This window comes from Ptychodera flava, chromosome 17 (genome assembly GCF_041260155.1).
Source record: "Ptychodera flava strain L36383 chromosome 17, AS_Pfla_20210202, whole genome shotgun sequence".
In the NCBI taxonomy this organism is placed as follows: domain Eukaryota; kingdom Metazoa; phylum Hemichordata; class Enteropneusta; family Ptychoderidae; genus Ptychodera; species Ptychodera flava.
The window spans coordinates 19,492,703-19,564,791 of NC_091944.1; the positions used below are offsets into that span (position 1 = coordinate 19,492,703).

General features: G+C 37.6%; 6 protein-coding genes and 1 long non-coding RNA gene across 10 annotated transcripts in view; 3 read left to right on the top strand and 4 right to left on the bottom strand.

Annotated features, from left to right (window-relative positions):
• Positions 1–2,933: 2,933 nt before the first annotated feature.
• LOC139115712 (uncharacterized sodium-dependent transporter YhdH-like) lies at positions 2,934–23,643 on the top strand. 2 transcript variants are annotated; one of them, XM_070678031.1, is made up of 12 exons: positions 2,934–3,478; positions 10,241–10,382; positions 12,258–12,441; positions 13,968–14,082; positions 14,723–14,924; positions 16,093–16,255; positions 16,946–17,074; positions 17,675–17,814; positions 18,470–18,561; positions 19,474–19,625; positions 19,974–20,091; positions 20,567–23,643. In XM_070678031.1, the coding sequence occupies exons 1-12, from the start codon at positions 3,374–3,376 to the stop codon at positions 20,723–20,725; spliced, it is 1,701 nt and encodes a 566-aa protein (XP_070534132.1). In that variant the 5' UTR covers positions 2,934–3,373; the 3' UTR covers positions 20,726–23,643. The 2 variants fall into 2 exon arrangements, with proteins under 2 accessions (XP_070534132.1, XP_070534133.1); XM_070678032.1 differs by lacking the exon at positions 10,241–10,382.
• A 6,251-nt stretch (positions 23,644–29,894) lies between these two features.
• LOC139115714 (protein archease-like) lies at positions 29,895–37,077 on the bottom strand. Of its 2 annotated transcripts, XM_070678034.1 has the most exons (9): positions 36,949–37,077; positions 36,398–36,422; positions 35,724–35,734; positions 35,033–35,064; positions 34,204–34,282; positions 33,029–33,111; positions 32,263–32,315; positions 31,735–31,771; positions 29,895–30,866 (listed from the first exon to the last, which is right to left on the bottom strand). In XM_070678034.1, exons 1-9 carry the CDS (start codon positions 37,064–37,066, stop codon positions 30,777–30,779), a joined length of 528 nt encoding a protein of 175 aa, XP_070534135.1. In that variant the 5' UTR covers positions 37,067–37,077; the 3' UTR covers positions 29,895–30,776. The 2 variants fall into 2 exon arrangements, with proteins under 2 accessions (XP_070534135.1, XP_070534136.1); XM_070678035.1 differs by lacking the exon at positions 35,724–35,734.
• LOC139115713 (uncharacterized) lies at positions 37,035–44,784 on the top strand. The gene is made up of 4 exons (XM_070678033.1): positions 37,035–37,204; positions 38,208–39,117; positions 39,738–39,841; positions 43,278–44,784. Exons 1-4 carry the CDS (start codon positions 37,145–37,147, stop codon positions 43,341–43,343), a joined length of 1,140 nt encoding a protein of 379 aa, XP_070534134.1. The 5' UTR covers positions 37,035–37,144; the 3' UTR covers positions 43,344–44,784.
• Positions 44,785–53,885: 9,101 nt separating this feature from the next.
• LOC139116324 (probable G-protein coupled receptor No18) lies at positions 53,886–54,962 on the top strand. Its single transcript, XM_070678957.1, has one exon. The coding sequence runs from the start codon at positions 53,886–53,888 to the stop codon at positions 54,960–54,962; it is 1,077 nt and encodes a 358-aa protein (XP_070535058.1).
• A 2,933-nt stretch (positions 54,963–57,895) lies between these two features.
• LOC139116325 (uncharacterized) lies at positions 57,896–62,230 on the bottom strand. The gene is made up of 4 exons (XM_070678958.1): positions 62,216–62,230; positions 61,584–61,845; positions 60,604–60,772; positions 57,896–59,535 (listed from the first exon to the last, which is right to left on the bottom strand). Exons 1-4 carry the CDS (start codon positions 62,228–62,230, stop codon positions 59,235–59,237), a joined length of 747 nt encoding a protein of 248 aa, XP_070535059.1. The 3' UTR covers positions 57,896–59,234.
• Positions 62,231–62,601: 371 nt separating this feature from the next.
• LOC139115717 (uncharacterized) lies at positions 62,602–68,251 on the bottom strand. Its single transcript, XR_011548169.1, has 3 exons — positions 68,110–68,251; positions 66,205–66,419; positions 62,602–62,786 (listed from the first exon to the last, which is right to left on the bottom strand). It is a non-coding gene; the product is annotated as an uncharacterized lncRNA (long non-coding RNA).
• Positions 68,252–70,594: 2,343 nt separating this feature from the next.
• The window catches only part of LOC139115718 (uncharacterized), a 5,643-nt gene continuing 4,148 nt past the window's right edge, over positions 70,595–72,089 (bottom strand). For both annotated transcript variants that reach the window (XM_070678038.1, XM_070678037.1), the window contains exon 5: positions 70,595–72,089. This exon is cut by the window's right edge and continues 308 nt beyond it. The gene's annotated coding sequence lies outside the window, so the exon portion shown is untranslated.

Below are 72,089 nucleotides of genomic sequence, written 5' to 3' on the forward strand. Positions count from 1 at the left end.
AATCTTTGTGTTTAACACAGACAACATCCCGGTGAAATAACAAAAGTAACTGAAGTTAGCGAAGCAATGTCCATCTGCACACTCTACGTCTTGCATAGAGCATGCATGTGCAGATACCTGTATCTACAGCAGGTGGCTAATTGAAAATGTTTTGGAATACGACTAAAATCTTATTCTGCTTCCACAGTTCTTCCCGGATTTGATTTTTCGTCTCGTGTCAAAGAGGATCTTAATCTGTATTTATTGTGCTATCCATTCCACAAAGTGGAAGAAACAATGTATTTGGTTGTTTAATTCATAATTGGAAACCAAGATAATGTAAAACAAGCAGGAAAATGTAAGTTTATGGGATTCCTCACGCTTGCAGCTGGGCAGGTTTTTCAAAGGCACAGAGAGACAAATGGGTGGCACGCTTGTTGGTCGGAGGGGAGTCGCAGGGAGGGTTGAAGCTTACTTTCCTCCCTGGGTGAGAAAAAAAATAACGACATTTTGGATTTATGTCATGTATTATACTTTTAAAACTGGTGACAGCGGGCAATATGACAACGAACCGGCCTCTTCCCCCCCCCCCCAGTCATGTTCATAGCACGACAATTCAAGCGCGTTTTCGTGTATTTCTCTGGTCCATTTAGGGTAATGTGCATTTTAGAGAGCTTCTGGCGTTTTGTTGCCAAGGCTATTCACTTTCTGTTTTGTTTTCAGTCTTCAACCAACTTGCATCCCTCTCCATGGCCATGCATTGTGTGTGGACAAATTAATGCCAGTGCTATTTCTGCCAAGTACAACAGTTGTGATAATAATAGAGCAAAATCGGGTTCTATTTTTCTCACAAACTAAAGCAAAACCTTTTGCCTTTGTGCAGAGCGGAATCTCCCCCGCCTCGGCGCAAAGAAAATAAATGTTCCAAGACCTCGGGATATAAAATACAGTCCACCCACATTGGAAATTTATTCTAAAATCTGCAACTCAGATCAGTGCGATTACATCCCTGGACTGGAAATAAGTGAGAACAGACGATATTAATTTTTTCAAGATCGCCAATACACTCTCATATTATCACCAATTTTCGCAATTTGCTATTTTCAGTACTTTTTTAACAATCCTTTTGGAATGTCATTCTTGCGTCTATTTGTTTTTATTTGCTTTGGCTAAAATTTATACAGTGGTTTTAAGTTGTCACGTTCCTGCATGTGGTTGTATCTTAAGTTTCTGTGGTCTTGTCTATTGTTCAATGTCTTTTCTGGTCACTGTCACAATTCTAATCGCCCAAATTGGAACAATAAAGATTATATTGTATTGTATTGTATCAGCTAAGACCTGAGTCCTAAGTAACTAAGACTCCTCTTTAAGTCCGAGAAAAATTAAACATCGGTAACGACCGTGACCTGATTCAGTGAACAAAACTGGATGTAAAACAAAGTGCATCGTCCGGGACCAAGCGTTTTTCTGACCACTGATTAAATGAGACAGCTGCTTTCTTTTATCCCTGGGTTATCACACATTTTTTGTCGATATATTCATTGTTTTAACCATAGAAGTAGAGGCGCGCCTCTACTGTCTATGTTAAACCTTTAACGTTTGCTTCCCGCGGACGGGATAAGCGGCCAAAAGAACAATTACAATTAACCGGGGGGGGGGGTCTCTACACCTGAATTGAGTCAAATTGAGGCTGAAATTAATGGACTCGGAAATAGTTCCACATTAATCACTTATGATCTATGGAGTATTTAGCGTTATATATCGTTCGTTAGTTAGGCACAAAGTGTTGTGGGCAAAGGCTCCCAGGGAAACCCATTGAGCTCGGCTGGTAGTCAAATCTTTGTGTCGACTCACTCCAGACTTACTGGCCCAGTTCGATAGTTTGTTTTCCAAATGTAATAAATTCATTCATTCATTCACCATGTAATAAGAAGGGGGAACAAAAAATGCAATGACCAATAACTTTTTTCCAATAATCGGCAAAAAGTTGAATTTTGTATTCAAAGCCTTTGTCCTTGAACGACTGTAAAAAGTTGTTCTCCTTATAAGCTTAAGCTTACTATCAATATAAGTTTATCGGCAATGCATATGGGCAACTCGTGATACATATGCCTGTCATCACGGAATTTCATGGAGGTATGCAGTTTAATATCAAGCAAATAGTTGACCCTTTTCCCGAAAATTACATGTGCTCATATGCCTACTAAGGCCAAAAATATAAATTGTGCTGTTCCGATAACATGGTTTTCAAAAATAGGGTCGGCAGGATTTTTTTTCCAAAATATTTTTATTTTTAAATGTGCATATTTTAGGGGTTCAGCTAGGGCGAACAAACACTGGCCACAACATTTCCAGAAAAATGTATCATACATATAAAAGGGGGAAAAAAAGCATAAAAGACATCCTCGTTCAAGCAAAAATCAAATGCCAAGTAAAGAACGCGTGATTTTACTGTTTTTTTTTTCTTTCTGTTTTTTTTTTACTTCCGTGTTTACGTAGCTCTAAAAAGTTAAGGGTCGGCAGGTAAAAAATAAGGTAGGTAGGGTTATCGGAACAGCACAATTTTTTTTGTTCGGCCTAATCATAGACCCTCGAGGGTCTATGGCCTAATATAATACAACAGAAACGAAAGTTACGTGTCAGCGTGATGGGGTGATGTATTGGATTGCGCCACCATCAGGTGACCACGAATGTTTTACTGGGTCACATGTTTATGTTTGAACTCATCACTGACCCAGCAAAGTTACAATGCACAAGTGTTTTATTGTGCACGAGTCCGTGTGTACAAAAGTGGACCTTTCTTCGCGGAATGTAGCGTATGTACATGTATATGTCAGTAAGGATTTATTACCGTTTCGAACACTGGTACAGCCGACCGACAGAGTAACGCACTTCGTACCGTACAACTGTTGAACTAGACAAGGATTGAAGGAACAGCAGCATGTTGTGATCATACGGCACAACGTTAACGGTGAAGCCGTCACGTCGCCTTGCAGGCCGGCTGGTAAATTTATACCGGTAAATCCAACGGCAGTATACAGCGGCGTTGCAAAGTGGAAAGTGGTCACAGTTCACTTGGGCAAGAAATTCTTTTAAATTTTGAGTGTGCCGCTACACTTCCGTATCAGATATTGCCAGATTATTTACAACACTGTTCTTGAACTTGAAGTTACACTTTTTTACGCCGCAATCTGGCAGGAAATCGTTTTGCCGTCCGACCCAAATACCCAGGCAAAACCTCGAGCTACTGTACTACAGCTCGTACAGTGTAGAAGTTCAAACCTGGCTGAAAGCGATTTCACTGGCAGTACCAGTACAGAGAGAGTGACACTCACCACTCGCACTGCAGGAAGTTCAACATATTGTTTGTGGTAACACTGATTACAGGTAGATCATGGCTGCTTCTCCAGATGAAACGACACCTCTGAATGGACAACATGAGAGTTCAATGACCTTCGGAACTTCAGAAGGTGACCATGACCGACTGGAGGAAAATAAGGTAAAGTTATGATACCGATCATAATTTTTCAACTACAACTTAAGAAACTAATCAGGTTGTTGTTGTTTATGTTATTATTTGTCAGTAAAATTGAAGGTGGTTAATAATCTTGTTGTTGTTGTCGTCAAAAACATTTGTCAAGACTAAAGTACGTACACCAAATTGGCCTTTCATAATTGTCTGTATATAAGGACAGCACCAAATGCGAATAATGTTCTTCATTCTTCAGTATTAGTAAAGGCCTTTGTTGGCACCGGATTGTCTCATCAAAAAATTTACCCAGCAGATTTAAATTTCAATGGAAAAAAAAGACTATCACACCTACACAGACTAGAACAAAGGCGATCCCAGGGATGGCGAACAGTGCCTTTGAATATGACATGCAACAACAACAACAACATGATTTGTAAAGTTCCCATTTGCACCATTGGCATTGTTGGTATTGTTATGACGAGGGACCATATCACATCCATGGTTATAGCTCTGTGATACCTCCATTATTAACCCTTTGAGAGCCAAAGTCCTTATATACGGTACAGGAGATGTACCAGAGGACTGGAAAATTGCAAATGTCACACCTATATTCAAAAAGGGCAGCAAATCGGAGCCAGGCAACTATAGGCCCATCAGTCTCACTTCAGTTTGTGGCAAGCTTCTTGAATCTATCATACGGGACAGCATAGTACAGCATCCAGAAGCAAACAACTTAATTCATAACACTCAACATAGATTTCGACAACAGAAATCATGCCTGACCACAGTCCCTCTATAGATAGAGGGACTGTGGCCTGACCAACCTGTTAGAATTCATGGATGATCTGACAAGTTACATGGATAACGATGTACCAGTTGACATAATATACTTAGACTTTGCTAAAGCTTTGGACAAAGTATCCCATATGAGACTGCGAGAGAAAATGATGAGTCTTGGCATTAGTGGTGAAGTCCTACGCTGGGTCCAGGAATGGTTGAAAGGCAGAAAGCAGCGAGTTATAATAAATGGTATAGCATCTGGTTGGAAAGACGTTATAAGTGGTGTGCCACAAGGGTCAGTACTTGGCCCCATACTGTTTTTGATTTTTATAAATGATATCGACCATGGAATACTTTCGAGACTGAAGAAATTTGCCGACGATACAAAAATTTACCGTCCACTATGCAACGAACATGATATTAAAATTTTGCAAGATGACTTAAACAAGTTGGAACGATGGTCAAATTAGAATGGCAAATGGCCTTCAATGCAACAAAATGTAAGACTATGCGCATTGGACAGAAAAACCCAAACAACACGTATAACATGGACAACACAAGTCTACAAAATACGGATGAAGAGAAGGACCTAGGCATCACTATACAGTCAAACCTGAAACCAACAAGACAATGTGTACAGGCAACCAAGTCAGCGATCAGAATGCTAGGTTTAATCAAAAGGACTTTCACGCACAAATCCAAAGACATCATTCTTTGCTTATATAAACAGTTGGTTTGGCCAAGACTCGAGTACGCAGTTCAAACTTGGTCCCCATGGTTACAAAAAGACATAGCACTTATAGAAAAAATCCAATGAAGAGCAACGAAACTAATTCCAGAACTTCGCAACGTAAACTATGCAGATAGACTCAAATGCCTTGGACTAACAACTCTTGAACATAGAAGACAACGCGGAGACATTATTGAAACTTTCAAGATTCTACACCACCACGACTTGTGTGATCTCTCCTTTCAAAAAACATCTTTCTGCAAAACACGTGGACACAATTTAAAGTTGCTCAAACCATCAGTGAGACGCGACATACGGAAGTATTTCTTTACATCCAGAATCGTTAATAAGTGGAATAGTCTACCAGCCAGCATTGTTAACTCAAAAGATGTGAACACTTTTAAGCATGAATACGACCGCTACGAAGCAGCTACAACGATCTATAATCCACTAGGATACCTTCCCCTTTATTTGAACTGAACTGAACTTTTAATCCAGTCAATTTTTTCAGATTTTTGTCAAAATTTTTATAACAAACTGAAGCCAATGAAATGTGATGTGCATTTGGTCCAAAATTATCAAAAAATTAAGGAAAAATTCATAAAAATTGGTAAAAATGTTGCACTAAAATTTTGATGGGAACGATAACAGCTCTCAAAGGGTTAACTGTTCCATAGTTCCTCCATAATTGGTCAAACATTACCTAGCTTACCACAATTCTTTAGCCCAACCATTCCCTTTGATATGTGTGATTTGTGTTGTACTGAAATACAACCAAGGGAGTATATAACTAAGGCTTCATGGAACATAGTGAAATCTCGGCTTTGCTTTCTGTTTAATCATTGATGGCACAGTGATAATCCCAGCCACAAGTAGATCAGTGGCATGATTTAACTCTGGTTTCTTTTTATTTCAATTGTTGCTGTATGAAGTGTACTGATATCAGTTAGCTGTGATTATGATGACCCCTGACCCACAGCCTCATATAGAAAATTGCTTTGGCTGTATCAGTTTTATCTGCACATAGGGCAGGCCATAGCCCGAGGGACTGTTTTCAAGCTACTGGCTGTTTTCTGCCTTGTGAAATATTGACTATAAGTATTACCATCTGCACCAACAAACTTTTATTAGACATGGATAGCATGTTAAAAGTATCTATAATTTTGAGTTTTCTGGAAAGTTCAGAAAATTTTCAGCTAATAATATTTTCTTTATAGATTTTTGTGTCATTTTTGACCCCCCCCCACCCCCAATCCTATGTCCATTCCTAAATTCAGTTTAGTGACTGCACAGTAGCACCCTACAAGAAAAGCAAGTATCAAATACTGGTATGTTTATACTGGTAACAAAATTTCAAACATGTGACAGCAATATTCTCTAAGTCTAACTCCTTGTTTGTCATGACTGATAAACCGTGAAGGCAGTTATTTTGACTAAATAAAAAAAAATATATATATATATAAAGTTTCAGAGAAGATTAAACTCTCATGCCTTAACCTCTATCTATGGGTTTTTATAATTCAGGCATATTGACAAAAAGTCATGGTGAATACCAAGTGATTACCACTTGTATGAAAAAACATTACTCAGCTATATTTGAGCAAGATAAAATATGCTTATTTTTATGTACCATTACTCTGCACTGTTGTTACCGTTGTGAAAGTTGCTGGTACTTTTTGTGTACATTTTTGTCACCAAATGAAATGTCAAAACCTTTATGATAATACGACTAAATTTAAGCATTCACTCTAGTCAAGCTGGTACATGTCTTGAAATAACTTTTTTGTGCAAAGCATACACACTGTGCATGTCTGGTTGTACATAATCATGCACCTGTTTACAATACAAATTTGTGCGCTTTCAGTGACCAGAGTGAGGCTTATCAATCATATATTCGATATTCCAAGTTATCGCCATCACTGTATGTGAGCTCTTCCCTTTTGGACTCTTGGGGAATAAAGGCCATTTTTGGTCTTTTTTTGTCTTTACCACCTGTGCACTCCATGGTATTGTGGAGAAAAATATGAAATATTGTTTTAAAGGGTTATTTTTAGAGAGTACCATATTTCCTTTATTGTATGTTAATTGATTGGGAAGCTATAATAAAACCTATCTTAAATCGTTTGTTATACCCTGTTCAAAACTGAAAGCAATAAACAAGTAAGCCAAATTACATCAACAGGAGTGGCTTGAGCCATTCATATATATCTTGTTCACATTGGCAACCCAACTGAAATTTGGGCCGACGCAAAATAATTGTCCTTTTGGGATTAAATTTGGTCCGTGTCCACACTTACCGGTACCAGAATTAGGGCCGACGTAACTTTACCTTCCTTTGTGACCTCTGACCTGTCAAAGTTCAAAATGGCGCATTTGATTAATGGCACGCTGTTTCTACTGTTCATGATTTTCCTGCGTTTTTACGCACAAGAAGGGCAAATATGACTACCACTCACCCTTTTAATCATCGGAGAGATCTTCACTATTTATTGGATGAGCATATGGTATATATAAGACCGCGGTGGAGAAATAACCAGTGCGCGGCATTTTTGACATGCCTCTCTAGTCTATTACGTGCACTGTGGAATCGAATGACATGGTCTCGTTTGCGGAACAAAGGTTGGTGGGAAGTTCTGCGTACATGGGATGATATTAAAATGTAAAGACTGGATTGAAAACTTTCGATAGGTGTAAACTTTAGTTTCAAACGTCGTTTGTTTTGTGCGAATAGGGTGACTAGTTCAACTTCGATCCATGGCGGAGGCCTGGTCAACTGGGACCAGGGCCGACGTAACGTGTCCACACTGGCGATTTGCGTCGGACCAAATTTTGAGTCGGCCATGAACCCCCCCTTCTCACCGGGACCAAACTGTGTCGGCCCAGGGCCGACTCAGCGTGTCCACATTGGTTTTTTACGTCGGCCCCGGCCCAGGCCCGGACCTAGGCCGACGCAAAGTCGTCAATCTGAACAGGCAAATACTGCCATAATCTTGAACAAAGCCATTTAAACATGTATTTATTTATTTATCTAATCTGCATTGTGATAGCAAGCAAACTGATTTTCTGTATGGTTACTGGTAACTGTTTGTGTTTCTAGACAACTGCAAATTCCAAGCAAATTATGATGATCCAGTGCCAACATAGGTCTCAGCTAGGCGACTGATGCCGTATGTTGTGGGTTCGAATCCGATTGAAAACTATCCGTATTTTCTATCCTGGGTCGGTAACACTGCTGGTGGACAGAATTGTCCCCGAGGTTATCGTTCGCCCAGTTAAAGCGATGAAATTCGTTTCTTCGCTTCGATAAAGTGTGTATGTGCGATGTATGATAGTGAGCATGCGTGCGTGAGTGCTTCACAAACTCTACAACGTGTTGAAAGGTCTCAGTCAGAAAAATGTAACAACTTAGCCGGCTATTGAACCACTCTTTTTTGGGAGTGGAGATTTAGCCGACTGGTTCTGTCTCAGGCCTCTCAGCTAGGCGACTGATGCCGTATGTTGTGGGTTCGAATCCGATTGAAAACTATCCGTATGCATATCAGAATTAATTTATTTATATGCCAAATTTGCAGAAATAATTTGATGGTAATTTACATGATGACGCTACGAGTATGACAAGAGTGTATGGCTTTGGCTACACCGCCTCCCAAGTCCGAGCTGGGGATGTGGGGTAGCCAATGGCTGTTTACATGATAGCGCGCCGTTGTGTTTTAGGTTACCAGATTTTATCAGGATATTAATGCTGTCTTCTCTGCAGTGCGAATTTTAAGCTCTTTGCTATAGATACGTATACATCCTTATTAAGGTACATTACTTGGTACATTACTTGGTACATTACTTGGTATATTACACGGTACATTACACCACTTTTTATCATAAATTATGAATACAGAGATTTCTACAGTAATCATTTAAAGAATTTAATCAAGACACAACAGAAAAAATTGCGTGTTAACCACTTTTATGTCAGGCCTATACTGCCAAATCAGTAAAAAGTGGTACAAAGCTCAAACTTGTACGTATGTTCACCTGCATGTATGTCAACAGCGGATCAAGTCTATAAAAATCATGTTTACACTATGTTTTCAGAGGCCTTCAACTTTTCAAGCTTTTGTGAGGGTAGTTTGTTCAAACTTTCCTAAATGAATCTTTCAACCATAGTCTTTCAAAATCAAGAACAAAAATTGGCGGTCACTGTGCAAATTTTGATACTAGAGAAACAAATTACCCAAAATTTATTGATATTTGAAATTCAAAATGGCCGCTGTCCCTAAGTTAACTTTATGGAGTAAAGTAAAATTTTCATTTTTTGATAAACAAAGACGATGGAAAGTTTTCTCACTCCAAGAACTCTAAAATGAACCCCCACAAGTGGTAGATCAGAAAGGAATTGTAAATGTCCAAATATCTGTCCCCAAGGCACATTCTTCCTTAAAGTTAACTATATGTTTTCAGGGGCCTTCAAATTTTCAAGGTTTTGTTAAAATGTGACAAATGAGACATGTGGGACATGTTGTGCCTGACAAGTTTTAACCAACTTGACCTGATTGGGACTTATGGTATGAACTTGAAAGGATAAAGGTTAAAAGTAATCAGTATTTTGTCCAGCATAAGTATTGAAATACAGTCACACTGTGTTAGAAATCAGTGCCTGTCTGAAGGACCTTTCATAATAAATGAAGAAAAATACTAGTATACATAATGTTGAATTGCTTTTCAGATTAGCTTTGGTCTAGCAGTCATCAGTTTTGCCTAAGGGTATTACCACTAAACCCTTTTGATTTGAAATGGTCAAATGAACTTAGAAAATGAATAGTGCATAGTTTTTACAGGTCAAATCAATAAAGAAAATCATGATTTTAGAAGAGTCTGAGACATGTTTATCATGTGTAGAATATAAAATTAAACACTGTTGGCAGACTATGTAATTCTCCCCGTGTTAACCTTTTACCTGCCAGACAGTATCACTTCCCCATCTGCCAAGTCAGTAAAAAGTGGTATTTAGCCAAATAGTATTTTCACCCACTTGGCTTGGTATGTCATATCAGCTTCAGTCTGTTAAAATCATGTTTACAGTATCTCTGTCTTCAGGGACCTTCAAATCTTCAAGTCTTTGTTAAAATGCACCATATTGGACATGTTTTGCTTCACTAACTTTAACCAACTTGTCTTGATGGTGACATATATGAACTTGGCAGGAAAAAGATTAAACTTCAAAAGGAAAAAGTTGTACAGCAGCTGTCCATCTCCATTCACTCCTTTCATTTCAATTATTTCAGAGTAATACAGAGACCAATGAAGCTCCCAGAGGCCAGTTTCGTTCCACAATCAGTATGGTACTATCGCTGACTGGCTGTGTGGTTGGCACTGGTAACATTTGGAGATTTCCTAGAATTGTTGCAAACAACAGTGGGGAAGGAGGTACGGTACATCCTAACCAGTTTTCAATAGCACAGCACGCAACCTTATAACCTGTTCACACCCTGTGTCAACATAGACAAGTCCACATTCACCATTGTTTTGTAGATAAGTGAGGTAAACCATTGTAGTGATAGGGGAAAGGCATCATGTCCCCGTGGGGTGAGGTGGGTTACTGACACATGACTCAAAGGGATACAGTGATTGGGCAAGACCAGAGTAGCGGACTCACAATCAGAAAATTGAGGATATTGGCCAGGTGATGAAAACCTCAACCAGTAAATTGAATTCAGCCCCTTTAATTTTCAGTAAATAAATAAATAAATAATGAAAGGAGGGTAGCTATATGAAAGAAAGAAAGAAAGAACGAAGGGTTTGGTGTTTTTTCAGTATATTTGCTGAATTTTACACCAAAACATGATTAATTGCCAAGCCTGTGCCCATTGCTTATGATTTATATAGAGGCTAACAAAGCATCAGTCTGTAATATGTTAGAAATAAACTCACCAGGTCTGCCCATGTCAAATTCATAATCATCAATAAAAGTGGCCATTGCATAGGGCATACTGTCGTTATTAACAAGCTGGATGAATGGTGTACAGGCATGTGTACAAAGAAATAAAAAAGCCCTCAGGGGCTGTTAACAAGACTTAAATTAAAGTACATCAGAGGTATTGTGTGGGTAATATATGTCTGAGTATGTTATTATCAGGGCAGAGGTAGCAATCTGCTTCGGCGACCTTTCAACTGTAAGTGCCAGGATGTAAATAGCTGTGATTTTCCATGGATTCATATATTGGTAATAAATGAAAAAAAAATCCAGAGGCGCAAATAATATTACTTTGAGTATGTTTGAAGAGAAAAAAAAATTGGTGATGATTGTAGCACATCTAAAATCCTCGGTGTTATTAAAAACAAATTGTCTAGTTAAGACTAATGTATCAGTTTGTAGGGAATAGAAAATACCATAGACTAACTCAGCACTCATCATTGGTGGAAAGGAATCTGTGAAATTCATGCTTCATTTCAACAGAATGTGTCAATTGTCAATTATTTTTAGCTATCTCATCATCACGCTCTATTTGTGCAGTAGACTTGAATCTATAAACAATGATTGACTGTAACTTACATCTTGTCATCCAGAAACTATATATTCTAGATTTTTATTTAAAATAAGTTTTGAATTGCAACTGTCAATTTATCTACAGATTTATTAAGGATGTAATGAAAATGCTGCTGAAAATTGTGCATTTCAGAATCAACAAACCTCTAGCATTCTACTATGCGTGGTTCCCTTTTTTGCATATCAATACATGCAATTGTACCGTATCCATGAAGTTGCGGTCTTTGTCATCGTAATATTGTATAGGTCAAAGGTCACCGAAAAATACATAATTTTGGCACAAACTTCTGTATACCACATGTACCGTTGCAAGAGCTCGACTGTCAGACATTTCCGTTGATAGAAAGTGTAGCCACTTCGATTTTGCCCAGTTGCTACAGATCTGACTTTGAATAAAAAACATGCACTCATAGCTTGGTGGTTAATATCTGTTTTCACAGAGAAGCATTTGTACATGCACGACTGATGACCATATAACCATACACATAATCAAGCTGGATTAGACATCACCTGTCAGTGATAACATTCAACATATCACACACATGCAGGCTGTGTTGACTACTTTAACACCAGGCATTTCAACATGAATTTCTGGAATAGAACAAGAAACTATTTTATATATAAACAACTTTTCTCAGAATTATATAAGAAAATTACCGCTAATGAAGCATCAATTTTCAGAATTTCCCCACATCAAATCCTCTTCAAAATTTTCTCCATGTAGAGTATAACTTTAATCTTTGAATTATTTACAGGTGCCTTACATTTCCTGATAATATGGGCGTTCTTTCTGTTTATGTGGTCCATGCCCATGATGCTGATAGAGTATGCAACTGGTCGATTTTCCAAAGTTTGCGTTGTGGAGTCTTTCAAGAAGCTGTTGGGGCCTCTCAATATGTGGTGTGGAGGAGTCATTGTGATCGCAACGCTAGGGATTTCGTAAGTACTGTGTGTTGTACTTAATTGTTAACCTGTAGTAATTTTGCTTCAGATGGTTTGTGCCTCGAAAGTGAAAGACTTTCGCTCAAACTTTCCCGAATGAAACTTTCAACCATTCTCTAAATCAACAATAAACATTGGGGGTCAACGTGCTCTAGCGAAACAAATTACCCAACATTTTGTGATATTTGAAATTCAAAATGGCCTCCATTCCTGTGTTAACTCTATGGGAAAAAAAATTAAAATTTTGGATTTTCGAAAAACTAAGGCAGTGAAAGTTTTTATTTCTCCAAGATCTTTAAAATGAGCCCCACAAGTGGTAGATCAGAAAAGAATTGTAGAAATTTGAGAGTCCCACTATCTGTCCCCGAGGCGCGCTCTACCTGTCTGCGCCTCAGGCTGCATGTAGTAAAAGTTGGTTTTCTAGTAACGCTCCGCTTAATTTTATGGGAGAGGATAAACTTGCTGGTCTTGTCATGTGCATACATCTTCAAACCATTTGACTGGTACATGTATGTACAGTACAATAGAAAAAACAGTCTTCATAATGTTCGTTCAGCTATATGAGTTAAAATGTACTGTACCGCAGACAAAAAAGAAACAAGTCTTACATTTGTGAGGGCCAACTTTCTAGATTAAGAAACATAAAGTATTGCAAATGTATAAAAATAATATAAGCATTTACAAACGTTTAAAATTGATACACATTGTAATCAAAAACAAAATTTTTGTGATTGTGTCAAAGACATGTCTCATCAGATTACTAAAACGTGTTTCCAAAATGCCCCAACTTTTAGGCACGGACCAGATGTCAGTGTCAATGTTTCAAAGCACTTTTTTAATCACATTATTTCTGGCCCCTGATGGCCTCAAAAGAGAGTTTCAACTTTTCATGGAATGAGTAATTCTCAATAGAAAGCATTATTAGCTGTTTTGACCTGGTACTGCATGTTATTTTCCCCTGGGCGCTTTAAATAAAATTCATTGTTTGCCCTCCGCATGCTGGTAGGTTTTCAGAGAAAATTAAGAAAGCAAACACAATGTTAACACTATTACAAATAGATTATTATTTTTCCATAAGGAACCAAATAAAAATTGAGCTTATGTTAATACACTGGTGTTTTTTGTCCGTGCTTGTCTTTTTCTGGCTGGCTGGTTGGTTTTTCAAAAATCCAAGGATGGCAAACATAGAATTTTCTTTAAATGGCCTAGTTATATATACAACTGTGGGTTTGTTTTGTGAGCTTTGTATAGTTTGTACATGCACAGTATACCTCACCATCAAATATGCATCCTTCACCTTGACAGAAATTTAAAAATACCTTTGAGTACAGAGAATGTAACCAAATTCTAAAAATCCCATTGAAAAATTCCTTCATGATTTTACTTTGAAACACAAAACATAAATTATCACTTCTTCTAGTTATATGAATGAATTTTACAATATGCCCTAGGCAGTAGATTTGTAAGCTGAATTATAGCTTGTCCAGTGTATATATCAAGAGTGAATATAATTTTCTTTACAGGTCATACTACTGCACTTTATGTGGATGGAGTTTGTATTACTTTTATTATTTCATATTTTATCCACTGCCTGAAACAGAAGATGAGAGCACTGATATCTTCTATGAGTATACCGAGGTAGTGTATCAATTTTTTGGCTTTTTATTTGTTCATGTAGTACAGCACAGAGAAATTTAAGTAGGATAGTCAGTATATATCGCCTTGTAGACCTGTTGGACTGCGCAAGGGCAATAGCAAGTGCAAAGTACCAGTGTTCCCTGCCTTGTAGGCCAGGTGGACTGAACAAGGCAATATCAAGTCCATTATATTGTCTTGTTGACCTACTTCCAGTAGACTACAAAAAGCCAATAGCAAATACAGTTTACTGGTATTTCCTGCCTTGTAGACCAGGTGGACTGAACAAGGCAAGATTAGGTCCAATATATTGCCTTGTAGACCTGTGGGACAGTACAAGGCAATATCAAGTACAGTGTATTTCCTAGCAAACCTGTTGGACTGTACAAAGCAATGTCACATACTTGTATTGAGTTGCATGGAGACCTGTTGGACAATACAAGGCAATATCACATGTTGTATCATGTGCAATGTAATATTGTCTTATTCATCCTTTGAAAACTTGCAACACACTGTGATGCAAAAATCAGTATGAGAGTATCATTCACTTGAAAATGTTTATCAGCTTATTGAAAAAGACAGATAAATTGTAACATACTTGAGGCACAATGTTCTTAAATTTCACTCTGCATTCTGTCAACAGGAAGGAAGTTGGCCAATTTTTACCACATTCATAGCAGCTGTGATTGCTGGTGTGTCTGTATTGTGGTCTGTGAAAAGTCTGGAGATTGCAAACTCCATCCTGGTGCCAATCTTTCTCTTGTTGCTCCTCTTCAACTTCATCTGGGCCATGACCTTGGAATATGCTGGTTCTGGTTTGAAATTCCTGTTTTCTCCAGACTGGGGTAAGTCGTCAGATCAGGATTGAGGAAAAAATATACAGAACAACCCATTCACATTTAGTGATAAAATGCACAAGCAGCCTTTTTCATGCACCCTCACATTTTCCTTTTGTAAAATATTCAATTTTTCTTTCTGTAACTCAAAATTACATCTGTTTATTAAGATAAGGTACGTCAGTGTTATATAATTACATATATTTTATCAGGATAAGCTGTACCCCCCTGACATTGGAGGGTCTCGTGAAACAATTCTGCAAGTTCAAATTCTAACCACCATTTAAAGCGGCCCCATCAGAACGACAGTACAGTGTTTTTATTAAAGTCGAGCTACCTAAACAATACATTTTATTGTAATGTTGGTCAGTGGGCACAGAACGGTCAGTTTATCATATAGCTTTTGATTTTTGTCCCTGAGTACAATTTACATGTAGGCATGTAATGTTCACCATGTTGGTGGTTGATATTGTGGTGTTAGCCCAAGATATTAGGTGTACATTCATTCTTTGCTGTACATTACTTTTACAGTCGTCGTGCCAAGCATACTTCTCTAAATAATTACAGTTACATAAAATTCCATAAATTGGACGCAACAATTTTGTAAATTTTGGGAAGTGAACATTTTTGTAAAGATGAATTAGATACTGGCCTGGCTTAAAATATGAGTAAAGCATGAAAGCAAAGACAAAAACAGAAAGCATGTACATGTTTATTTACCAAAAATGGCATTGAATGATTTTGGCAAAACCCTGTTTGGAAAACTACCGGTAGTGTATATCCCGCATTTAAGGTAGAATGTGCCTGGGGGACAGATATTCACACTCTCAGTGTTTTCAATACATTTCTGGTCTACCATTTGTAGAGGCTCATTTTAAAGCTCTCAAAGTTAGAGATCATTTCAATGTCTTAGTTTTTTGAAAATGGAAACTTTGATCCCTCAGAGTCAGAGTTAATTAATGCAGGATGGTGGCCATGCTGAATTTAAAAAATCTATAAATGTCAGGTAATTTGTTTCTCTACTGGTAAACTGTTCACACTGTGTCCCCTGATTTTTTTTCTTGCTTAGAATGGTTGAAAGTTTCATTGGGGAAAGTTTTAGCAAAACGATGCATAGGATAGTCGTTGGCTACTTCTTTGTCAACTTTACCAATTTCACACTGTCATCCTTGTCCAGCCCTGCTCAAAGAACCAGTAACGTGGATGGATGCAATAAGTCAGAATGCCTGGGACACCGGAGCTGGCCATGGAGAATTCCTTTCCTATGCCAATCATATGACACCAGATAATGGAGTTGTAAAACTATCATTTGGTATCCCATCTCTAAATAACTTGGTCAGGTAAGTAGAATTTACTTTTCCATATATTGGAAGTACCTGTATTTGCAGTAATAGTGATCTTAATCAATTGTAGAAAGTTGAGTTGGCATATCTACTGCCGTCATTTGCTGGAGTGAGGGATATAATTACTATGAGTAACATACCGGTATTGTATTTCTCTTTTTGAATCACCGATTCATTCTTTGTTGAAAAACATTCTATGACTTTTTTGTGGGCACTATCAAACTCGGCAAAGATCAGTTGGATTCAAAAGCCAATTGCAGCTTCTTAAAATGTTATTAATTCAGAATTGTTTTGTTGTGTTCTACGGCAAAGTCAGACCTCTATAAAGAGAAATATGTTGGTAAGGGAATGAAGAGGACAAACCCTTTGCAACCTGGCTTGTGTGAAAATTTCCACAAGGTATCACCGGTTACCAGGGGAGGTCTGAGGCCAAGGAGCTGAATCAATACTTTTTCTTCAAAAAGAGAAAAGTATTCTAAATACTTAAACACATCAACCAGGGTTTTTCATACATCTTTTATCGGTGATAGTTTCACCTGCTCACCCCCCTGTACACAGCCTCAGGTCCACATTAGACATTTATGACAATGGGTTCAGGCCAAACCATGATGGTGAAAGGGGTCATGAATGATATGACAATCTACATCAACGATGGTGGTATGATTTTGCATCTTTTATCTGTAACAGTCTAATGAATGGTATGACGACATATGCGTCAGTGTTTGCTATAGAGACTGCCAATAACAGAACTACAACGGAGATTGTACAAATTCTGAAAACAAATGGACCTGGTAACACGGGACTGACATTTGTATGGTAAGTGATTCACCCTTAGCATTGTTTATAGTGTCATAAACATTGCACTGGTTAAATGTCAGTGCATCTATACCTTGCCCATAGTGTCATCAATTCAGAGGTCAAAGTTCATTGAAACTGGAATCTTCTCTGACCTAGATTTTTAAAAGAAAATCAGAAAATATATCTACTCACAATCTATTGCAAAAATTAGATATACTGTTCTTGAAAAAGAGTTAGAAGAAAGTGAGAAGGGATCATCAATAAATATTCACATTCATGATGGATTAATTTTGCAGAATTGATGGATGTAGAAGCCGAGAGCTTGGGAACACAATTCTCGTAGAATATAGATCAAGATCTTGACTTACTGAGACAATGTGGTTTTCAGGATGAATAATGGTAGTCGTTTTACTGTGGCTGTTTTCCCAAAATTACCCTTTTAATACTTTGAAAGTTTGGATTATTTTATTCAGAAAATTTTAATCTTTTCAAGGTAGCAGTAAAAGCATGACGTAAAAGTTCATACTGTATCCAAAGAAAAGAAAAATCACAATGGTTTCCACTGTTTATGTATTGAACTGAATATCACATTGAGTCAATATATCCATTTTATTCCAGGGTGCCAATGTTGTATTCTACAGTAGGAAGTGGAGGAAAGTTCCTGGCTATTGGGTTCTTCCTGGCTACCGCTTTTGCCGGAATCAGCTCTCTTATAGCTCATCTTGAACTCTATGCAAAAACTTTGGAAGACTTTGGAAGTAAGGAAATCTTACTAATGATCTGAAATTTCAGTATTTTTCCAATGATACAACTGGGTAGCAGCTAAGTTTTGATCACTTTTTATTTTCCAATTTATGGGATTATGATAATATACTCAAACAGCATCACATATTAAAAATGGATGAAGGTATATGCTTAATAGTAAATGTTGCATGTGTCATAAACAATACTGAACATTAGAAAAATGAGAAACTTTACAGAATGTGCATGTATGTAAATACCACATCCTTTCTAGGTCTAAAAGGGAATGCTTTCGCTCAAAAAGCAGTGAGCAAGGGACAGCAACATTGTCATGTTCTTACACCAAACAAATATTTGATAACTATTGCATTTACTTGTTATAGTGTTGTTACAGTACCCCCAGGGAATGACCCAGGGATATAACACATTACAGTACACAGTTTGTACATGTCATGATCTTGACCAGTCTGGAAGGCTGCTGTGTAAAAATGCTTCAGTTTCTAAGACGATGGAAATATGTGATCTCTGATCATAAAGTGAAAAAGAAAGAAAGAGGAAATAAAAATGATTCATACATTGTTTGTAGAATTCCAAAAGTTAACGGATATGATATCTGTAAGACAGCTTTGTCGCATATTGTATACCATTTCTTCAAAGTAATGTTTTTTCCAGTTTCTAGGAAACCAGCAGTTGTATTCTGTGCCCTAGTAGTCTTCATCATCAACATTGGAGCTTCAGTCAGTATAGATGTCCTAGTTAGCATGGTGAGTCTTCAATAAAACATTTAAATCAGGAACACGCAGCTTTGTCAGACAGAAAATCAGTGGCAAAATGATTACAACTCTTGGTCTGTCATATCGGTATACAGAGAACTGTGATAAGATTATGATTTGAATTCTGTCAAGTAGCAGAGTTTTAGTTTCAAACGTGTTAAATTTTTCACAGCAATCTGTTCTGAACGATTGAAACAATTTTTCAAAAAAGCTAAAATAAACACATTGTGGTATGCGGTAAGGGATTGTTGTCCTGATGTTGGCTGAGGTGACTGGAAAGAAAAGCTTGTTGGAACACTGCAGTATCTAAGATTGTGTTTTGTGCACCTTTGATAGGCTTTGATCTTTTCCATGTAGTATTACAGAAAATGATGTGTGCTTACCCATCGAATTTGTACTTTAAAAAATCCAGAAGACAGAGAAAAAAATTTAAATAGACAAAAGCATTCTCAAAATTACTAGGTCACCACAAATTTTTGTGTCCATATAATGTGGAAGACTCATTAAAGTCTATATGCTTATTGACAGTCAGTAGCACCAAATAGTTTTGGTTGAACACTTAGTTTGGCCCCAAAGAGGAAATAAATTTTCGCTAAAATATAAATACAGGCAACAGAATTACCTTAAAGCACACAACCATTTTCAGTAAAGTCAGTAACACTGCATGAAACAAGCATTCCGAGAAAGTCACCCTAACTTCAAGAAAGAGTGTTGGAATGCAGCTAAACCATTTTCAGAAAATCCTGATGAAGGTAGTATGTGCATAGCATATCTAGGTTAGTATTTTCAGTGAAGATTATTTGAAGATTGGAGATTGGACAAGCCACATTCCAGTTTTCCCAAACGACACAAATGTATCACACCATTGAAAGGTTCTTTCAAATTTGTCTTATCATCATGCAGGATTATGTCTGGGCCTACGGCTTGCTTATATCAGGGTTAATTCTGCAATATCTTGTTGTACGATACGGATCATCTCTATACAGAACTGAAGTCATCAATGATTACGGCAGGACAGACTGGTATCTACCCAAAGCTTGGGAATGGCTGGTTAAGTAAGTATGAAGATTGGTCAGGTTGTATATTCATTGTGTTACCATTTTGTCTCATGTTTTCTCATTTGTTTTAAAAAGAATGTCAGACCATATAATTTGCCAGTATCATTCTACTATCAAGTCTATATTCTGCCAGTATGTGATTTGTAATTGTAAAGCTCTGTCAGATTATACCTTTTTAAGATTGTGTATATAGTCCCATGAGACTAAGATAACATGAAGTGCTTGGCCAAAAATTTAGTAAACCAAAGTCAACTCTAGGGGTTTTGGTGAAGGTCTTGTCCTTTCATCTGACTTGCAGTTCACTCATAATTTCTCACAAACTGCCACTTGTGTCTTCTGTTCCAGATTCATAGCACCGCTTGAAGCGATTGTGCTGATTGTGTGGTTCTTCATCGATGAAATCATCACCACGGATGATTGGTACAAACTCGGTACCACCACACTCATGAATCTCTTCATTCAGGTAAGACAAGCGTTTTATTCTACTCTGGTGTGAACCTGTGTGTGTGAACTCCACTGACATGGAGACATCATGGCCTAGATAGGGTACCCAACTCACGATCAAAGGACGGTGAGTTCAAGACCCGGAAGTGGCCAGAGTAGCAGACTCACTGTGGGAGAATGGTCAGGTTGAGATTCCAGCACAATGTTTTGCCTTGAGCAAGGCACTTTACTCTTCACTATACTCCAGTAGATGGTGGGTGATGGGTATCTCATTATGTAACCGACTTCCCACCTGTTTGATGATGGATTAAATAAGTTAAAGCAAACTAAACATGTCTAATGATTGACGGAAGAACACTATTTGTGTTGTATGTGGCACGTTTGATCTCACAGACGTACTTTATCATTATTGCTTGTCTCTGCACAGAGATAATCTGTTTTTTGTATGAAACAGAGATGCATTTTCATTTCATTCTGATTTTCTTTCCTTTCAGTGGGTGGTAGTTCTAAGTGCCCTCATAGGAGCTAACTTTATCTACGTCTACTTGTGGTTGCCAAGGCGTTCCGGAAATTATGAAGCGATGACTCTGAGTGACGGAGAAGTGTCTTCCCAAACAACCGAAAACTTGCCAGAAAAAGAAAGTGTATCCTAACGGAGGAAACTTATCAGGTCTTGTTTGAGCAATTTCAAACATTTTACTGTAAAGGCTTTAATTATTCACTGGAATTTCAATTTTGCTACTTTTGCCGATGGATGAAATCTGCTACATTAAATGCATAAAACAATGGATTCTATTGTCTGAATGACAAATCCCTGAATTAAAATCCCAGTGAAAATGTCTCAAACATCAAAATAGTGTTACCGTATCTGTCAGTGAAAAATAATGCTTTTACAGAGTCGATTGTTCGTAGGTTGAATATCTTCCTGTCACAAATGTCCAGTACTTTTGATTTCCGTTCAACGATAGCAATAAAGTTACATTGCACTGGCAATGTTTGTGCATATACATTTAACGAAGATTTTAACAAAAATTGTTTCATTTGGATAATCATGAGTGTACATTTATCTGTTGACTTTGGAAACATATCGTCTTTTACATTTAATCAATGTTTCCAAAATGAATGCAAAACAGATGAAGCATTCAAGCTGTGGGTCACACACATTTGTAGTTATTGAAAGTCTAGAATGTTAAAATACATATTTAATGCACAAAGGCTTCATTATACATGTACATTATTAATGAACTTGAGGTTTTTGTGTAGTGATATGTTTCGGCATTTACAAATGAAATCTATGCATGGCAAATGATGGCAGCCATTGTGCCTAGTTTTTGCAGCTGATATTGGTTGCCTGGCAACAGCAGAGTGGTCAAACCACAAATCACCTTGTGTCTTGTCGTATTCAAAGAGTAACGTGTGTAAAATATAGTGTGTCAGTTAAGTATTTGGAAGTAAGTTTCAATGAACAGAAATTTGTGTTTTTTTAAGGCAGCTCTTTGTGGACTTGGATACCCTTTTTAACAGTTTTGATTTCAAGAAAATGGTCAAATGTTTTTTTGAAATCTATTTTTAACTCAGATGATGTTGATTTATAAACTGGCATCACACATATCTTTGCAGTAAATTTTGCCAAGGTTTTGCTTTGTAAATGCAGCTATTCTGTTTAGCTTAACAATATCAAATCCTTTCACGGAAAAAAAATGCAAAAAAAGGTATAGCTAATGGGGCTTTATATGGGGTTGAAAATGTTTTCCTGATGCAGTGAGAAACTGTACCCTGTGTCAAATAATACAAAGTTGAACAAAAAAATTGTCCGAGATTGAAGACTTTGTTCAACTTTATTGCATGGAGGCTGTTTTGTTGTTTATGAGTCAGCTGAAATTTACACGTTGTACATTACAAACATACTAGTATGTTACACCAGGCAGCTATTGTACTATCATCCCTTCTTTTGCCCAATAGAATGAGGCAGACTTATTATAGGAGGTTGGTTTCATAATTTTGTGTCTTTTTAATCAATGAATGGTCACAATAATGCTTCATCTTTGTTCTGAGAGACAGGAGCATATGTAACCATGGTGATAGATGAGTTTGAAAGCATCACCTGTGAGTTAACACATACTTACTAATTTAGACCAAATTGCTGCCTCAGCATTGAAACTGAAAAAGCACGCTAAGTTGCTTGTTTTCACAAATGAATTGCATGTGTACCAATGATAGTATAGAAGGTTATTGCTACCTCAGCACTGAAACTGAACAACCATGCCAATTATGTTATTCCAACAGGAATTTAAAGGCAGGGGGAGCCTATAAATACCCCCTATCTCCCTGGGGATTCATAATCCAACATGAGTGGCACATGGTAACAACGTCAACGAATGCTCCCGAAAATCTGGATCTTTCAACAACCATGGTGTAAATTAAAGCACTGTTCCAACATATTACGTTTTGTGAATACTTGTGGCATCACCCTGTTGGCGAAATTCTCTCATTTTTTCCATTTTAAGTTGATTTTTTATGCCAAAACTGCTTCGATGCTGTGTTCGAAGCGTCCAACGAACAATAGATGAAAGCATTCAAACAGCTGCCAATCACGAGGGGACGCGCAAAGGTGCAAACGATCAAACATTTGTTGTGTACATCGGATCGATTACGATGTCAACAATGAATAAACGATTCTTACTACTGAACGAAAAAACTTGACCAACGGTTACTGAACACGCGCCTCAATGAATTCAGACACAAACGGACTACTTCATGGTTTCAAGCAGATTGCCTCTCCCTTTTTGTTCGTTGATATGTGTACCTGTAGGCCTATGAATGGGTGATGTTTTTGTTGACCTGCAGTACGATATTTTACGATAGATCGCCTTTGGAAGTATGTTGTGGCATAGCCCTGCGTACGATGACGTGTATTCCCGGCGTTATACGGCCTCCCACCACAGCTCTGCTGATTACCATGGACAAAACCGGCAACATGCGGATCAAATTTGGACGGAGCACGATAAACTACTTTCTAACTGTTTTCCGCCGAAATCAACTCGATTCCGATCTACATGTATGCAGCCTACCCAAACCACTCAACCGCTCACAGACTGCGAAAAAAATGCTCTCGTGACATCCAAAACCGTTGTTTGCTCGCGATGCACGGTCAATGGCTCATGCAGTGGACGGGCATTGGATACGTTCATGCCACGATGTCAACTCTACCCACGATTACATGTATACAGGTGCCCATGAGCTTCATTATTTCCTGTCGGGTCGGGGTGATGAAACTAAATCGTGATTGATTCATCTCTGTCGGATTTGACCAAAAAGAGACACTTGACATAGATTATAGCATCAAATGTTGACCGTTCAGACTGAAACATGATAAAAGATCTGAAGATCGCCGTGATCGGTGATGTCGTTCTTCTCTTTACGTTTTTCTGAGCTAGTTTTTTACTAAATTGTTCGAGTATTAGCTGACGTTTTTTTGAAAACTTAATCAACTTTTCTTTCCCAACCAGGGCACAACATTACCTTTTTTACTTTCATGGTAACCTAGGATGAATTAAATCGCAGATTAATAGACTCTTATGTTCTTCCTCGATTGTCTGTGACTGATTTTGCTATCTCCATATCGATATTGCGTTCGCACTCGGGTGTCTTGAAACTTACGTCATTCACTGAAATAGTTTTCGGACAAACTCAAGAAATTCGACAACTACTAACGAATAGTCGGCAAAATTTACAGAGACAAGCAATAATAACTATTGTCATTTTACCGTCTTTTTTACCATTTTTGCCGACTTTAGATAAACGGACTCGTTTGACGGAAGCAGTATATAACGATCTGAGTTCCCATATTTTTACCCTACCGTGTGAGTGTAGTATTTGAATGAGTGAGATCATAATCTTACGCTGTTCCGAGTGGTCTGGAGATTTTTTATAATATACAATAAATTGACCTTATCAAAATTATTGTTTTACATTGCTTGGATATTGATACTTTTTCCGTACGTTTTGACTGTTGATTTGAAGTCTTTTGATTCTCCATTGGCAGCAGCACATGTACGGTTACAACCGCCATGTGATGACCAGAGTGTGATTGTAAAGTTGTTGGGAAGTTGTTCAGAAGAAAAATCATTTTGTATTTAGAGGCTTCAGTTCGGGATTTTTCAAGATAAACAAATCATTATACATTTCCTACGTCTTTGAAACGGGGATTACGGTAATGTGATGAATGTGATGAAAATTTTGTGAACGTCTTTGCAATGTGTTCCACGATGAGTGTGAACTGATTCTTTGTTAGTAAAAATCGTCAGAAATGGTCCAGTGACCGTGATAAAATAAACACAGATGCAAAACCATTGCGAGGAAGATAGTAAGAAATTCACATTGCAATATTTGCTGTCGTATTTCTCAGCAGGAATAATCAATTTTTACACGTTGTGTATAAGATCAGCAAGCAGGTGTTCGGCGGTCAATTGCTTCTATCATAATGATCTTGATCGCAGCTATTTGGCGAGAAGACAGCGGGTACTAATAATCTCGCAAAATTATTGATATCATGTCTTTGTGTTGAAAATTTTCGATCGGAGGCAGCTCAAATCAACAGCCGTGATATATTCGGAATCGTGTTCTCACTGGACACCGAACTACCTGCTATCAACAGTACGTTATGTACCATCGGCGGTAACACATTGTCGTAATCTTGTCTAATTCTGCCCCGCCGTTTGTACAGTCCAGAAATTTCAAAGCTAGATTTTTTCACCCTGACATATAATACAGCGACCTTGCACACTAATGATCATTCCACTGTTTCTGTTGGGGTTTGTTGGTTTTTAATTTGCTCCGTGGCCCGGTAAGATTTTTTCAATACGATACAAAGTTTGAAATTTTTTCAAGGTAAATTTAGTATATTCCCAGTTTGTGGGTAAAGTTTTCTGGAGTGAAAGTTTGAGTTGACGCTGATAGAGTAGACGTCGAGCCCGGCACAGTTGACTGGGACCCGGTCGGTTGGGGTCTTTTAGTCCAGAAACCTGCAGCAGAGTTCTGTATGATCACCGTTCGGCATTTGGGTGATTTTTTGGTCAAAGTAATGCAGTAACAATGTACGCCAGATTTTTTGTGTTGTTTTTGTCACAACTGTCATGTGCGTATACGGACGGTTTTCGATTAAAAACTGTAGTAATATCCAGTGCTCGTAAATGCGTGCAAAATTTATTCAGTGACTGTTTACGCAGCAGTCGTAAATACGACTAGGATTTACCACTACGTAACAACTGTAAACACCGCATCAATAGTCCATACGAAAATTTTGTGCTGAATCGAGGGAGATAACAATTGCGGTAGAAAAGGTCAGTCCATCATCCGTCAAATTTGTTGATCGAAAAATCTTCACTGAGCGCCAACTACATGAGTGGCAGTTATAGTTGTACACGTAGTTCTGTGGGCTTTCCGCTGTCACTTGTTACGAGCTATGTTCAAAGTGCGTCAAGCTACGAATATTTTCATGTACTGAGTTACAGATATCGGTGAAGTACCGGGTACATTGATTTTGTTCAAAACCACTGCCTGTTTGTTCCTCGTGTTGTTTTTTGTGTCCCTAACGTCGACTGGCTCTATGTGCGTACAAACATAGCAGTCGGGATTAAGATTTCCTGGATAAATAGATTTATTCCGCCTCTGACGCAAAGATACACACTGTTTTACATGTGCCACTCCTAGGCCCTGGGATCGATTTCCATACCTTTAAATCACGCATGTACCATTGTAGAAGATCTCTTTCCATGAGTATTAGTCAAAATTCAATAACCACACAGCTCTGGGTTGTCACATGTTAATCATATGTGTTGCCATCAACATATCAATATTTGTAATTCAACATACTGCATGCATGTACGTTGTGCCAATATACCAAAAGACATCTGAGCCAGCTTAAGGTAGAACGCGCCTCGGGGACAGATATTCGGACTCTAAAACTTTACAATTTCTTTCTGATATACTATTTGTTGGGGTTCATTTTAAAGCTCCTGGTGTAAAAAAAAACGGCTTAGTTTTATGAAATTCGAAAATTTTATTTTTCTTCATAGAGTTAACACAGGTATGGCAGCCATTTTGAATTTTAAATATTGGTATATCTTGGGTTATTTGTTTCTCTAAGTACCCAAATTTGCATGGTGACCCAATTTTTATTCTTGATTTTGAAAGAAAATGGTTGAATGATTGCTATAAGGAAAATTTGTGCAAAAGTTCAACTCTTTCACTTCGAGGCGCATACTACCTTAAACTATCTCTTTTATAAGGCCTCAGACCAAGGTACAATTTTAAGCGTAGCATTAATTAGCTTGCCATATTAATTGTAGCTAGAAAATATTTACAGACTTCTCATATTCACCAGCTTTCCATTTATTTTCTGTTCATTTGCAAAGACGTGATGGGCTAGAAATCATTTATTTCCTCATGTGCTGTTTATATATTTAGATCAGTTTGATTATTTAGCCTACATTTAGTTTTATCCATGTACTATATTTACATAGTAAGTAAAATTTGTGTAATTTACTGTGATGGTTGGTTTAAGTAACTTCTCAGGTATTCAGGTAACATTTTAACCAGTATGTGGCTAACAGGGTAAACAGTTTAACCAGTATGAGGCTGAGAAAGTGTACTGTTTATTATCAAATGTGTTGTTACCTTCAGACAGACAGTTGTCTGGGGAAATGAATTAAGTGACCAAAATTATCCCATCCTATCAAGGATAATACTTTCAAAGAGATGATCATTCTTATCATTAGAAATGATAGATGACTTTCATGAGGAAGCTAAGAACAAGAAATTCGTTGACAACAAGTAAAAGTGTATGAAATTCTGTGACAGAGGTTCACAAGTATAGCCAAGTTCTTGTCTGATGGTGAGCATATTCGTTCATTTGGAAGTTATGCAGGCAGTTAACAATATTTCAATGTTCTATTTGATAGAAATTTAGTCAACGGTTGGGAAGCAACAAAACATTTATGTCAACCAAGGAGACACTGAAAGGTGTAGATTGTCAGTTTCTACCCTGGTGCCCAAATTTTGGAAAAAAGACTTCATCAAATGCATACCTTGTGCAATGAAAGTATGTTTCTGTGATTGTTCCACAAAACTGACACATTTGTAGTGAACAGAGTTCTTAGTCTGACATAAAACAATTGCTTTTGCCGTTGGATGGGTCATATTCAGTGTGTTCTCTTTGCCAAATGAGGGTACCACTTCTTCAAAAAGTTCTCTCGAAAGAATTTACGGAGACTACACAAGGACATTTCCAAATATTCCTTAATTTTATGATGACTTAAAATATTTTGAAATGTCATTCATTGAAGAATATGGTACACTAACCGTCATATCCCTGTCACAGCATTTCCAGACCATATACTCACACACTGCAAAAATCATATACAGTCAAAGCTGTGTTCAGTGGTCACACAAGGGAACCAGAAAAGCGACCACTATATGGAGGTGGCCTTTCTACAGAGGATGGGTGTGCCTTTTGGTGAATTTAGGAAAAGATAAGAGCACTAATAAAATTCAATATCGAAAATCTCTGAAATCATGATACATGCATTTTATTTCTAAAACAATTGTGATGCAGCTGTAAAAAGTAGTCAAAATAGACTCATTTCTTGCTTTCAGTCTAAGAAATTATTGACAGAGGACGTTCAGAGTCGAAAATGTTGACCATTGTATGTAGGTTTTGTACCAAAGTGGAGCAATTACATGTGGCCACTGACCACATAAGAGAGGTGGTGGTTCTGTAGAGGGCCTTTAATATGTAAAATGTTGAGGGACTGCCACAAAGCAACCACTATAAGGATGTGATCGCTCTGTCACCGTGATACAGGTTTAACTGTTGGATTATAATAGCCTTCTAAAATTTATACATGCGTATGTCCTTTGCTGTCACATAGGTAATTCTTACACATTTTGTCTTTATCATCATAATATACCAGTATCTGCAATTTATAGTAAATCCTTTGAAGAAGTTAGAATGTAAACTTATGTCAGATAGGTTTGCTCCTATGCTATTGGACTCTTAAATGTGGATAAAAATAACTTGTAATAATGTTGCAGGGACTTCTTAAAGGCTCCTCTGAAATGTAAAGCATAACTATTATGACGATTGAAAATTTACATGTAGTAAATCAGGCTTTATGTTTTTTTTCTGTCATATTTACAAATGATAAAGTAGTTTGATAACAATATGTGAGAGCAATCATGTATCAAATGTTGTGCTTTGGGTACTATGTGCCTCAAAAGTGAAAGACTCGGACTTTTGCTCAATCTTTTCCTCAATGAAACATTCGACCGTTCTCTTACAAAATCGAAAATACAAAGCAGGGGTCAATGTGCAAAGTTTGGTACTAGAAAAACAAATTACCAAACATTCACCGATATTTGAAATTCAAAATGGCCGCAATACCTGTGTTAACTCTATGGGGAAAAATAAAATTTCTAATTTTCGAAAAACTAAGCCCGTAAAACATTACTGTACACCAAGTGCTTTAAAATGAACCCCCATGAGTGGTAGACCAGGAAATTATGAATGAACTGTCCCTGAGGTGCATTCTACCTAAAAAGTAAAAAGTTCATGTTGTGACAGGTTTCTGTTCTATTTATAGAGAATACTCTTGATATTCTGTTGTACTTTTCTGTTGACATTTTAAATGGGGACGGTGCTTTGCTGATGCACGGATTCAATGCAAGTATAATGTACATTTTATCGGTGGAATAAAATTCCAATTGTTCTTCCAACAATTGACCTTTCCTGTAAAACAGAATGTTTTTATCTACTCAGGAATGTTTACATGTAAATCACTTAGAAAACAATAAAACTATAGTATAGCACTTTAAATCTAAGAATGTGTGTGTCACCATATTTGCCGCAATGCATGCATAAGCCACCACAGACTCCCATGACCAATTATGGCAATCATAAAACATAGCGTCAATGACACATGGCTCACATGTGTTTCAATGTGGCAGGCCAGAGTGAGTATACTTAACTGAGTTTCAAAGCAATTGGACAAGCAATTTCAGAGAAAATAATTTGTTTTGACATAAACGGGGAAAATTGCCCCCAAAATACAAATATGAAAATTTCATCATGTTTTGGAGATACTCATCATAGTTTGCCCCTAGGTATATGCATTCCAAGTTTCAAAGCAATTAGAATAGTTAATTCTGAGAAATGACTTTTTGACCAAAAATTTCACCACAATTTGGACAAAGCTAACTAAAATTACCATAAAGAACCTATGTACCAAGTTTGCAAAATGACAAAAAATAAGATCAGAACGCCAAAAAAATGATAAATCTGAGTTTACTTAGAAAAAAAATTTAGCACATGTTCACTTGGAAAAAACTTTTTCAAAAATTTACAATTGTAAATAATATTTACAATCTGATTGTGACCACCCCTACCTGCCAAGATATAATGGTCTGTCCCTTATTAAAATGCAGTATAGTAAATAACTGTCGACTCTAGAAGGCGCATTCCAACACAGGCATCGACCTCCGTAACCTGTATACTTTTTTCTCATTTGCTTGTTCAGTTCCATTGACATATCCAACATCAAAGTTCAATTTTGGTAACTTTTTTTTTAAAAAATGGGCCACTATTTATTCTCATCCAAAATTCAAATTTTGTAACGACTCACAGGGATTTTGAAACAGTGGGAAGTAGAATCACTTTGGCAGAGACAAACAGTTAAGATTTATCTGAAACCATCTCTACTTCAAGTTATATCAAATACATAGCATTCATCCTGATATAAAGTCAATCATACATACTACAAACACTCCGTTAGATATTCATTTGTTTATTTTCATAAAATTAGTGATATCAAACTGTACATTCATGTTATTGTACATAATCCTGAAATTCCAAACAGTTTCGCTATCTCAAAAGACTGCATACTTTGTAATTGCCACGTAATAATCAACCACCTTCCCTAACAACGTAAGAATAAAATTCCAGTATTCAGGATGCACTGATTACTTTGTGCAGCTCATGATGTTATATTTACAGGTAAATAAATAGCATATTAAAAATACAACAGAGAAATTAAAATATGAGTAAGCAGTTTGTACAAAGTGAATCTGCCCAGCTGATGTTTGTCACCATTTGATTTTCAATTGTATGGAAAATACTGTACTGTCTTCATTAATTTGTATTTAAAGTGATAAGACAGTGACAGCTATGTGGCTTCTTAAAATTGGTAATATTGAAAGATTAATCAGTAAAGATTCATGATTCTGAATAACAGTGTGAATGGATGGAAAAGCTACAGCGCCCTCTACCTACATTTCAATCATTGCTTTTGTCTTATTTTCTTTGACATAAAATCATGACCTCCTTTAATGTCATGTCAAATGGGAGCATCACCAGAATGCACCACTTCAAAATATAGCCAGCTTGTAAACCCTCTCAGCACTAGTGTCCCCTTATTAAGACTAACGTGGTTGCAACCATTTGTACAGAAACAGGGGTGATAAGACTCATAAATAAAGCACTCACAAATGCAACCTACACGAGACATAATGGGCAACTCCAGGAATGCAGAATTCTTCCAACTGCATGTACACAAAGGTTACTCTTATATTTCAGTTGGGAAAAATATGTGATGAAATGGTTGTCTTGTTCAAGCAGTCTTGTATAATTGCCCTTGACCTTGGTAACTGTTAAATGTCAATGATTACAAAACAGTCATTCGTTGGCAACTCTTCATGGACCTGCATGTTGGAATAAGTGATTGCTTTTACTTCAGTTCCCTGCAAATTCACAAAAAGAAAACATAAAAATCTTTAGTAGGAATTACAGATTTTTTAAAATATAGAAGACTGTGAAAAAAGAAAATGACAGCCTGGCTGAATATTTGAGAGAAAGAGACAGCAGTTGGTTAAAACCAGTTAGGCATAACATGTCCCATAGGTAGCACAAAGACTTGAAGATTTGAATGCTCCTGAAATAAGATACTATAAATATGATCTTTACAGACTTGCCCCGGTATAACAGACTTTACCAAGTACAGTAGCTTAAATTATGTATTGGTTCTGGCTCATTACTGCCTTTTACTGACTTGGTAGATGGGAAAGTGACCTGGCAAGACAAGGGTTAAAATACTCAGAAAATTTTGCCAGCTTGAACGGTTTTTAATGACAAAAGTTCACCAATACAATGCACTGGAAAAGGTTAAGATACAGTAAATGGGATCATGTAATCAAAAATACTGAAATTTAGCATGGAAAAAAAAGAATAATTGAGAGGTGAATGTGTGCAAATCTTACATGCAACTTCCATGAAATGTAAATTGAATGAAATGGTATTGACATTTGGTCAAATATGAGTAATATGACTGTTAGGGAGTATGACACATTTTTCCAGCGCTTCCAAGAAAAAGTGTGAATTTTTCAGGGCTTTACAGGGATTGCACAATCTATTTACAACAGAAACAACAGACACAGCCATAGTCCCATTACACTTCCCAGACAAAAGCATTACCAACTATTAACTCATATTAATTATATTGCAGTGTTCTTGAGAGATCAAAATCCAACAAATCCAAGGAAGTAATAGGAAAACGTTGCATTCTGCACATCAGCCATCATGTTACATCTGATATATTTCTCAGAAGCTTACCTGAGGGTGTTTACTCAGATCAAACGTCTCACCATACCTACAGTGAGGAAGGATACAGAGGGTTAGGACAGATCAACCACTTTCATTTCAGAAGAAATGAATCTATATACATAGCTTTCTGACTGATCGTTTTATGACTTTGGCGTTGAAGTGAAATTGCCATACTTAAAACACACTGTGAATACATTTAGGATCTTGCCAGAATTCTCCAGTGTCCAAGATATGTAGTAATTCACTATGGCAACGGATATTTCCAGCATTCAAGGTAGGCAGTAGTCAAAGTTGATAACCTTTATACAAGCAGTTTTGATTCCTGCCATCACCTTTCTGTTTTATGATTTGTGAAACTTGTATTCAAGATTTAAATTATTGCTACATTCCATGAACAACTGGGCAAAAATATTTTGTAAGCTTTGGAAACTTTTGACAGCAAGCAAGAGCCATGACTCATGGGCACTCCTTGATAATGAATGGAAACTGATTGATGAAAGATAAAACACAGATGACTGAGAATCAGTCTATACTTACCCCTCAGCAACTATTCTAAAGTTTTCTCTGTCAAATTCAAGAATTTTTATTTCCTGAGAGACAAGAAAGAATTGACCACACTTAACCTTAATTCACACAAATAAATTTCTGTATTTCCTCCTGTTACCGTATTGACAAACAAAAAGGGGGGGTTCAGTCAACATATGCCAGTCAGTCAACAATAACATGGCACATTGTACACAGTGTTTTGACTGGCCGACTATTGCTTGGCTTTTCTCTGGCATACACAATAGTTATTGCACTCATCCAACGATCTTCACGACAGTCTGCCAAAGTATATTGCTTCAATTTCATGACAGTCTGCTGAAGTTTGTTCCTTCAATTTACTCTATTATGATATTTATATGCCCACACACTTCGGGCATGTCTTCACACTGTGTTGTGTTTGCCAAGCTTATACTTTACATTTGAAAGAAATTCGAGTAAGAAGCAGACGAATAAGAAATTGTCCTCAAAGCAAGAAAAATAATGAAAATATGATAAAAAGCCACAGCTATTGTTCCTTTAACAAAAAAATTCTATCTGTGGACAATGGGATTTTGCAATACATGTTTTGGTAAATGTGTTATATAATTAACATTTGAAGAATATGGGGATAGCTATGCAAATTAAGAGATATGAAATACCCATGGTATGACAAACTGTTAAAATTTTGTAGTGTCCAACATGGCCACAAAATCAATAGGGGTGCATTAAACTTCAGCGGTGAGATAGGTAAATGTGATCAGGCTTTGTGAACTCTTACCTTGGCGATGAAAAATGGCTCAGCTGAGAAGACAAACAGGAACTCATCTAACAACTGGAACAGGAGTGAAAGCATGTCATGTCCTGAAACAACAAGTCCATAATCATTGAATATGTTTGTTCATACTTGCTCAACACAAATTATGAGCATATCAACTCATGGGACATCACTTTTGTAAGATTGCATTGATTGAAGTTGCAGAGTTGAAAAAATTCTGTTCATGAGGTTTTTTTGCAAAGCAATACATATGGAGGGGAAAAATGCTAATGGCTGGAAAATCTCAAACATTCATGTTTTTCTCTCTAGTCCCTTGATAAGTCTTTTCCCACCAGCCTTTGGTCTGTAAATGACCTAAATGGCTCTCACTGTTTATATACTTGCATTCTGTACGGCAAAGGGGAGCTATATGGCTTTGACAATCAGGATAGCTAATTTGTTTGCAGACTTGCATCATCACCACTGTGGTAGAATATGAAAGCTATGAACTGAAGTAGTTTATGACCAAGATGAAAACTATTGTTTTTGGTCACTTGATTCAATAAAGCTTTATGGCCCCTAAGGCACTGTATCTAAAATAGCTGTACTGATCCTGGAATTTCCACCAGGAATTGAAATCAGTTTATGATGACAAATGAGTGGTCCTTGATCTTCTTCAATAACGGTTTTCAGGTCATAACAAGTCATTGCTGATGACACAGTCCCCACTGGATTATGGTGTTTGCATTACGGTGATTGAACTACATGCTTGGTAGCTTCATTACAGGGGAGAGGGGTGACCTTGTTAAAGGTTGGGAAATCACTTAATAATGGTCTGTGGGAGGGGGGTGTTCATGTTTGAGTACCTGGGAGAGTACAGTTATGGCTGTTGGTGTTTTCCATGGCAAGATCAATAGTTACATTTATTTAATTATTAGAGTGTAATGGCCACCTGGTGGACATATTGGATTGCATCGCACCAGCCATATTGGATGTCTGCTAATGGACGGATGCACGGGCGGACGGTCGGGACGCAATCTTCAAGTCCCCGCCAGATTGCGTCCGTGGGGACTTAAAAAATCCTCATCACTGGGTCATCACATCGGTAGCTTCCTTCTTTGACTATCACAGAAGCAAAGCTATACCATAGACATGGTTACACCGTTGATTTCATTGCCGAAAGCAGAGACAAGACCCACCTTGAGCTTCAATTCTTTGAGTATCTGTGGCATCCACTGTGTCCAAGTCTGTCATGTAACCAAACATTGCCTGCACAACCTGTGTTATAGAACAGAAAGAGGTTAATTCATATTCATATTCCTCTGGAGATTAAACAAGAGGAAATTTATTTCAACAGATTTACAATTCATAGAAACCGAAATTTACAAGGTATGCATTAGATAAATAAAGAAATAAAATAACTGGTGTAATGCATCAAGAAATATGCCTTTTCAAGTGTTTGTATACAGTATGTGTACATCTTTTTTAAAATTTGGAGTTGAGACTGTGAACTTACGATGACTTTTAAAAACATCTTGGCATCTTGGTGCTTGTTTACCCTTAATATAATCTCCCTATTCATAATTTCATATCCAAGACACGTGACAGTGCTGTAGCCTTCACTTAGAATATCACAATGCTTTCCACTGGCTAAATCTTGAAACAGAACAACATGCATTACATGATATGGATAAAGTCTCAACTGCACTGGTAGGTATCAACAAACCCCTACAGATATTTCTCTTTTGTTAACAAATGAGAATACTAAGAATTTAAAAGTGTTTTCGACAAGCTTGTAAGAACTGGCATGACAGGCTCATCATTACTGGGCAACATTACTGTGGATAGAGTCCTTGGTGGAGAGACTACGAAGGAAAACAAACAAACAAATGACGGTGAATGATTGCTCTAGATATAGTGTCTATGATTTATGTATGAAAATTCTGATCATTTAAACCATGTTTGGGCGTAAATGTCAGAGGTCACCAGCAGTCAAGGTTCAAGGGCGAAAGCATTGAGTGGACTTACCATTTCAAAAGATTCTTCCAGCGTTCTGCCATCTGGTAAACAAAACATTGTCAAGGAGACTATAGCATTATCTTTCAAGTTAAAATTATATTTCAATGTAAAGTTTATGATTTTTATTCTTTTAATGTGAACAGAAACATTCCTCTGTGTCAATATTATGCCAACCAGTCAGACTACCTCTCTTAACCCTTTCACACCATGGTTAGTCCCAAATCCATTGTTTTCTATGGTAAAGTTGGACCTGTATACAGGGAACTGGGGGTGAAAGGGTTAAAAATATGAAATGCTTGCCCTGATAAGAGTGGTGTACAGCGCAGCACACCAGTAGAGGCAAAAGTGATATTCTGGGTACAATAATCTTTCTCTAAATTTGAAAGACTTACCCTAAAAGGGGTTCAAGGAGCTAATTTCTAGACGTTAGTTCAATTGATATAGATATGTACTGATTTCACTATGCATTGTGATGTTTGTACTTTAATGAACTTTACAAATGGCCATCGTTGAAAATGGGTTCATTTCCATGGTGCCTAATTGATTCCTTTGGCTAGCAGCCCAGCGTTTATACTTGTTATGTGGACATCCTCATGGATATAGAATTAACAAAGAACTTCTCCATCTTGAAATCTTTATGGGTGTAAAGGTAGTAATTTTGATTGAGAACATTGTTGGTAGTGCATTTCATGAAGGATACAGGAGTGGAGTCTGCAAAAAAGAATGTGTATATGTTTTATTCCAGTCATCGAATTACGAAACTGTTTCTGGTCTTACAATAGAAGGCTGAGCAAATCTACTTGATCATGGACTCCCCCACTGTCTATGACCACCCCAAGCTCAGGTGCTACATGTATGGGATATTCCAACCAGGCTTGTAGTTTTTACTCCTGGAAGCCAACAGAACTAAGTGAGTTATTCAGCTGGTAACTCAATTGTTAATAAGTGGGCTAGCGGAAAATGAGCCTGGCCTTCTAATCTTTTTTTGAATTATGACTCTCATTGGGCTACCCATAGACAGTGGTCTGCTGCTGGACAATCCATAGGCTACCATATCTGACATTAGTGACAATCATTTGCTAATTTGAAACCTTGAGCTCAATCACATGATACACAAATTGTAAATATCTGATACATCCATAAAGCAGAACAGTATCACATGTGTTCATCTTTTGATTTTTTATATAGGCCATGAAGAATACCAATACAATTCAATTGATGAAATAGATGTAACGAATGATAGCAAATCAGTGATGCTGGATAATATCAAGCATTCTTCAGATCTTTCATTTTATGCATTTTATCGTTGCTTATGCTTAAGATACAGCCCCAAAAATCAAGAGGAGACAGTCTGTGAAGTACTTTGGTACTCACTGTATGTCTGCAGTGTGGTCCAAGTCTGGAATATCAGAACATAAATACATGATTATACAGAGAGTGCATTCACAATAATAAAAAATAGATTGAAGGACGTATAAAATATTTACTAATAATTGTATGTTCTATTAAATGTTTATGTATCTTACAGGATCAACTGTAACTACAGAAGATCTACAAATTGGATCATTTATGTCAAATATACAGAAAAGAAGGCCCCTTTCACCGGAGGGCGGAGCATTGATTTGTACCACGGTGCAATACAGTCTTTTGTGGTCCTACACACGGCGAAGATCCCTGACCAGGCGCTTGTAGTTCAATACACGGCGAAGACCCTGTAAGCATCCCTCTAATGCTTACAGGAGCCTTAGCCGTGTATCGAACAACAAGCGACTGTGGTGCAGTACTATCATGACTATTGCAATACTATTGTGCAATCCAATGTTGTCTTTGACAAGGAGTACAACTACACAGTGACATTGCCATGAAGGGCCTGGTCGGTGGAAAATTATTGACATTTATTTGATGGTTTCATAAGAAAAACTTACACTCATAGCCGGCCAAGACTTTGCCTTCTTCTGTAGCTTCACAGTCACCGGACGCATCTTCGGTAACTTCACTAGTGTAGGTTTCTTCGCCCGTGTGATCTCCACTGGCCGCTGCCATCTTGGGGTGTAACGGTGTATGCTGGGAAAGGTCAACCTATGACCGACCAATCAGGTTTAAGAATTATCGTGACCTAAAATGGCGGCCGAACCAAACAACAATCTCTACGACGATGAGCGAAATATTGTTCGCGTGCAGGTAAATTTCCTTTCCTAAGGTCCTAACTTGCCAATTCCACAACAAAACAAACTTTTGAGTAATCGAGGACATTCATTTATATTGTTGGAGAAGTTAAAGCTTCTCATAGCCTTCCTCTTTCCTTGCGAAAGTTGACATGCAACTTATCAGAGTGTATGACACTTGTTAGAACTTGTCAAAGTGGCAGTTGATACGTCAAATGGTTATTTCTGTTTCTTCTTAAAGATAATTTAGATGCTATTTTTGCAAACCAGGTATATCAAGAAAGCTTTACTTCGTGAACATTGGTTTTTGTCTTGGTTGGTGAGGTGGGCATTATCTCCTAAATACGGCATAGCTGATAAAAAACTTCTTTTTTAATTATCGAAGCATGGAGGGTTTAGTTCATATTTCCGAAATTCATAATACTGTTCAATGCAGCAGCTTGTGGTCGGACCATTCCCATTTTTGTGCCGTGTTTGGGCACAGCCCTTCCGCCATTAGTGCAGTTAAATTTTATTTAACCCCATGATTTTTTTTGTCATGCATGATAATTTATTACCCCCCCCCCAAGTTTATATAAATCTGTTATTCATCCATACCTGTGAAAACTCCTGCATACCAAACCATTCAGTCAAAAAGTTTTAAACCATAAATTAGGTAATCCATTTTTATCATCATACATCTTCACAAAAATAATTTTCCATAGTTGTGTCCAAACTGCAAATACGAAAAGATAGGTTGAATTTTCAGCGGTTTCATGATTTTAAAATATTAACAGCCTACCACAGTAAAGCGTTCACTTGGAAGCATTGTCACATTAAAATCTTTCTTTCCCATTGTTAAAATAAAAATTTCAAAATTAATATCTGCCACATATCTTCCTTAAAGTGATTTCATTGCTCAGATTCCATACTGGAATATGTGTACAGTAAAACCAATTAAAATGTCAAAACACTAATTAGAATTTCAGGTAATTCCAGTGGTTGGGTTTGACCATTTTTGTTATTTTGTACAATTGCAGGCGATTTTCAGAGGGGCACTCGTGCGGAAACAATTTAAAGAGTTAAAAGCGGCCTACGAGGAAATAGTTCAAGATATAGATAACGGCGGACAACATGTGACAATTGAATGGCCGTCGCACTTCCTTTGTAAACCTAGTGTTCACATTGGAAAGCATGCTCCTGTGAACAAGAAAAAAGGAGACAGTGTTTCCTACAATCCAGGTGACAACAGGAATTGTGAGAGTGTAAAAATTTTTGAAGATAGCCAAGCAAAGAATGTGGAAAAAGAAAATGTAATTTTTGATGAGACACTGCATAGTGGAAGTAGTGAGGGCAGCAAGTCAGGCAGTGTTGTCTTTGATGAGAATTTGGACCATTGCAACATTGGAAATACATATAGCAGTTCCTTTGATAGAACTCCCAAGGGCAGACAGGTTCTAGCCGACATTAAGGACAGTCCAACCATGAATGGAGATCATACTCTGCACGACGCATGGGCTGATGGTGAAAATGACAAAGAAAATAAAAGTCCATTTGCAAGCAACACTCCGAAACCCAAAGTCACAGAAGATTTAGTTCTTAGAGGTGAAGTCACCGGAAATGTAACTGTCCACATTGACAATGATGAGGAACTTTCACCCATGCCCTTTGACCCAGATAATGCAGAAAGAAAAGACAAAATATCCTCAGAAAATGTCACTATGGACTTACAACGTGACAGTGACAAGTCTTCTGAAATCACAGAATCTGACAAGAATATTGACAATAGCAGTACTGATGAGAAAGAAAAGGATTCTCAAACCGTTGATGGAGAAAACTTGAACGCAGAAAGAGGTAAATGTCATGACAACACCATGGAAGTGACAAGGGATGTTGATATGACTTCATTTTGGGGCACGGAGCAATCCTTTGCAGTGACGGGTCTAGATGGTAAGTCTACAAGTTACATGTAATGATGTATGCAACATCGTTTATCAGAAGAATATAGTGCATGCATATACCGTGTATTCCAGGGAGCTGATCATTGATTGGGTACAGACTTCATACGTGTCAGTGAGCCTGATGATTCCTAGTTTGTGCATTTGTGGCATTGTGTACCTTTGAAATTGAGGCACACAATCTGATTAGCCCATGTGAATAAGAAATGGTTACAGCTGCCCTCAGTACTTTTGTATTTTCTCTTGCTGGTCAGGTCATCCTTCAAACAAACAATCATGAACTCATGTAATCTGTAGGATTTATTAATAAAATTATCTTGATATTTCATTTTTGTATCCTACTATGAGATGATAAAGCTATTAAAAGCATCTTTGAGTACTGAATTCCAGTTCAAATCACGCTATGTACCCTACTACATCAAAAAGTATTACTACTTTCTTAGCAGCAAGGATGTTGTTATGAAATAAACGCCTCTGAAATTGAGTGTTGTGCCAGCAGTCAAATAACAATTTTCAACTTAGTGCATAAAAGGACGATCAAACTTATGCAGATAATGTAGTTGGAATGCCGTTTGATATCTATTGTTAATTTGATTTCAACTTTTGTTACAGAGTCTGTAGTGTACCCAGAGAGTGTTGATGATCTGCAGAAGATGAGAAGCAACGTGGCCATGGAACTTCTGTGGGTTCAGCAAGCCATTTCTAGCAGGAAAAATGTAAGTTTTAATACATTGTGCATTCCTTGACAGTACGGAGGGTGCATTTTCCAATTTAATCAAATAGGTGACTGTATAATTATACATTTTGAGTGTAGGGCTGTAATACAATATTATTGCATCAAAAATAAATGTGTTTCAACAGTATTGATTGTGTTGCTCAATGCCGCACTTTTTACCAATCCAGTGCTACAGTATCTATGGTAAAGCCTGCACAGGACAGTAGAGTACTTACATGTAAGATTACCTAAAATAAGTTTGTTATTTGCCAACAGATATTGGTTCCGTAAATCCAGTATAAAGATAAATATACACTCAGAGGATATCTTGAATTTATACAATGACCTACCCAAGTGGTCATGGCTAGCTTGTAAAAAGTGCAAATTGTTTTTATGCCTGTGCACCATGATTATCAATGAAAGTATACTGTTGAGGTTTCAACATTATCAGTGTTTTAAAACTGTTACGTACTTTTCTGAAATATATACTGAAGATAATTTGACATTAAGTATAGAAATAGACAGTGTCTAAACTGGATATTATGGGTATAAGAAGTGAAATGTCCAGTTGAATTTATCACAGTACCTCTTCGGTAATTTTACACATTTGTAAATACTTCCTAAGGGAAAAAATCTTGTAGGGCTCACTTTAATTTTTCCTCAGCCCTCCAGTGTCCATGAAATGTTTAAAACCAGTAATTTGATTTGTCAATTGATTGAGAAAGTTCTCAACTAACATGTATGTAATTACACAACAGTTCTGGAAAATTCTCCATTAACATGTAAATTACAGTATGAGTACTAAATATTAATTCCTAGCTATAACAGAACTTTCAGCATAATCAGTCATTACGTAGCAATGACCTCATCACCACGATATTTAGCCATCAATATGATTTGTAGCTGATACAAATGTAATATTTCAGAAAGGATATTTGAACTATTTCAGGCCATACTTACATAAATTGTAATGCCGGATGTTTTCCTCTTTTGACCTCCTTGTTATATGGCATACTTTCTGAATGCTGACTGATCTGATCACCAGTAATTAACTTCGCATTGGCCCAAACGTGATCTCTCGCTGACCATCGAGAAACACTCTTGATAAAACTCATATTAATATTCACCCGCCAGTATTATTTTTAGCTAGTGTAACTGTAATGTTTCCAAAATTATGTTTGAACTGTTTCAGGCCATAACTACATTAGCCTTCCAGTTCTACTCTCTGGATCTTGACTGATCTGAGTAATAAGCATCACAATAACTTCTTCACAAAGTATTTTAGACCCGTGAGAAACTTCCTGGACAAAATTCATATTGAAACACAGCTATCAGTATTACTTTTGGTTAATATAATATTTCCCATGAACACTTTCATCTTAAAATTACATGACTTGAACTTTTCTCAGTTTGTCCTGATTTGACCTCCCAGGTAATGCTGTATACTACGTTATACCAATACTAACTTTTTAGTTGCTTGTACATGAGGCCTTGCTGACCCATTAGATGTTCCTTTAGCATGAAGGACAAAGCAGTCAAAAACTAAATGAAATTAAACAGCAACAAGAGGACTGATTAAACTAAAAGAGGGATGACAGTTACTGACCAGTATAGATCTCTCTCAGTCCTCTTCGTCCCGGGTGGGACATAGGGCGATTACCAGTATAGATACCACCTGCTTAAAGGGAGGGGGTTGTCAGAACTGTGCTCAAAGGTCGTATGGGACCCCATACAACCAATGTAAACACTGTATCCAATATATGGTGGTGATTAATGAAAGTTAAAACATGATTTTCATAATGTACATCATAAAATTAAAATGTTGCAGCTATGCTCACACGATGCATCTAGATATCAAGTATAAAATACATTGTTTATAAACAAGAAAGTCACACAGGCCTAGTTCTGATGACCTTCTCCCGAATGACCTTGTCTTTTCAAATTATTTCAGTTAATTCTTCATATTTTGATGTTAATCTGCTCATTCTAAGATTATGCTAAATTGTCAGTCATCAGATCTCTACTCCATTGCTGCTTGTAAGCACAACAAATGCGTTGATGAAACACCGGCCCTCTGGGATGAACCATGGATGACATACTTGTTCCAACAATGTCCTTGCAATTCCAAGAACAGGAAAAACATTTCAGCTAACTTAAAGTGTCTAACAGTTAACAGGCTTTGCCATGATAGAAAAACATACCATTCAGTGATTTTGAGCCTTGAGGCTAATAGAGAGGTATGCTGAAGATTTCATGATACACAGAGTTACATATAATCACCACTTTCATGTTTTGCAAACTGCAACTTTGTGAAATAAGAAATGCCCCAGGGGAGGTTTACATATGATATTTATTGTTGATGTATACTCACAAATCTTAGGTTTTGTAGTATTATATCTTTTGTATGTTGGATGACTGGCATACTCTCCCCCAGGTTTGATGTATTGACAATCCTTTTCTCAAAATAACTGCAAATTTTTATGCATGGTTAGTGGTGAACAGTTTTTGAAGGGTTGAGGGAACTTAAATTGTGTATATGCTAAAAGTGTGTTGCAACGTTTTGCAAGATATGAGCTATGATATCAGTGTGCATGTTGTCCAACAACAAATTTGCTCCTAACAAATTCTTCCCTAAGGGGCCGTGGATAATTAAAACATGAGCACGGTAAACGCAACTAATTGTGTTCGGCCTAAACCCCTTCCCCCTCTAAACGAAAGTTTGATAGTGTGAAAATCCAACCAAGCCTCATTCTGTATCTGCATACAAACAATCGGTAATTATGTCGCTGAAATCACGCATATGTACGCTAACACAATGACACAACCAATAGAATGAAATGAATTGAAACAGTGTATCCTAAATGATTGTTACATTATTTTACATGTGCACTGAACTACATGTATGTGAAAAGAATGCTGGTGTAGCGCTGGTGCCTCACTGGCCTGGCACACGCCAAATATATTTTGCGATACATAAAAACGTATAGGAAGATGTTGCGATGTGTTGTGCAATTTTTGTGCACGGTAATCGAAATACAGCCAAACCCCCTCCCCCTTAAACACAGAAATTGCGTTTACTGTGCGCGTGTTGTAATTATCCATGGTCCCTAAGATCAAATAGAGTTTTCACATGTGTGGGAAGCAGGACTTGCGCACTCATTTTCCAGCAATCTCACATTCCACTTTTATATTTTCTGTTTACACCAGTTTTCAGTACACATTTACTTTGAGTATATATTCTTTTCATACATCACAGTGTACTACAGATACAATGTTTTCATGTTCAACTGTGATCGATTCTGTTTTTCACCAGAACTCATGCAAGCAATCACTGATGTAAATGGCTGCTGGAGGCTTCTTCAGTATTGTCAGTAACACTTCTTCAACATGTTGTCCTTTTCCCAATTTACCAACGTATTCCGATTTTTATGTTTCAGTACCTGCGATTGAAGAAGAAAATTGGGAATAATCACAACCCTTCCGCTGGAAAATGTGTGGAATGAAGTTTGATATCACAGACGATTGGATTTTGTCCCATCAAAGAAGTGATCACCCATAATTTATTCATGCCAGAGTATATTACTACAAAAGTGAATCATAAATTCAGAATTATATCTAGCATAAACAATCCTTGCAGTATTTCTTTTTGCTATTTAAAAACAGTAACTGCAGCTTTCCACAATATTTTCGTGATGAATTCTTTGGTGCATAAGTTATACTTTCCTTCGTGATGTTATGAAAATGCTGAAATATCCAGGGTTCACCATGACCTCACAGAGTTACTTATACATGTAGATCACATGTGTGACACTGTGACCCATTGTTATGTGTTCTATCAGTGAATCTGTTTAAGGTTGTATGTGCCTCAAATGTAAAAGGCAAACTTTTGCTCAAATTTTTCTCAATAAAACTTCAACCATTCTCTTACCAAGACAACAATAAAAATCAGGGGTCACCATGCAAAGTTTGGTAACAGAGAAACAATCTAATATTTTCAGATATTTGAAATTTAAAATGGCTGCCATCACTGTGTTACTGTGGGGAAAAAGAAATTTTCTGTTTTCGAAAAACTAAGATGGTGAAAATTTTCCTTTCTCCAAGAGCTTTAAAATGGGCCCAAACAAATGGTAGACACAAAAAATACTGTAAAAATTTGACTGTCCAAATATCTTGCCCAGAGGCACATTCTACCTTACACAGAATGATAGAAATAATTGTCAATGAGTGGCAGCTATATACTATGATAGGCTATGTTGACATGCTGAATATTCAAACATTTCAATATGCTGAAATGAGAATGCCAAGACACTACAGATGATATTTGGAACAGACACTAGAAAAAGTGTCAACAGTCATACTGTCCCTTAAAGGTATACAGTCACCTGTAATTTACATATGCCCATATATGGTCAAAGGGGCATTCTTTGGTATTCAAAATGCCCATGCGAGGGCGCTGTTTTTAAAAAGCGGCCACCCGCTTAAAATCTGTGATTGGTTAGATTTTCTCTTTCCGTAGTAACTGTGGCAAAATTGGAATAGGTGACAGTATACCTTTAACCCTTTCACCACCATGGTTCGGGCCAAACCCATTGTTGTAAATGGTGATTGTGGACCTGTTTACAGGGAAGTGGGGGTGAACAGGTTAAATTATGAAGCAAGACTGTCTCTTTGGAAACACCTTTGTGTCTTTGATTGTAAATATTAAACAATTCTGTTAATTTATTTGTAAGTTACATTAAGTCTGTATCTATCATTTTATTGAAATGACTATTGATAGTGATAACAATGTTGGAGATGTTTTTCATGACATGGAAGTCAAGTTCAGCAATGCCACTTTAAGACAATGGGCATTGAGGTGGACAAATAATTAGATTATTGCAACAGCCTGCTTGTAATGAAAAAATTGGAAAATAAAGTAGATTTGGTCTCATAATTTCAGGACAAGAGTTGTCATATTTTATGATATCAAGCCAATTTGAGATAGAGGGGTTGCATTCTTTGTTGTGAGCTGTAGTACGCAATATTTCCAATCCAAAATGGTTTTATACCAGTATATGACACCACTTGGGGCACATTTTTAGCGCAAAGCTGCAAACTGTAATGATAAGACTAACTGTATATGAGCAATTCAGATCTGTCAATAACGAAAGAGGTATGGAAGAAATCTGCTTGAATAGATTACAAATTAATTGTGTGTGTGTGTGTGGGGGGGGGGGGGCTGGCGGCTGGGGGTTGGGGATACACCTATGCTTGTCATAATCACAGTATACCAACTGCATGGTAGTGACTTTGTAACTACTTTTAGGCCAAAGTAAAACAATTGCTAGGGCAACACAGGTGAAACATCAATAACTGAATGAGACAAAAAAATTATCTGCTCAACATCTGTATTTTTACCATATGTAACCAAAACCAAATGATACCCATTTTTGCCGACACGGGTGCAAACAGATTCCATATGTTACTGCAAATATTTCAATTGACTTGCAGAGTTGTCTATTTTGCAACCTGGCAGTCTTCCAGCAGAAATCGTTTTCCAAGGTAGTGAAATGTGGTAATAGTTAGGCCGTTCTCTGTGTGTAGCAGTTTGACAGAATCATGAAATATTGCACTTACTGCCAAATATCCCTATACAGCAAAATTGGTGCTTTGTATATGCCATCACTTTTAAAGGGATACAGTCGTCGGAACTGCGCTGAAAGGTCGTATGGGACCCATACGACCAATGTAAACACTGTATCCAAGGTACGATGGTGATAGATGAAAGTTAAAACATGTCTGCCATAATCTACATCGTATAATTTAAATGTTGCAGCTATGATGATGAGGTGCATCAGGATAATGAAATACATTGTTTGTAAACAAGAAACTCGCACAGGCGCAGTTCCGACGACCGTTTCCCTTTAAATGTAAGAATATAAATAAGTCTCTTTAGAACAAATGTGACGTCTGTTTTCTCTGTCAGTTTTTGTTGCTCGTGCATGTATCCATGCGTGCATAAATAGTTATCCCCAAAGTCTGCATAACAAGTTCATGTGCAAGGTCATGGTGTCTGAATGGAGGTAAGAATTTTTAGCTGTGTTTGTTCTATGATACATCAATAATTTTGTATGCCAAGTTCTTCCTCAGCAGACTCACCGTACACGATATCTAGGGCTAAAATTGATAAAGATTAGATTACAGCGCTGTAAACGAATCGACATTACATTTTCGGTGAAGCTGCGTTCCATGATATACGAGGACTTGTATTTTTATTGTGTTATCAGAAAACTTTGAATGATGAAGACCCTCGACAATTAATCGAACATATTATTGAGTCACATGTAGGATCCGCACGGTGTACAGTACATACACGGCCGGTCAGATCAAAGAAATAAAAAAATCTCTACCGAACAGTGTGTTTACTCCGTGTACCCTCTATATGAAATAGCATATAATGCTAGCGATGTGGGAGATGTATGTGAAAGATGTGCAATTCTTTGATATTACAAATGAAAGGAAAACGAATAGCATCCCCAGGGGTCTTCGAAATATAGGCCGATGGGTTGCTAGCTGAGTGTGTCGGGTTTCTAGTAATTTTCCGGTTTCTCTGGGCGACCAGCTCACGATGAAAAGCAGTAGGTTTCGCCTGAATATCGCCCACGTCGATAGCACATCATTGTCATTCGCCTATTTTATCAACATAGTGCTTGTACATTGACTTTGAAACTTTGTGTTATTCATAATTCGGTCTCACGCTCCTATGATGGCGTCATTGTACTTTACCCTGAAATAGCGATGGAACATTTGTTGATTAAGATGAAAGTAGCGCTTTTGTTGAGCAGATGAAGAGATACACATATGCGCGTGCATTCCCAAGGGATAGAGTTGTGACATCAGAGAGAGAGAGAGAGAGAGAGAGAGAGAGGGAGAGAGAGAGAGAGAGAGAGAGAGAGAGAGAGAGAGAGAGGTGCGAAGAGTCACGGAACTTCGGTACGAGTAAGACCTTATTCAGGTTGAAGAGACGGTGCAAAATGGGTAGGACCGCATTTTGTCTTCCTTCTTAATTGGTGTCTCTGAGCGAAGCTCTCGGAAAACTTGAATAAAGGTAGGCTTGCTCCATGCGCCATGCAATAATTGGCATAGTTATATTTTGAAGTTAAAAATAACAACTTTCTATTGAGTAAATTGATATTGTTCAGGCTTTCGATTGAAGCGGTTTGTGACAATCAGCAACATTAGTGAATTCGCTCCCTCGATAATATATGAGTATCTCGAGGATCTCATGTACGTGACACACTGTACAGTCAATAAACTTATCGTCGATATCTTGCTCTGTTTCTTCTTTATCACTCCATGTAAAAAATTCCTAGTTTTGATATTTTTATGTCGATAATCAGCGTGTGAGCTCAAAACAGAAATAAAGAAACCCAAAGACATGAAAAATATTTAAAACCCACATCGTTTCTTCCGTAAACGTAGTGTGAAAAACACATTCATAGTTTTCATGTTTCTCTCTCTGCAGCCTTACATCATAGCAATATATATATATATATATATATATATGCTTTTTCTGTCTTACAACACAAAGATTACCAACAGAAATACCATCAATGGTATGATTACATATTGGATATAATAGACACTAAACTATACAAACAGCCAACTAAGCAATCAGTAACTCCACCTAAAAATACCTGTGTAGTGTATTACGGGAATAAGGGTCTAGATGATATCAATCTTTCGAAGATCTTTAATCAACGTGATATTCATCAATACCTACCAAGAGATATGAAAGAGGATGATGATGGACCTCGAGTGACATACAGACTAGTTAAACCTATTCGTAATAACATCTTCAACTACAAACAAACAGTTGAAAGTATAAACATCTCAGAAGACGAATGCCTATCTGACACTGAAAGTTGTGACTGTCAACATTCTCAGTTCTGTGATCCGAATCACAGACATATTGTAACAGGGGATCTCAGGATTGTTGAAAATGCTAGGTTAAGGAAATTGTTATCCAAGGGACCCAATTTTAGGGAGCCAAGGACAGTCAACTATTCTCAGTGTGTTAGGTTTATTGAGTCATCTCTCGAGGACTTCATTCCATCCATGGCCACCAAATATGATGTTGACATCACAACTTTCGATGAATGGAAAAGTAAGGTGATGGATGCGGTAAATGCAAATGTTCAAAAATTGAAGAAACGTAAAAAACCAAGGAAAACATCTCCAGTACTTAAAGACCCTACGGCAGTCGCCTGTCTCGAAAACCTACACCGTAAATATGTTGTGGTACCAATAGATAAAGCTGCAAACAATATTGCATTTGTATGCAAATCATTCTATATAAAGCGTTTCCTTCCTGACTTGGGTGTCATAAACGGAGGGTCAGACACATATACAGTATCAACAAAAGATGTGACATCTGTCATCACGAACAACATTGCGGTATGTTACAGATTTGGACTGAAAGTATCAGAGAAAGAACAAAAACTACCACTAATATACTGGATGCCCTAGATGCATAAGAACCCGTCCGGAGCTCGCTTTATTGTAGCATCAAGCACTTGCAGCACTAAACCGCTCAGTAAATCGGTTTCTAGTGTAAATTAATTTTTGAACAAGTACACAGATTCCATCTAAAAAGTGAATTTTACAGCAACATCAAAACTTTCTGGGTTGTGAAAAATTCTTTTCCAGTAATTGAAAAGTTGAACGTCATCAACACTAGGAAAAAGGCCAAATGCATCTCAACATTCGATTTCAGTACACTATACACCAAAACTGAACATAAGGATCTACTGAAAGAATTGTATAATGTAGTTGACTTTGTATTTGAGGGTGGAACTAAACGATATATTGATTTCTCTTCTTCTAAGGCATTTTGGCGCAAAGATAAACAAAGCTTTTGTTTTTCTCAGGCATCACTAAAGTCTGCTATAGAACATCTTATAGTTGAAAGCTATTTCCAGATAGGCAACAGACTCCTTTTACAAACCACAGGCATTCCTATGGGTATTGATCCAGCACCATTTTTGGCAAATTTATATCTACACAGGCATGAGTATAGATTCATGTCAAAACTCATTTATACCAATATAGCTCGTGCTCGGAATTTTCATGGATGCGCACGATTCATCGATGACATATGTCTTCTAAATGATGGTGGAGAGTTTTGTAGATCATACGAGCAAATATATCCTGCAGAGCTCACGTTGAAGTGTGAGCATAATGGACAACATGCTACATTTCTTGAATTGGACATATCTATAGTAGATGGAATATTCGTCTATAAACTCTTTGACAAGCGCGATGATTTCAAGTTTTTTATAGTGCGAATGCCAGATCGCGAAAGTAACATCCCTTCGTACATTTTTTATGGCACTGTATTGTCAGAATATCTCCGCATTGCTCGTGCAACACTTCTAATAGAAGATTTTCTTCCAAAAGTTGCCAGCCTGTACAACAGGATGTTGTCTCAAGGAGGACAACAACATAAAATCATCAGACAGTTTCATAAAGCTATGTCAAGACATCCTCAACATTTTGAAAAATTCAATGCAACACCGAAAGACATCATATATAACATCAGACTCAGAATAACTTAAGGTGTGGTGGTACCTGATCAGTACTGCTTGGGGAGCCAAGGCAGTTGACTGTATTGTTTTCAAATCCCCGAAACAGTCGCCTAGGTAAATAACTGATGAACACCTAAGAGATTTTGATGATGTTATTTCTTTGCTGTATATTAATTGTTATAAACTAATCCTGCTGTTGTCATATCTTCATCATTCATACGACACAATCATAGAGAACCCATATGATCTATTGCTTGCACTTGCATGACGTTACTTTACATCATTGCTGTATTTATTTCCATCCGAGTGAATTTAAACTGTTTAACTACTTCTGAATATATATATATATATATATATATATATATATATATATATATATATATGTATATATATAAACATGATATGTGTCTGTCTGTATAAATATATATATATATATAATACATGTCTGTGTCTATCTGTCTGTCTGTGTCTGTGTCTGTGTATATATTATATATGTGTGTCTGTGTCTGTATATACGTATATAAATATATGTGTCTGTTTGTCTGTGTGCGTGTCTGTCTGTGTCTGTGTCAGAGTTATAAATCGAATGATACTTCAAATTTGATGTAGATAAATAAGACCATGGCTACATACATACGTACGAGCATATATATATATATATATATATATATATATATATATATATATATATATATATATATATATATATATATATATATATATATACATACACACACGATGGTACTTCTAAATGGGTAGATAAAAAGGGACACTCCATGCGAATTCTTGGTCACTGTAAACTTGTATGAAAGAGAGGACATAACATATACATAAATATAAAATGATGATGTAAGAAAACGATGAGAGACAATGAGACCCACACGAATCGTTGCAGTGGCAGTCTTTTGAACAGTCCAAGGCAGCAAATAAGACCGAAGGCTATGGCTGCTTATTTTGGAGGAGCTTCGTATCGTCACCGTGACGAACGAGCAATCCGTCATAAAGCTCCCGCAGGGGTCATCCTTTTTTCGCATGGGCACATGTAAACCATGCGAGTTGTATTGAATAATGTTGCTGAAGTTTCATCTCATACATTGATCCCACGGCACTCTGCTGTTGTGACCTTAGTGTTTGCTTACCGACGAAGAAGGCAGACAAGATTTGTGTGACCGGCCCCATTAGCTTCAGCTGGTGTCATAAATTCAGATGGACTCACATGAAATCACATGAGGCACATTAATTTGTATTGAATTGCCTCTATGATCACATTTCCACGCAGTGACGCGATTGATCTATTTCACCAACAAAGGCCATTCAGTACCGTCAAGCACTCCTTGACATGCACACAATTTTATTAAAATCTAGAAACATGAAAAAATAACCGAAGTTAAATGGCACGAAGAAGTAAACTATATGCCAGTTCTGATGCTTCGACGAGAACAGTAGTGGAGTAGGCAGTCAGAAGATTATTTGTCGTCGCGGAGGGCCAGGTGAACAGTTTTCCTGAGTGGAGTTGGAAGAAGGGAAAACTAGTGCACCGGAGGGGAAAAATAAATGTCACAAGTTAATGGAATGATAGTTGTGAACAGCCCTCTCTGCCCCATCAGGTTTTAATTTAGTCCAAAATACCCTGGAATAGTAGACTATACAAGGGCATGTACATGGTGTGCTGTAATAATATTTGAATTTACAATCATCTTTTTAAGATGAATTTCAAAGGCTTTCCATTTCCTATGTATGTGTTTCGGGGAAAATATACTTAAACTTTTGCTGTACCAGTAACATTAATCACGGGGAAAACATTGAAACTATATGACTGAGTAAAAGCAGTGAATTTGGGGATACTTGACTTTAATATCATTCACCGCATTTTCTCACGGAAATTCATTTTGGTGAAAATCATAGTCAGAAAGAATCCTAAAATTGAGCACCGCGATTCAAAAATCCTTGAAACATATTCTGTAGTAGGATTTCTGTGAAGTCATTCCTTTCGCACGTCGTTACTGAATGATTTTCGCAGAAAACTCTTGACAAACTACCAAAGTGTTGAGAACCGGATTTTTTGTCCTCTGCAAAGAAACAAACTATTCAAACAATCATCGAAAATTGTAAATACCATTTGTAATCAAATTTGGTATGATCGAAAAGCCATCCCCTTAGAATTTCTGGCGGAAACGCAACGAGTATTATCACGACAGAATATATATATATATATATATATATATATATATATATATATATATATATATATATATATATATATATATATGCAGTGAAGTCCAAAGAATATATTATTTTTATTTTTGTACTTTCAAGCTTGCTTACTTCTTCCTAGATCATTCTTTCTTTCTTTCTTTTCTTTCTTTCATTCTTGTCAATGTGTTTGCAACCCTCTGTCTTACTCGTAGTGCCTTATCTGGAAAAGAGATTCGAAAACGTGATCGCAAGATGACTTTAATTGACAATTCTACCAGCTTGGCTTTTCAACTTTCATCATTTTGCATGTGAAATGAAGTTAAAAAGACTTCCACTTCAATGGTGCGTGTGCAAATATTTTTTCCATTATTGTTTTATTTCAAAATTGTGGTTTCGTCACCTTAACGTGTGAGGAGAACAAAAATGTTAGATCGAAAATTACATGAAAGATATTTTGTCAAATGTGAAAGTAGATGTAGATAAAGAGACAGGCTCTATGTTTAAAGCACTCGTTGCGTTTCCGCCAGAAATTCTAAGGGGATGGCTTTTCGATCATTTGCCCTGGGAAATGCACAGAAATGTCATACACAGAACATGGCTGCATGACATTTACAAAAATACGAAAAAAACACGCAAAACGGGTTCAGTGTATCGTGCCGAAGGGAAGTATCCAAAGAAAGATCTTAGAAACCGAAGGAAGGAACGATGATGCTCAGAAAAAATCGTTTCGCTGACTCCCTTTTAAACAGTCCACGGCAGCTAATACGACCGAAAGCTGCGACTACTTATTTTGGATAGTATTATCACGAATAAACCAATCACAGTAAAGCCCGCTGAATGGGGTCCTCCTTTGCGCATGAGCACATGCAAACCTAACGAAATCGACACAAAAGTAATATTTAACAATGTTGCTGAAGTTTTCTTTCGCACATTTTGATCCTCTTCTGCCAGTGTGAGCCACAGAGCCTGCTGACAGAAGAACACCATAGACAAGATTGGCGCCAACCGGTAAACTACAGTCAGTGTAACACAGGTAAGAGCTAATTGTTTCAGACAAATGACATAAAGAACATCGCTTAAAAACCAGAGTTTGAGTTGCTTCCATATCAAATGTGAAGAGAAGATTTTTGGGCGTTTTATTTATCATTTTCCATATGCATGAGATCACACAGTCTTCTAATTCTAACACACAACCCTTGAAGTTTCGAATGAAATATAATGTAGTTCATGATTTTGAATAACTTTCAACACCGGACCATTAATCACGAAGTGCTTGCATTTATTACTTACAATATATCATTTAAGGTCGTGGAAAAGGCTAGGTCGACAGGTAAAAGTTAATCAAAAAAAAACAAGCCATTTACTTTGGCTAAGATATTTAATATCATATGAAATTCACAGGAAGTGAGTGCCCCAAGCATATTGAAATTCAATTTGCAACTGCAATTGCAGCTAAGTTATCGGCTAAGTATTTCTTCACACCTATGCCCATCGTGGTTTTTGTCCTGCTACTGTCCTCAAAAAAATATTTCCTATACTCATCAATCTCTCATGTTTAAAAGAAAACTGTAATACTGAATTGTGTAAATAATTGTGCCGTGCACAGTTCAGCCTCAAGCAATAGAAAAAAAAGACGAATACAATGTCTTAAACTAGAAATGTATAAACTCTAAATTTTTGCATGGTGATAAAAATATCAAGTTCACAAATTCATTGATGAACACGATTGGAACTAATTTGGGATAATTGGACGGTGAAGTAATGCCGATTTAATCTACAAATGTAATCTCATCTGCTTTTCTTTTTACAGTCACACTTGTTTTTATGAGTAATTAGCAATATTGCAACATTCATCTATACGGCACCTACCGCTTTTGAGAAATTTGAAAAATATGAAAATCCAATTATCCCAAATTAGTTCCAATCGTGTTGATGGTAAATGACGTCTTCTGAATAACAAGAGCAACTTAGGTGTTGTGAAAAGTTACGTATGTAAAGAATGATATTTCATGTGAGTTTGAAGAAACCATGAAGATTCAAGCATCAAGACTACTGTCTTTATATCTTGTAGAATATTTACCGGAAAATTGCACTTCAGTCATACTAGTTTTTTCTGTTTTCCATTTTTACAAAACTTAATCGAATGTCGCTGTCGTACCTTCCCTTCTCTGACTTTAGCTGTTTATTTGTCAACGTCTATATTCCTGTCTGAAATCATGATAAAGAACGTTACGTCATTTTACGTTGGCAGAAAGCGGATTATCAAGTCACATATAGGCGAAAATGGATAACGGCTTTAACGACAGTTTCTCTGACGGGAGCCTAAACAGCACGGATACAGAGAGTAGCGGTTACCGCTTCGGGGATACGTTCCAAAAAGTTGCCGTATTGATATCAGTTATCGGCATGGCAGGCAACTTAACTGTATGTTACGTGGTCTACCGGGTCCGTGCCTTGCGGACAATGACGAATGCTTTCGTCGTCAACCAGGCGGTCGTCGATATCGTAGCTTCGTTCCTGATCGCCGTTAATCACCTCATCGATCCGACGAGCTATTACGGCGTCGGCGGCCAGTTCTTGTGCCGCGTCTGGAAGTCTCGGTATCTGCTCTGGGCCTGCTTCACAGCGTCCACTTACAGTCTGGTCGCCATGACATTCGAGAGGTACTTCGCGATTGTCTATCCCCTGAGATACATCGCTACGTTCACCGCCAGAAAGGTTTGGGGAATCATCGGTACAGTGTGGTTTGCAGCCTTCGTTATATCTTCCTATCCTTTGTTCGTGAATGATGTAGCACCAGGTGGAGTATGTCATTGGATAACCCTCTCAAAGGCGCTGAGTATAGCTCTGCCCATTTACGTCTTTGTAACCAAGTACTTGCTACCGTTGCTATTCATGTCCTCGGCATACATACACATAGCTTTGATTTTAGGAAGGGAGAAAAAAATAACGAGTCTGTTAGCTCCCGTTCCTTCATCAAGACCAACTCCCGCTGCAACTTCAATATCACAGCCGTCACACGTCGGTACAGATGCACCGCAGAGCTTTAATGCAAGCAACCTCCAGACCGCGTCGTTAAAGAAAGCCCGCCGAAATGTCTTCAAGACCCTGTGTCTTGTCTTCTTTGCCTTCGTTATCTGTTGGACTCCCAATCAAGTCTATTTCATGTTTTATAGTTTAGATTTCTTCGGGAGCTTCGACTGGAAAGTGCACGAAATTACCGTCGTGTTGGGCTACTGCAATTCGTGTATAAACCCTATCATCTACGCCTTGAAGTATAGAAGTTTCCGCTCGGGGCTGAGAAAGGCGTTGCATTGTTGTAACAACGGAGTTGAGGACTCTTCGCTTGGCATGGCGTGAATTGCAAACATTCCTGCTTGAGCTCGAGGCATATACAGGACTGTTCTTTGAACCACTTCGTTAACTATGAAGTGTGAAAGTGCTACACAACTAAATAACAGATAGACTTTGATTGATAAACAGAAATAAAAAGCACTTACATTGATGATTTTACTACTATTTTTCCCTAATGCTCATGATGTAAAAGGTAATAGTCAGTCACCGAACCTATTCAACCAAGTGGAAAATCTTACACAGCGAAACATTTGGTTTCAGCCGAAAAGAGAGAATTTCTAATCGTCATACTTTCACCTTGTATGTAGTCTACAGCTGCAGAAATAGCAGCATTTGAAGACGCGTCAGAATAAAATACCTAATTCTATTTAATCTTTTGAATATTATCATCGTGAAATGAGCTCTTCTTGCTTTCATAAAAGAAAGTAGCCCTCCGGTGATCGGTTAATTCCCAGCGTTTGGAAGTACCTTGAAATACATATCTCAAATCACGAATATGAGTTTCAAAAGTTACCATTCAATTTAAAAAATGCGCAATTTATAGCACCAGAGGCTTATCTGGCATTGGTTTCGACCACATTTCTTGATCTTCGACTCGTTGCTTAACCCTTACATTGTCAAATTTGTTTCTCTATAATTTGCGACTAAGTCAGTTGTAATAAAGCAGTGCTACAGACGCGGGTAGACTTTGTCAATGATTTATCCGAAAAAATGGACCGTAAAAATCAAAAAGTAAAATAATTCCGATGTTCTAATGTTGATAGCGTTGCAAAGAAGCTTGGTCACTAACATTTCAACACAAGGGAGGTCCGACTTGCAGCGATTTGGAAGCTGTTATCCGATTGGTCGGCAGAATCCTACCTTCAAATTCAATAATACATATACACTCCTGCTGTGAATAGTGACAATCGACCAATCAGATATAACCTTGCAAACACGCTGCAAGTCAGCCAACAAGAGAAGCTGGTCATGAGATGATAAAGTTTTTAATCAAATAATCGTGTAAGTTAAATAGATGTAGATTATGTACATTCCATGAAAGTATATTTGTATTGTTTTTAACTAATTGAAAAAGTTTAGTTCACTTGTGATTGGCAGATTTACGATCTAATCAAAATACGATGAAATGGAATTTACAGTTTTCTATCATTTGTCAAATAATTTGGTTATTTCATTACTGCTTATATATGTTTATTCGTTTTCTTGATAACACTCACTTCGCTTTTGCTGGTGGCAACTCTGATAAGGTATGTAACTTAAATATGTTGAATGCAAGCGTTATGTAAGCTTTTAGGGGATTACATGTATCTGAACCACAGGGATTTTTTTTTTGAATGTTTCTGAGAGAAAACTATAAATTTTAGCTCTTATCTAGCAAACGTTGCGTGACTTTGTGTACCACAGGCAGGCACGGTACGCAGGCACGCAAGCATGTATTTGATTGCTTGCGTGCGTTCATACACACATACATACATACATACATACATACATACATACATACATACATACATACATACATACATACATACATACATACATACATACATACATACATACGTGATTTTATTTTTATTGACTTAGAGGTTAAATGCAGTACAGATCGATGACAGCGAGCACCACAAAAAATTCAACCAACCATTTAAATATCTATAATTCAACCAGCCTCTTAAAACAAAACATTGTAAAAAATCTAATCATAGGTATAACATTAATTGCGAGAAAGTGTGCGAAGGATTTTCAAGAACATGGAGAGAAATGAAGCCGGTGATGTTCCAATTTGAATTAACACACCGTATTTTGTCAACGAAGATTAAATCAGAGGCAGTCATAATTAAATACTGCAATTGTGAAGGAACCATAGTGCGTCTGTTGTGGGCTTGCCGCGAACGTAGTTACTTTTTGACCACGTTTTAAACGTTCCGAAATTTCTTTTCGCAGAACTCCTATTCATAATTGTAATTACATGTTGAGATTCCCTTTTAGAGTCTTCGATAAGAAAGAACAAACCGTTAAACCGTTTACTTAAAATTACAAATACCATTATTGAATATGATGGCATTGTTTAATGAACAAGCTTGACAATGTCACAGAAAATACGTCCTAATGTCTGAGTAACACACGTCTACAAAGAGAAAGAAATATACAGTATTTCCCCGATACATTGAAAGTACTTGCCGAGAACACGTGAGTCTCACGATTTTTGTTTCTTCCGTGATTTTCCCCCATTTAGTTTATATCTCTTTTCAGTCTTTATTTTAAGTAGCGTACGTAGCCCATGTTTGCATTTCAAATAGTCTATAGATGTAATACTTTGTCCCACTCAATGAAATACCATTACATAACAAAAGATCAATCATTCGAATAAAGTATACAAGTAATCGAAAGACGCTATAGTTACTCGCCTACTTTACCAGCCTTGCTTTAGAATTTACGTCAAGTGTGTTTACTTTAGAAAAGCAAATTTCAAGACTGTGCTGATATATTTGAGGTTCTTATTATAAATTGACATCGAATTTGTCTTGAACAATAGAGGGTAGTAATTAGCTCCCAAACAGAAAACTATACGCACTCATTCTGTTTTGCATTTCGAATGAACAAATTATCACCAAGCAACTTCCATAGGGTTTCTTTGCGAATTAGGGTATACATAACTTTCACGACATCTACACCAAGTGAAATGCTGAGCAAGTATTACATTTTTAAGTTTATGAAAACTTGATGCCAGAAAGTTTGCTGGTTTGAGCAATAGAGGTTGGTGAGCGTCAATATTGAATTCAAGCTCAGTGTGAAGACGGTTGAATACGTCAGAAGTGTCTCAAAGGTAGGCAGGCACTGAGTACCGAATATACACATTGTAAATGTGGGATTTTTTGTAAAGAAGCCGCTCTTAAGGCAAGGCTGTTCGCGTTGCTAGCATAGATGTGAGTAAGTGAGGTCTATTTGGGAAGACTTTCTTTAGGTCGTTCCAAACTAAAATCAATTTAATTGTGTGATATCCCCCGCAGCAATAATGTAAATCTGACCCAAAAGGAAGCAGGGTTACGAGTAGGGTGATTTCAGGTATAGCACTATCAAAACATTCTTATTCTCCTTTAAAATGTTGATGAAGGGAGCGGACTTTAATTCTTCCAATTATTTCTTTGATGGCACGATCATTTTTCACTTTATCCTTCCCCTTCGTACGCACGAGATAATTTTGTTACAACTTTCAAAAAGTTGTGATTTAAACGAATACTACCGTATATTTTGTGAATATATCCAACAAAGTAGGTCAAAATTTGCTTGTGATTATAAAGCAGTCAGTATCTTACTTGATAATTACCATGTATGTAGGATAAGGGCTGACTTTCAATTCTATTTGAAAAAAAAATGAAATTTATTTGTTGCTTATAGCTCAAAAGGCACCCTCCAACGTGAATACTTCTAGAAGATACACATACCTAGAACCATTTAAATTTGGAAGACGAGATGGCATACAGTTGTAGCTTCCGCCCCGTCGGTGTCTGTCTGTCTGTCGCGATCCCATGCATAATGTATACTAGCGTAGATAGACCACACTACGTACAGTCATTGAAAGTCTCTCGAAGTTGTTTCTTTCTTTGAGTAACGTGTTGTGATTTGCATTTGCCAAGTGTCAGGTTTTGATTGAACCTTTCCATCAAGTTTTCCTTTTGTTGTACATTCCAAGTTCAAATTTGCATTGCTCATGATTTGAACGGTTGCCCAAAGAGCAAGATCGCTGGGATGTTTTTGGATGCGACAGCGACACTGTGAGGCGGTACACATTTTTACAGTGAATTTTAAGAAGACTTTTGCGGTGATACAGTAGCAATCAAGATTTATTGCGTGGCATTTCTCCTCGAAAAATATATTTACATCAAGTCGTCATAATTTCACATTAAAGTTAGTAGGCTAGCAAAATTTTCAAGCAACTGTACTGTATGTCATGAAATAACTACACGTATTCTCAGTTTTCTGTGCAATTTTGAAGACATTGATCCAATTTATCCTGAAAAATACCTGTGTGTGCAATGGTAGAAGTACAAAGAGTTACTAATAATACGTAACTTTCTCCGAGCTCTACAGTATTCTCAAAGTTCTCGCGTAAGAAGACCTGTCGATCATCGGCAACCATACATGCAAGTATTCTGATAACAAATATCTTGTCCTGCAATGTTATAAGAATTTGCGATACTCTTTGTCGTTATTTAAGGTCTGAAATACTACTTCCTATATCTTTGACTGTCTCAAGTCTCATGACAGTGACGACACAACTGATCAACACTCTTTATCCTTCTCATCTTTTGCCAATTTCAACACTTCTTCATAAGATGGCAGCGATGGCGCGCTTTGTTCATCCCTTGCATCCGCTTCGTAGCCGGCATTTGAAAAGGTACTGTTCGCGGCGATTCCAGATCCTGCTCCTGCGGTCACTGTTTCAGAAAGTGCGTTTGGCATCGGCGATGCCGAATCAGAACCGACGCCATCTATTTGAACATGTGTACCAGTTTGGTGCTGTTCCCCAGAAATTGAATAGTACGGAGGCGGAAAGTCGGGTGCTTCAAAACCGTCGAAGCTTCTGTCAAAATAATAAACGAGAAAAGACGATTTAACGCAGTATTAGAGTAGGTAGCCTACATATCATATCTACTACTACTATCGTATCTACTACGTAGACTTATACGTCAATTGATATGCATTATCTATTTTAAGGTAGCATATGCCTCGGGTAGAAATATTTGGACTCTCACATTCTTTCCATTTCTATTCTGATCTACCACTCGTGGGCCTCTTTTTAAAAGGTATTGGAGTAAGTTAGTTTTTTTTCAAAAATCGAAATTTTCATTTCCCCCCCGTTGAGTTAACACAGGGGAAGCGGCCATTGAAAATTTCAAATATCGGTAAATATTAGGTAATATGTTTCTCTAGTACAAACCTTTGGACGGTGGCTCGTGATTTTAATCCTTGGTTTGGTAAGAGAATTGTTGAAAGTTTCATTGAAAAAATTTTGAGCAAATGTTTTAGTCTTTCACTTTCGAGGCGCATACTACCTTAACTGATAATTATTATGTGTGGAAGTGATTGAGGGAAATGTGGAAGTGATTGGGGGAATCGAAATGTGCCCCTCTTGGCGGTGCAGAGCGCTTTGAGTCCGGAGAATGTGCCATGAGGTTGTAAGCGAGTTTGATTTCATTGTAGAAGCGGCATCTCATCTCATGAGTCTTTCAACTCCCTTCGGACCTACCATTATTCATATTGCGCATTCGGCTAGCTGTTTTTATTTCAAGAGTTTTAACATCAGTTCAATGTATTGTGCATTTTATTGAAGCAGTTGCCATGTGTTCGGAGCATTACTGAAAAAATCATTACATGATCATAACTCCTAGGCGGGAATTTCAAAACATATTGTTTCTAAGTCGTGTGTCTTATAATTTTGAATTTAAGACGGGTGGATGCTCACCATTATATACTCAATTTGTTCAAATTTGTTTCATTTTAGCGTTCTACTTGATTACACCTTTATCATTCCACAGGAAAATTAACGGGGATTAATCCACAGAATTCCAGCCCTACTTTACGTAAACAGAGGCAGATTTTAAAGACATAGAATAACAAAATATACAGAACACCGAAAAAAACCACCTACTCATTATCGGCAGTATCTGCTTCTCCTGTGCTTGCTGACTGAGCCGAGTTAGCTTGTTCCTTCCCACAGGTTTTCTTAAAGCATGGTAATAAGTAGGCAGTGGTCAGGACATACGTCAGTGGAAGGAGAACAGAGAGTGATAGCAAACACATGACAACAATGACGGCAACTGTGGAGAATCAGAAATATCGGAAAATTTAGCTATATAAAATCTAATGTGCACTGTAGAAGCATGCATATTTTTACCAATCACACAAACTGTGAGAATAAAGTTGGTGTCAAAAAGCATACGTACGGAAACAAACAAATACATACGCATACATACATATACATACGCACGTATGTATTTACCTACAATAATTGTAGCCCGCGGGCCTTTATTGGCTGTGTTGGATGTGTATCCCCGTCCGTAGGCTGCACAGCCAACACGGCAAATAAAGGCCCAAGGGCTACAATTATTGCTGCCAGTATGTATCCATCGACCCATCGATCCGTCCCATCCATCGATCGATCGATCGATCGATCCATCCATCCATCCTGTCCTTTACGGGGAAACCCAAATCCTTGGGACTATCAGTGTATAGTAGTCTACAACAGGACAATGACCAGCAATTGATAGTCTAGGGGGATTTTGAGTGTTGTTATTACCCTATAGTGCCTTTGTATATCGAGTAAATTGCGTTCTTAAAACTAGAATAACATTAGATATAAGAGACAATTCATCCCTCTCCTTTCGGTTGAAAGGAGAACACACTTACTTCAACAAACAAACAAACAAACAAACAAACAAACAAACAGAAAAACAAGCAAAATATCCAGCATCTGCTCAGATTAAGTATATTCGCGGTTACAGTGATCGGCATTGCTTGATATTATCTGGAGTAGACACCCTGGCATTTTACTCGGTCAGATGGTGGTGCAGTATTTCATAAAACATATAGAAAATTATGAAAATTATAGAAAATTATGCTCCGACGTACTTGTACCGGCGTCAAGTGTATCGTCATAGACAGTCCAGAACTGTGCGTGAAATCCCTTGTATTGACCATCGGCATTCATGGAAGACGAGACGAAGACCAGCAACAGAGAACTGCCAGCTGACGTCACATTACCATCAACTGATGAAAAGTAGTTGCCACAGTATCGACCAATCAGAGGAGCGGTTAAATCTGAACCGCCGTATATATCAACGTAGTCGTTGTAACATCCGTTTCCGTAGAGGTTAAAAGTCGGGAAGTGCAACTGTCAAGATAGTTGTTCATGAGACAGAAGAACAAAAATGAAAATATATTGAAATTGTGTTCGTGGATAAAGCTTACGGTTTTAGAAATACTGCAAAATCTGACCGGTGTGTCATCGTCTTTTATAATATTTCGACAGATTGAGTTTGTCTTGAAGGGATCCAAATTTACTATCATCATACAGGAACCCAATTTCTACTTTAAGGTAGAACGCGCCTCGGGGACACAAATTTGGATTCTCAAAGTTTTACAATTCTCTTCTGATATACTACTTATGAGGGTTCATTGTAAAGCTCTTGGTGAAAGAAAACTATTTAACGGCTTAGGTTTTCGAAAATCGAAAATTTTATTTTTCTCCATGGAGTTAACACAGGAATGGTGGCCATTGTGAATTTTAAATATCGGTAAATCTTAAGTTATTTGTTTCCCCGGTACCAAAATTAGCACGGTGACCCTCGATGTTTATTCTTGATTTTGAAAAAGAATGGTTGAAAGATTCCTCAAGGAAAGTTTGAGCAAAAGTTTAAGTCTTTCACATTTGAGGCGCGAACTACCTTAAACACTGCCAATTATTACGCTTTGCGTAAAATGAATGCATTCATTTAAGATGTCGAAAAGTGGATGCAGTTTTATTCGCATATTATGATTTGTGTGTTGAAATCAGACGCATGAACGGTCGAACAGCATAAAAGAGATTTAATTTACCATTTAGTAAATACATCAAAATAGTACATAATTACTACAGTCTCACCTTTACTTTTCTATTGGACGAACCTTCCACACCGATTTTATAGACACAAAATGAGCTTGTGTAGTAAGGGTTAGGCCAACCTGGAGTGTAAAACTCGCCAAACCCGTCGAAGTACGTCCCACCACATTCCCCAATCGTTGGTTCAGTCGGAACATCATAGATTCCCAAGGGTTTTTCCCGAGTGCTTTCCTCTGTGAGGTGAAACAAGGAGAAAATAATGCCATACTTTGGGGAGCACCAGTCATACCACGTATAGACCTATATTATGATTGGTGATATCGCATTTTATCATATAGGAACTATATGATAAAATGCGATTGTGATATGATTGCCCATATGTAATTGCCCATATCGCCTCATCGATATCCTAGTGACGTTTACAGTAAAATATCAGCAGTGATATTTCATATTAAACGTCGAGATATGCACGATAAACGTCATTGGTTTTGGAGTGTTCCCGAACTACATTTGCACTTTGATGGTAAACAACGTAAACAAACAAAATGGCTGCCGCTCTCCGCCTGCGAAGCGATGTCGCCGACGTAAAACATTGAAGGGCTTTGAGGAACATCGGATATTTCGGGTTGCTAAATATGGAAATAACATGTTGAGTCTTGTAATGTTTTCCCATGGTTTTTCTGTTAAAGTTCTTGTATTTTTAGACAAGCTCTAGCAAATATTCTGCCGTTCGCACGGCACGGTCTACCTCCGAACAGGTAGCGAGCGCGTGGCGTGACAGCGATGTCACGCGCGCGCCACCTTTTGACATTGCAACTCTCAGTGTAAACAAACAAAATGACGGCCCCTTTCCGTGTCGTGCGACGATCGAGCGCGATCGAAATCAAGAGAGATTTAAAGCAGAGGACAATTTTTGATCGGTTACAATTGTAAGAGCATATTGCACCTTAAAAAGTACCCCCTGTACAACGATTTTTGCATCCCGGTGTCTTTCTTCTTGGGGTTCATTGAGATATGGAGGACTTGCAGCGATGTCGCGCATGATGTTGACTCCATGGTATAGTTTATGAAAGAAACCTCTTCACACAGAAATTTCGATTTTTATGCGCAAGTTGTAATAAATTAAAGCCTCAAAATTTAAGTTTTTTCGTAAGTAGTAGTAAAATTCTGGGCATGCAGGGTTTTCTCTCGACTGCGGAATTGCGCAAATTGCGCATTTCGAGCCGTTTTCTGCCCTTTAAAAGTTACTGAAAGCGCGAAAATCGCGCACAAAACAACAACAAGCAAATACGCCCATATGATGGTGACCCAAGCGCATAGTGTAGTGACCTGTGAATTTGCTGTTGTTTCGGCCCCTATACAAGTCTGCCCCCTAATTTTGATGAATGGGGCAGAAATTGCCACTTTAGGCTAGTGAACATACAGAGAAAACACTGGGCATGGGTATATTATAAATCGGCTATTACCCAACATAGCCTGTTCCTTGCGTCGTATCAGCATTCGTGTCATTTGTGCTGCGTCAGACACTGATACGAAACATTACAAGCGATATTTAAGCAATAAAGCACAACCTGCGACGGTATAACACGAGATTTTGACCAGTTCACGACATACATGCACGAGTGATAGCGAGTGCATATATGGAGTGAACTGGTCAAAATCGAGCGGTATACAATCGCTGGGTGTGATTTATTGCTATTATAATCATAACAGTATATTGAAATTCTGCCTTGGAACGTCAAAAACGAATGATATAATACCTATTATATCACAGCAGTTTATTGAATCATGTTACTGGAAACACACAATATGTTTTTATTTGGCGTTTAGCGCATGTACATTCTATTTGACATCTTCCTATGCTGTCTGCCAGGAAGTTGAGTACGTTTAAGTAGAAAGGTTGACAGAAGAGCGACGAATGGACAGACAAACAAACCTGCGGTAGACGAGAGACAGAGAGACAGAGAAACAGATAGACAGACAGATAGAAAGAACACGATTGGAACTAATTTGGGATAATTGGATTTTCATATTTTTCAAATTTCTCAAAAGTGTTAGGTGCCGTATAGCTGAATGTTGCGATATTACAAAATACCCATAAAACAAGTGTGTAACTGAAAAGAAAAGTAGATGAGGTTACATTTGAAGATTTAATCGACATTAGGGACTGGTCAGTTTCTTCGGCCGGGGTGGGCGGTGGATTCACGGGGGGGGTCACCCTATTTTTTACTTTGGTGATAGGGGGGGTCACCATGTTTTTGAAATGCCCAATAGGGGGGGGGGGGTTCAGTGTGTTTTTGAATTTCGACACAGGCTCATCATTGCCTAAAATGCATCGTGTCAGCCACAAATTTCATCTAGTTGCATTTTTCGGCGCGCCCTTCGATCGTGTAACTTTAATAATCAGACATATTTTTTCAGTACGCCCAACTTTAACATATCAGGCATACATATATCAGAGATATATGTATGTTCAATATTTTTTAGCGTGCTCTTCGAGCGCATTACTTTAATACATCAGACATTTTTCAGCACACCCTTCATGTGCATTACTTTAATTATTAGACATATATATCAGAGATATCAGGATGTTTCATATTTTTCTCCGCGCCCTTCGGGCGCCATACTTTAATAAATCAGAGATATATGCCAGAGACATCTTGATGCTTGCTACGTGAAAGTGTACTATTATGAAATCTGCATTTCATATGAAAAGCATGACAAATTCCTGATACTTTTCTGTTCTCTCTATGACTAGTATGAGAATTCAGTATGAGAAAGCAACATGCACAAATATCAATGTTACAAGAAAGGTCATCTCAGACTCTGCACACATCAGATTTGGACTAAAATGCCTCTCTATGGTTCCTCAGGAGATTTAATTGGATGGCTGGCAAGTCTTAACACCCATCAAAGTTTTTGATTTACTGCTTTTTCCTGTTTGATATTAATGATTGACATCCATTTCTGTACAACAGTTCAGGACATCTGGTTAAGCATAGAAAGTGTGAAATATATTCACAGCTCATTCAAATGTACTGTATTCAAACTTTCAGATTGACACTTTTTAAATTCCTATCTTACAACTGACATGCCAACAATTTCATTAAAACACAGAATGACTGTTAAAATATAAATGTATGTAAAATATAATATATATATATATATATATATATATATATATATATATATATATATATATATATATATATATATATATATATATATTACAGTATTATATTATTACATATTACAGTTGTCGCGTGCAGGGGGTTACCCTGTTTTCAAATTTGGAATAGGGGGGGGGTCACCCTGTTTTCAAAATTTGGAATAGGGCGTTCAGCCACTTTTTGACGTGGACAAAAAATAATCCACCGCCCCCCACCTCAGGCCGAAGAAACTGATCAGTCCCTTACTTCATCATCCAATTATCCCGAATTAGTTCCAATCGCGTTAAAGATAGATAGATAGATAGATAGATAGATAGATAGATAGATAGATAGATAGATAGATAGATAGATAAATAGATAGATAGAGAAACAGATAGACAGACAGATAGAAACTAACTGACAGTGCGACAGACAGACAGACAGACAGACAGATACCATTACATAGATAGATTTGTTAGGGTAGAAATTAATTTTGACAAACCTGCATGTTTTGCGTCTTTGCCTGTCCCTCGGAATTCATGAACACGTTTTAAATCATTGATGTACCTCCGATATAAACTGTTGGATGGTAAATCCCTTGCTTGTGTGAAGTCAAGTACCCATAACACCAAGACAAGTTGTATGAGTCGACACGTTTGACGGGACATAACTGTTGAATCGGTTGACAAAGAACGCCTCCTGGTAAAGGTATGTACTCTGCGTGAAAATCAGAGAATGTTTGCATTAAGTGGTGTACAGCGCATGCAAACGAACGTCTTTCTCAAGTCAAATCAAGAGCCACGGTGCATCCTTTCTCAGTTGCTAAGACTTCTCAGGCATAATCATAGATACCTTTGCGAAATGAGTCTAAATTAAAGTCAAATCTTGGCCTGGTCTGACTTCAAGAAACAGCCCGTATCATTTTGGCGTTAGCGTCTGAATACTGTGGCCTATCAAACCAAAAATTGAAATGATCAGTAAAACCACAATAATCACCAATTGTAGGTAATACACTGCTTGATAGGTTTCCAATTCGACGGGAGCTTTGTCAACAGTTTAATTTGTTTAAGGGACAGTGAATAATAAAAACAAGCGCAGGACAAACGAAACTCAATTGCTTTTATTTCAAATGTAACGCGCGCACATTGTCTCTAACCGCATGCCACAGTTGACCCTAGAAACAGTGTACGTGTTCTACTTGATACTCGATCACTGCTTAGTCTTTGCTTATATAATTTTGTTGTTCAAAAACAAAATCTTCCGACAACCATTTTCAGGAGTTGATCGTCTTTGATGAAAGTTTAAATCTAGATTTCGTCTTATGGCTTTCATTTTCGGGAGAGGATCGGGTGGGCGGGATGGGGTTTGAGGTCAAAGACACTGAATTTGATCCATCATGTGAGTGCTTTAATTATACACGGTCCCTAATAGTCCAAGTCTGAACCTCAAAACATTTTCACTAATGTTACTAGTTCACATAGGTCTTCTTGAACTTTAACGTTGTCATAGTGTTTTCGATGACGTAGCTAGGAATGGAAAAATTGTAATGGTTTTGCATTCTGGAACTTATCAATGCATATTTATCTAATGATAACATAAAAATTTAAAATTTATAAGCCGAGGTCACCAGCACCATGATTTTTGAGTTCACAGTTATATGTTGATTACTATGTACTCAACGGTCCGAGCGCCTGTGGCCAGGTGCATCGGGGCATCCGGTTATATGTGACGCACCCGCACGCAACAAACGATTGAACGACCGGTGACACCAGTGGCGTACCTTTTGGCCATCGCTACAAAGTCAGGTCCTGTACATCACGGTGATATAAAAACTTGACTTTGGACAGGTCAAGCCGGTGCCATACTCCGACTGTTACACAAGGATACCTGTACACATGACCTCACGAGATAACGTCACCGATCTGCGTGTGTGATAACGTGTCTTTGATTGAGTAAATTCGTTACACTTAATAATAGTGCTTCGTATCCTTGTTTTTTTCTTTTAATGACACAAACTAGTCTTTCCTAACGACATAGGCTTGTCATTAAAAGTTTCTCTGTGTTTATTGACGACCCAGTGCATTTCTTCGTGAAGAATTATATGTGAAAAACCAGACATTAATTGGTCTGATTATGCATCGTTTGAATTCCACATAAGAGTCACCTCTGGTCGATCGACGACTCGGGTGGTCCTCTTGGAAATATGAACAACGAAGCTCTTCGGTGGGTAGGTCGATTACGTGTATATTACAATACGCTATGAACGAATCAAGGATCAAACGCCGATTGGGGTGGTTGACTCGGAGACGTCATCCAGCCAATACTCAACGACTGTCGGGATCCTTAACTCTTGCAGGCTTCGTTGTTTGTTTCTCTGGGTTGTAGATTTCACATTTGTGCCACTCACCTTTCGAGAAGGGTCTCTTTCTTTCACTCAACAGGTCTACTGTCAGTCATCGGCAAAACTCCAACGTCTGTCAGAAACGCGTTCAACTTAGTTCTAAAACGGTTGGAATTGCCCAAATTATCATATACGCCCTTCTCCTTCATCTGGTACTCGGGACTTTGCAACTCCTTGTAGCAATCTCCTCGATGACGTGAGATAGCGCGTGATCTTAGAGTTGCGTAACAACAAAGTTTGTGTGCATCGTTGATAGGGTGGGCTAACAAGAACAGCGCAACTGACCACCAGGACACACCATATGGTGCCGCCAACTAAGCTGTTTGTGCAAAAAGATGTTCGTACGCAGTTTTTCAGCGGGCGGGCAAATTTCAAAACGAATCAGCGAGCGGGGAGAAAAAATCGATATTTGCTGTGGGCGGGGAAGAAATTTCATTTTTTTCAGTGGGCGGGAGAAAATTTTTGATTATGGGTACCTGAAAATACGTAGAGGGAGGGAAAGCTGTGAATGATAGAACTTGAAACAGAAAGAAGGGAGCAATGCTCCAAGGTATACTGCATAATGCTCGCAAGGTTTTGAGTTGATGTGGGTTGCCTTGAGGGTATTTACTTGGCAATGGGGAATTTCAGTAGTGGGGAGAGGGCAGAGGGGAGCTTGAATTGTTGTGGGGAGTGGGGAACGGGCAGACCATAGATACTGGAGGGCAGTGGGCATTAAAATCCAGTGGGAGGGCACATTTTGCGTGTATCCCAGTGGGAGGGCAGTTACGAACAGCTCTACTTTCCCCTCAAAATTTTAGGTCAAGGTCAAAAATAAGTAAAATCAGTATATCAGCCTTCAAAACATGTTTTGTGATGATTTTGCGAAATTGATGAAATTCACCAGTTGGCGGCACCTGATATGTGTTACATTCCCATTACTATTATTCCTATTACTAGGACAAAATTTAACAATGCACCAGGAGGCTTTAAAACAAACAAACATACAAACAAACAAACAAACATACGAACGAACGAACAAACAAAAAAACGAAACACACGAATTATACATACTGATGTAGGAATATATGCTTAAATTGGCTCAAAATATAAATGTAATCCAGTCATTTATATATTTTGGGGAAGAAAATACAAATATAATACCAAATGTTTGAATTTGGCAATCTTCCATTCGTCGCACTCTGTCGTGTAATACTTTTAACTGACTCCTAAGAGTTGTTGTGTATCACATTCTATGTAATGTTACTAGTCAATCGGATATATTTGCTTAACATGAATACCGCGAGTGCCATCCATTTTTGGACATCCTTTAGGACTGCACTTTCCACATGGTCTTGAACGAGCAACTGGTCTTTAAGGTAGAACGCGTCTCGGGGACAGATATTCAGACTCTCAAATTTCTACAATTTTGTTCTGATCTACCACTTGTGGAGGCTCTTTTCTTAAAGCTCTTGGAGAAAGAAAAACTTTCACCGACTTAGTTTTTCGAAAATCCCAAATTTTTTAATCCAAAATTTTATTTTTCCTCGTAGAGTTAACACAGGAATGGCGGCCATTTTGAATTTCAATATCGCAAAATGTTGTGTAATTTGATTCGTTTTTTCCAAACTTTTCACGGTGACCCCTTAATTTTCATTGTTGATTTGGTAAGAGAATGGTTTACAGTTTCATTGAGGAAAGGTTGAGCAAAAGTTTAAGTCTTTCACTTTCGAGGCGCATTCTACCATAAGGTTTCACTGGATGTGAGTTATGAAGTAGCAGAAAAGATTTTACATTTCTTTGCAATCAATTTATTACTATTTATTCTCGTTAATCAGATTAGTAATTATTCGACAGGGATATGTCGACAGGGATAGTAGAGTTATCTTTCGGTTGACGAGCTATATTGGGACAGACACATCAACAGGGCGTGGGCCGTTACGCATGTCCCTTACTCTTTTTCTTTGAATATATGACTTCACTATAAGGCGAACCACGGTTTCTGTTAATTCTGCGTCGGTGACCGTGGCATAGCAAATTTGAGTCTAGAGAAATCTAATTAATGTCGACGAAATTTTGGATAACCGAACTCTTTCATATGTAAGATCATTGTATCCGAACAAGAGAGTGAATCCATGCCGGTGTTCTCTCGTTCTGACACGGCTAAGGCCAAAAAATAAATAAATTGTGCTGTTCCGATAACATGGTTTTCAAAAATAGGGTAGGTAGGTTGGCAGGATTTTTTCCCCTAAAATATTTTTATTTTTAAATATGCATTTTTCAGGGGTTCAGGGTCAAACACTGGCCACAACATTTCCAGAAAAATGTATCATAAATATAAAAGGGAAAAAACCCATAAAATACATCCTCGTTCCAGCAAAATCAAATGCCTAGTAACGAACGCGTGATTTTACGTTTTTTTTTCGGCAGGTAAATATTAGGGTAGGTGGGGTTATCGGAACAGCACAATTTTTTTGTTCGGCCTAACCCAAAATGAAGCAATCTGTGGCAGTTGACCGGATCAAACGATATGGAATGTTTTATTTGCATTGTAACGTATCAGAAAAAACATCTTCAAATGCATGTTACCTCGTCTCTCCTTTTCTAAAATGATAATTAAATGCCGGCATCAACGCCGCATTATGTGAATCATTATATGAATCTAACATGTTACACATAATCATGCAATGACTATGCCTTAAGAAACATGTCCAACTGAACAAATCCATGTTTTGAGTGTCAAACCCACTGGTGACGTCATCACTGACTGGACAATGTTTCAGGCAGAATGCTCAGCTAAAACGATGCCAAACTCTATAAAAACGCAAACAAGTTACAATATTACGGAGATTTCATCCAACTGCAAAAAAAATGTACACATTGTTCTGCATGACAAAAAAAATCTAAAATTCAATATGGACACCGCAAAATAAATTACAATGTCACGTGCGAGTACACAAAGGTACAAATCAACTCAATACTTTACTTCGAAAAAGGAACTCCAAACAATGAGAGTCTCACATTCTCTTCAAATTTCACCTGACCGTCATTAGCAATGCACTGGAACTGCAAAAACGGCGTCAATAATTCCATTGCCTCAAAAACTCGATCAATAACGCATAGCTATCTCCCGATGTCAAGATCGAGATACTCATTACATAAAGAACGATAAGTCACCGACGTCATTGTTTTTGAGTGTTTCGTTTTATTTTATGAATCTTAACTGTAATACGAAATTGGAAAACAAACAGAATAAATTAAACTAACGTTAAATCTCATCAGAGAGAGAGGAGAGAGAGAGAGAGAGAGAGAGAGAGAGAGAGAGAGAGAGAGAGAGAAGAGAGAGAGAGAGAGAGAGAGAGAGAGAGAGAGAGAGAGAGAGAGAGAGAGAGACAGAGAGAGACAGAGACAGAGACAGACATACAGATAGACAGAAATTCCGGGTCAGAGATAAAGAGAGGGACAGAGAGAGATGAATCCATTTGAAAATTTTAAAATCTCGTTCTTCGTTCAAAGCTGCATCATGCAAATCGGCAGTCTTTTTGGCACATCTGAGTCAAAGCCACTCTGGCAGCAGTCTGTCCCTCGTGTATCATTGATACAAATCACTGTCAGAAATCTACCATTAAATCCTTGGAGTGCGTGGTCAAAAATGAAACAAAAATCTACAGCGCAAAAAAATTGCTAAAATTCTTTTGCAGCCATGCCGATTTGTTGAATTTGAAAAAAAACTATTAACTTGCAGGCCGGCTGATATAAAAGTGAGTCAATTTGGAAAAAGTATGCATGCTTTGAAAATTGTGAACAAATTTGCAATTGCTTAACTTTTTGGAAAAAAATGAAAAATTGCATAATACCATCTTGACAACCCTATCCCAAAATCTAATTGCCCATCCCTTTACGTTATGTTGGTACCTATATGCTTGAATTATTTATCTTTAGAAAACAGAGCCAAAGCACAGTATACATAGAAGCAACAAACTGACATATCGGTGTAAAAAAGTTTG

What these genes read in the sequence shown, in the direction of transcription:
- LOC139116324 (XM_070678957.1), top strand. Translation starts at nt 53,886, where the DNA reads ATGGATAACGGCTTTAACGACAGTTTCTCTGACGGGAGCCTAAACAGC.
- LOC139115714 (XM_070678034.1), bottom strand. Translation starts at nt 37,066, where the DNA reads ATGGCAGCGGCCAGTGGAGATCACACGGGCGAAGAAACCTACACTAGT. An exon ending in AGTCTTGGCCGGCTATGAGT is followed by an intron (nt 36,423 to 36,948) that starts GTAAGTTTTTCT and finishes CTGATATTCCAG; the next exon opens with ACTTGGACCACACTGCAGAC. An exon ending in TGGAAGAATCTTTTGAAATG is followed by an intron (nt 34,283 to 35,032) that starts GTAAGTCCACTC and finishes TCTATAACACAG; the next exon opens with GTTGTGCAGGCAATGTTTGG.
- LOC139116325 (XM_070678958.1), bottom strand. An exon ending in TACACTTGACGCCGGTACAA is followed by an intron (nt 60,773 to 61,583) that starts GTACGTCGGAGC and finishes GATTCTCCACAG; the next exon opens with TTGCCGTCATTGTTGTCATG. An exon ending in GCAGATACTGCCGATAATGA is followed by an intron (nt 59,536 to 60,603) that starts GTAGGTGGTTTT and finishes TTATTTTGACAG; the next exon opens with AAGCTTCGACGGTTTTGAAG.
- LOC139115713 (XM_070678033.1), top strand. Translation starts at nt 37,145, where the DNA reads ATGGCGGCCGAACCAAACAACAATCTCTACGACGATGAGCGAAATATT. An exon ending in GAAATATTGTTCGCGTGCAG is followed by an intron (nt 37,205 to 38,207) that starts GTAAATTTCCTT and finishes GTACAATTGCAG; the next exon opens with GCGATTTTCAGAGGGGCACT. An exon ending in CCATTTCTAGCAGGAAAAAT is followed by an intron (nt 39,842 to 43,277) that starts GTAAGTTTTAAT and finishes TTTATGTTTCAG; the next exon opens with TACCTGCGATTGAAGAAGAA.
- LOC139115712 (XM_070678031.1), top strand. Translation starts at nt 3,374, where the DNA reads ATGGCTGCTTCTCCAGATGAAACGACACCTCTGAATGGACAACATGAG. An exon ending in CCTGTTTTCTCCAGACTGGG is followed by an intron (nt 14,925 to 16,092) that starts GTAAGTCGTCAG and finishes ATCCTTGTCCAG; the next exon opens with CCCTGCTCAAAGAACCAGTA. An exon ending in AACTTTGGAAGACTTTGGAA is followed by an intron (nt 17,815 to 18,469) that starts GTAAGGAAATCT and finishes TGTTTTTTCCAG; the next exon opens with TTTCTAGGAAACCAGCAGTT.